The sequence below is a fragment of the Andrographis paniculata genome, unplaced genomic scaffold (assembly GCF_009805555.1).
Source record: "Andrographis paniculata isolate CXL003 unplaced genomic scaffold, ASM980555v1 Contig75END, whole genome shotgun sequence".
Lineage (NCBI taxonomy): Eukaryota > Viridiplantae > Streptophyta > Magnoliopsida > Lamiales > Acanthaceae > Andrographis > Andrographis paniculata.
The window spans coordinates 1886753-1958841 of NW_026137612.1; the positions used below are offsets into that span (position 1 = coordinate 1886753).

The window sequence follows — 72089 nt, forward strand, 5'->3', positions numbered from 1 at the left end:
TGTATAAATGTCATTATATTAATATTATAAGATACAAATTAAAATATTTTTTTGTCATTTTTCATTAATTTGTACTATAATTTGATATAATAATTAATATTAAAAGATTAACACGCAAAAAGTAATTGTAGCCTTTAAAGTTGGACGGAGATAGTATATTTTATTTACTAAACGATAATTTTACTTTTATAAACAATAATTAATATTTATATGTAACTTATTTTATTTGAAAAATATATAAACTTATTAAAATTAAATCAAAATATAAATATAAATATAAATATTCATAATTTATTTTTTATTATATTAATTTTATATTATAAATAAATAAAATAGAATAAATTTATTGAAAGTTTTAAATATAATAAATATATTATTAATTAACATCATAAATATATATACACGAAAGATTTATCATTTTATATTTTACACTATTCTCAATAAAAAAAAAAAAATTACTTATATTTTTTGATAAAAAATTATTATTTTCTTAAATCTAAAAACAAAAAAAATAATAAATATTTTATAATATTTTCACAATTTTCAATAACCAATAATAAAAATTTCACGTATAAAATAATACAATTGAATATTTTTAAAAATTAAATATAAATATCATCAATTGTCATTTTACATATAAACACTAATATCAAAGAGTTGTTTTATGAAACACTTTAATATAAATATTTAATTGAATGTTAGTCAAACCAGCTAATTAAATCAGTTTTCAACTAACAGCTAATTGAATCTGCTACCAACTAACAACAATTATCTCATTGTCAAACACACCTAAACGTAACGAGGGGAAAATGATAAATCAATTCTATGATAATATTTAGATTTTTATAGAGGTACTTATATATATATATATATATATATATATACCATCCTCCTTTTTATGGACACGGCCAAAAAAATATTATTGGCATTAAAAATTAAATGTCTAAATTATATTAAATATCATATATATTGAAAGAAAATAAAATTTCGATAAAATAAATATGTGATATTTAATTATTCACATGTTAATTTTTATACAACAAATATCAACCATTAACGCAAAATCTGCTTAAAATGGAAGATATCGTGCAAATATTGCATGCATAAATAGAGTCATAATAAATTTGACAGCAAAATAAATAAATCTTGTGAATAAAGAAAGTATTATAATTAATATCTTCCGAAAATGCAATGATATAAATATTTTGACGAGAAAGGAAGGTGCACAATCAAATCCGTTAAGAATGGAAAACAACATCTGATGGAAAATGAAATATTATAAAATCTTCATATTGGCTAATCATGACGCGCCGCGTGGCATCATTCTAAAAAGAAGCCAAGACCACCCCTCTCTTATAAATAGGAGTCATGGCCAATTCATCTGAGACACCAAAGTTACATTGAGGATTCAAGTAAAGTGGTAAGTCCTATACTCTCTTTGTATTGTTCTTCGTGTCCTTCGAAGCGTTCTTCGTCGAAAAGTCACCAATTTGGACAAACGATCCAATATTGGTTGACGAATTGATGAAGTTAATATTTTTCTTCGTATGCTCGAGCCGGAGAAATGATCAAAAAGCTCCCAAAGCCATTACGGAATTCGTCAAAGCCAAGGAAGAGCCTCCCAAGTTTATCCCAAATCTTCAAGGTGTTTGTCGCGTTCTTCGTCAAAAGCATCAATCAGGCTCTTTTCAATTCAAAAGTCAAAAGGACACACTGCCAAAAGTGTTAGAGAGCACCAAATCCACCTCCTCAAATATCAAAGCCGTAGATCGTCTAAAGAAGACATCAAATCTAAAGTTGAGGATCAGATCGCCCGCACAGAGACCAAAGCCCTCCAAAAACCAGCAAAGCCAAACCAAATATCAAAGTCTTAGATCATCTAAAGAATACATCAAATCCAAAGTTGAGGATCAAATCGCCCGTACGGAGACCAAAGCCCTCCAAAAGCCGGCAGAGTCAAACCAAAGATCAAAGTCTCGGATCGTCTAAAATGTACATCAAATCCAAAGCCGATGATCAAATCGCCCACACAGAGACCAAAGGCCTCCAAAAGCGGCAAAGCCAAAGCAAAGATCAAAGCTTTGGATCGTCTAAAGAAGACATCAAATCCAAAACTAAGGATCAAATCGCCTGCACGGAGACCAAAGCCCTTCAAAAGCAGACAAAGCCAAATCAAAGATCAAAGCCACAGATCGTCCAAAGAAGACATCAAATCCAAAGCCGATGATCAAATCGCCCATACGGAGACCAAAGCCCTCCAAAAGGCGGCAAAGCCAAAGCAAAGATCAAAGCCTCGGATCGTCTAAAGAATACATCAAATCCAAAGCAGATGATCGAATCGCCGACACGGAAACCAAAGTCCTCCAAAAGCAGCAAAGTCAAAACAAAGATTAAAGCTTCGGATCATCTAAAGAAGACATCAAATCCAAAGCCGATAATTAAATTGCCCACACGGAGACCAAAGTCCTCTAAAAACGGGAAAGCCAAAACAAAGATCAATGTCTCGGATTGTCTAAAGAAGACATTAAATCCAAAGCCAACGATCAAATCACTCACAGGGAGACCAAAGTTCTTCAAAAGGCGGTAAAACCAAATCAAAGATTAAAGCCTTGGATTGTCCAAAGAAGATATCAAATCCAAAGAGATGATCAAATCGCCCACACGGAGACCAAAACCCTCTAAAGATGATAAAGCCAAACCAAAGATCAAAGCCTCGGATCGTCTAAAGAAGATATCAAATCCAAAGCCGATGATCAAATCGCCTACACGGAGACCAAAGTCCTCTAAAAACAGCAAAGCCAAAGCAAAGACCAAAGCCTCCGATCGTCTAAAGAAGACATTAAATTCAAAGCCAACGATTAAATCGCCCACACGGAGACCAAAGCTCTCCAAAAGACCGCAAAGCCAAATCAAAGATCAAAACCTCGGATCGTCCATAGAGGACATCAAATCCAAAGACGGTGATCAAATCGCCCACACGGAGACCAAAACCCTCCAAATGCGACAAAGCTAAACCAAAGATCAAAGTCTCGAATCGTCTAAAGAAGACATCAAATCCAAAGTCGGTGATCAAATTGCCCACACGGAGACCAAAGTCCTCCAAAAGCGGCAAAGTCAAAGCAAAGATCAAAGTCTCTGATCGTCTAAAGAATACATTAAATCCAAAACTGATGATCAAATCGCCCACACGGAGACCAAAGCTCTCCAAAAGGCAGCAAAGCCAAACCAAAGATCAAAGCTTCGGATCGTCCAAATAGGACATCAAATCCAAAGTCGACCATCAAATCGCCTGCACGGAGACCAAAATCCTCCAAAGTCCGGCAAAGTCAAACCGAAGACAAAATCTCTTCGGATCAAAGAAGCCATAAAAAAAACCAAGTTGAAAAACAAATCGACCCGGAAAAAAAATCAAATGACTCGTTTAGAGAACATGATCAGCTTTAAATCCAAATTAAATATAATTTATACAAATTTTTATGTTTATTAAAAATAACATAATTTTTTGTCAACAATATTATATGATAAATATTGTATTAATAATTGATTTGCCCGAAAAATATTTTGTATTCTATAATATATAGTTTTTATTACAATAAGTTACTTAAATTATATTATTTCCGTCCTATGTATTCTACAATATTTTCTATTTTAGTCCGTCAAACTTACATTGAAATATTTTTAAAATAGAAAATAATTAATTATTTTTTATCTCATCACATCATTTCAAATAAAAAATATATACTCCTTTTGTCCTCGGAAGAAGAGATCATTTGATTTTGCACGTTGATTTTTAAATATTCTTATTATATTGATTTTGTAGTGTAAAAGATAAAAATACCTTTCTTAGTATTATGTAATATAAAAGCAATAACATTTGTATAATATATTTTAAGTTAAAAGTTATTACGTTAAGTAGGTAATATAGTTACTAAATTAGAAAACAGAATTCTTGTTTTGAAACAAGTAGAAATAGAAAATGATATACTATTTCTTATGGGACAGAAGGAGTATATATATTTTTTTCTCATCACGTCACTTAATTCTCATTTTATTCTACTTAATATTATTCATTTAGATTTTCATATCTAAAATTAAATCTTTCACCGTATATGAGACGAATGAAATATTATTTAAAAATTATTTAAATCATGCGACGCAGTAATATGTACTCGCTCCGTCCAGCTTGAATGGTCTCATTTACCTTTCTCCGTCATTATACTTAACATTAAAAATATCTTTATATTTCTATAATTTTTTACACAAATGTCATTATAATAGTATTATAAAACACTAATAGAAGTTTTTTTGTCATTTTTCTTAATTTGTACTATGTTTTCATATAATAATTAATATTCAAATATCAATACACAAAAAGTAAATGGCACCCTTAGAGCCGGACGTAGGTAGTTTTATGCGGTAATTATTTTTATTAATATATTTTTAATTATTTATCAATTATATTTTTATTTAAATTAAAGGGTGTGTTTCTTTAGTCTCAAATTCCCAAATTTTTACTATTTGATCTCTGCGTTCTTTAAAAAAAAATTTTTTTTTCACAATATCACGTCAAATATTATTTTAATATCAAACTCAAATTAATTTTTTTTTCCCAAACCAATAAAAAAAACACACTTGTATCTATAAAATTAAAAAATCCTGCCAACAAAGCCTTGACTTTAGAATCCATTTGCGTTACTGAGCTGGCACAAGGGCCAGGGAGTTCATTGAGACAAGTATCTTGTGCCTTTTGTTTTGGCTCAATTTACTTATATTTTTTTAGAACGTTTTTTTGTCCACTAGGAAGTTTTTTATTTGTATTTTTCATACATGTTAAAGTAAATTAAGTATTTTATAATTATTTAGTATGATAAAATAAAATAATATTTATTTTATCTTTAAAAAATAATATAAAAATAAAAAATAAAAATATTTTGATATTTAATTAAAAATTATTTTTATTAGAAAAAATAAAATTTTTTGTTTTGAACAGATTAAAATAAAAAAAAAATTATTCTTGACGAAAAGAGTATTATTTATAATAATAATTTTTTAAAATTGCTTAATATATTTTTATTAAATATTATTAATAACTTTTTATTTTTAATACAATAATTATTAAATAAAATAATCTCTATAAAAATATATATTTTTTCTTTGAATATTGAAGTGGAAAACCAACTTCGAATTCACCTCCAAACAAATTGATTTGACATTTCAAATGCCATTTTGTATTGTGCAAATATATTCTCACATCATCAATTTTAGGGATGTCAACTGGGTTCGGGACGGGTTCTGCAGGCCCCAAGATCCGCCCCACTAGAAAATATTAAGCTCCGAGACCCGCCCTGCCGCACTTCCACCCGGCCCCAGGATCTACCCCGCTCCGAACCCTCCGGGTTCGGGGCCAACCCGGCAAATACCTTTTTTTTTTAAATATATAATAATAAATATTTTTTTAACAATCGAATACTAAAACAAATAGAATTAAAAGCACAAAAAAAAATCTAAAAACAATCAAATATTGATCCATAAAAATAAGATAAATAAATAATATATTTTTATTATATAAATATACATATATTAGGTATAATAATTTTAAAAAAAATTATTTAGAGCAGGCGACTAATTGAATTTTATATTTAAAATTATTTAAGTAAATAAATAATATATTTTTATTATATAAATAGGCGGGTTAACTCCGGACCCGCCCCGGACCTGCTCTTAATGGGGCGGGTTCGAGTCTAAATAATATATTCGACGGATTGTGGATTTAAAATTTTAAATTCGGTCGGATTCGGGGCGGGTTACGGGTTTTACTAAAAATCCGCCACAACCTGAACCCGGACCCGAACCCGGATATTTTGTTGATACTACAAACTAAAGTCAGGATTGATTGTGTTATACTCCCTATATTGTTTTTATTTTTATTTTTTGTCTTAATAAAATGTGTATTTCTTATTTATAGACTTGTAGTAAATAATTTTTATTCATTTTTTAATTAATACTTTTTATATTATATTTATTTACAAAAATATTATAAATACTTATACTCCCATCTATAAAAAAAAATAAAATATATTCCAATTCAAATGAATATATATGGAAAAATAATTTCTATATAAGTAGAATTGAATATATTATAAAAATGGGATCAAACATATTGGATTAAGTTTGAATTTTCCCCTTATTAAAAGTATATTTTTCCTTTTAAAAATTTGATTAAATCCATCGCTCACCATGACCTTATGGTCACAAGTCCAACCCCAGCACTATCAAGTCATCTCTTACGGGAAAAATTAAGGGTGTGTTTGTTTGGGGGTTTGGATTTTGAGTTGGGATTTGAATAGTAAAAATTTTGAATTTGAATAGTTGTATGATGTGATATAAATAGGTGTTGATGTGATGTTTTGAATGTAAAATTAATTTTTAGTATAATATAAAAAATGAAAAATAAGTGTTTGATTTGATATTTTTGGGAGAAAAGAATTAGATAAACAATAGAATTTTGTTAAAATTCTACACACGAGCACACCCTAAATATATTATTATAAACTTAAACTGAGGGTTTGATACAAAGCCCAATTAATAGACATTTAAAATGGCCCAAGAGTTCGTTGTAATGGTTTGAATAAAAGAGAGATCCTACAAGTTGTCTGATTAGATTTATACCTATGGTTTTCTTTAATTCTTATTTTTCTTTCTTCTTATTTTTTTATTAACAGAATCTATTTTAAGTAGAATTGATGGTTGGTTGTATTTTTTTATTTTTTTATTTTTTTTATAACGTGGTAATCGCAGTCGCTACCTGATAATGTAAATATTTGGTTGTATTTTCACCATAAATAAATGGTTTATCGAATGAATATTTTTTTGGTTGTATTTCAATTTTACCTATGATCTTTTTAAGGTTTTGTTTATATGTTTAATTTTAAAAAGTTTATAAAACTTTTTTTTAAAAAAAAATACAGAATACTTATTTTATTTAACAAAATATTAATAATATGTTTGTTTTGTGAAATGTTTTGAAAATAAACTTTTTTACGTGAAATATGAAAAATTACGTCAAAAAAAAATATATAAAAATATACATATAATATATTACTCCTCTGTCTCAGTTACTGTGTCCTTTTTATCCTTTTTACCTTAGATAGGAAAATTTAAAATGAGTAAAATCAATAAATAATTAAGAATATATTAATAAAAATAATTATTGTGTAATAATTTTTTTTTAAATTAAGATTAATATAATTAATTAGCCTAATTAAAATTTTTTAAATAAAATTAAATAATATAATTGACAAATGAGACTGATGGAGTAATTTTTATTTTTTATTTTTAATGACCGGAGAGAGTAATATTTTTTAATATATATAATCATGGACTCGTATGGGCTATGGCAATGGGCAAGAATGTGCTTGGATTGGAGTTCTGTATTAATATAAATAAAAATTTGACATAAAAATATAATTTGAAAATTATTTTTAAAGTTAATATTGAATATAATTATTTTAAAATATAGATTTAAGTAATTTACGTTCCCTTTCGTAAATCATCCAAACGCTTCCGAAAGTATTTTTTAGTTTTTCTCTTCATTTCCTCATATTCAGATATATATACATATATACAGACATATATATATTTCATTTCTATGTTGGTTGTTCGATCGGGGATTCACAGACGATTCAATTTATCGGAGTTTCATTCGACCTCGACATTAGAAGGCATAGTCGTCAATGGCGTCGCAGATTGTAAGACGACTCGCTAGGAGCCGGGCGTGTGGAATTTTCTCCTCTCGAAGCCCTAGTTTTGCCGATCGGAGTTTCTCCTCGGATTCCAATCTGATCCGTGCCACTCTCTTCCCGGGAGATGGAATCGGGCCTGAGATCGCTGAATCAGTCAAACAGGTAAGGCAACCGCTCCCCAATTCCGATTTATGTTTATGTCTTCAGCCTGTATTATTTTTTCACGTTGTTTTGCCTTTTGGGGAGGTGCAATGATTAGTTTGACTGGTAATGCACGCGTGATTTTGTTGAATTTTGATATGTTGTGCATGTGTAGATTTATTCGTTGCTTTTTGTCCGGTGATGTGTGGCTAATTCCAAGTTCTTTATTTGCCTTATAATTCCGTTTGAAGCTTGTTGGATTCTGCTGCGGTAAATATGACGATGAGTCGTTTCATTTATTTTTATTGGTTGATATGTAAAAGAAATGTTTGATTAGAAGAAGGGAAAAGCAAAGACAGTATATGTCTGGTTGAGAAGAAAATGGCTATTGGAGGAATTTATTCAATCATGGTTTTATATTCTGAATTCAGATCTATCTCAGAGGGCTTGTCACATTTATTTTTATGGACAATCAATCATTTTCATATATTTTCAACAGGATTAGACAGTGTACTTTGATTGTTCTATCTTAGATGCGAAAAACTAGTGAAGGATATGTCTGAATCCTAAAACAAATAGGGAGAAACTTGTACCTCAAAGCTCAGGGTTTCAACATGACAGTCATTTTCTGAAAACTCAATTTCAAAGTAATTTTAAGACAGGTTGCACTTGCACCCAAAGCTAGGGTATTGCTACGTTAATGGTTTTTGGGTATGGTGGTTTATGCATAGACTAAATTTGTTCATTTTTCGTCAATCAGGTCTTATCTTCCAGGTATCAAAGCATTAAGTAAAGATTCCCCAGTGTGATGTGTTTCAATGCCTTTTCTTTATTCATACAATATCTGAGATACTGTCTCATAATTGTTATCCATTTATTTGACATGATATTTTAGTAATATTCCCTTAAAGTTGAGGCCCGTGGTTGATGTGCATTTCTTGTATGTCTCAAGGGAGACAGTTGGTGCCATACATATTGCTAGTGATTTGGGTGTTAGGTTAGGTAATTTGCAAGATGCAAATTATTTAATTTTACCACTGCTTCATGCTGTCAGCTAACAAACATGCCAAGAAGCATAAAAAATTAATTCTCTTTAGGGTAATCGTTTGTTGAGATTGTCAATTTTGGTGGATTTTTGCCTTTCTGATTCTTTAGGATGTTATTAGAATGCTCTCTTCTAGATTAGGGATCACTTCAATTCTGACTGTATAATTAGCATGAAATGTTTTCAAAGCACTATGCTGCCAAATAAAAGAGTCCTTAAGATGTAGTCAATTTCCAGGTGTTCAAAGTAGCTGATGTGCCTATTGAATGGGAAGAACACTTTGTGGGAAAGGAGATAGATCCGAGAACCCAAAGTTTTCTGACATGGGAGAGTCTAGAATCTGTGAGACAAAACAAAGTTGGTTTGAAGGGACCTATGGCAACGCCAATTGGAAAGGGTCATCGCTCTCTCAACCTTACCTTAAGGAAAGAGCTCAATTTATATGCTAATGTCAGACCTTGTTACAGCCTTCCTGGATACAAGACCAAATATGATAATGTAGATCTCATTACCATCCGTGAAAATACAGAAGGGGAATACAGTGGCCTTGAGCATCAAGTAAGTTTTCTCCGTGGCGTATAAATTAACATTAAGCAAAGAATTTGTTGCTCATTTCATAGAACCTCTCTTTTTGTAGGTGGTGAGAGGTGTCGTTGAAAGCCTCAAGATCATTACACGCCAAGCAAGTCTGAGGGTTGCAGAGTATGCTTTTCACTATGCCCAGACGCATGGACGAGAAAAAGTATCGGCAATACATAAAGCCAATATCATGCAGAAAACTGATGGTCTTTTCCTTAAGGTCTTCTTCCATACAATTAATTGATTGTTGATGCATATTTTATTAAGTTCACCTGTCTAAAGTTTTATTTGTTTTTACTTCAGTGCTGTCGAGAGGTGGCAGAAAAGTATCCTGATATAAAATACGAAGAAGTTGTGATCGATAATTGCTGTATGATGGTATGTGAAATAGTTCTTGCACCAAAAATGCTATTCCCCTGGGGAAAAAGAAAAATCTTGGGACAGCTTGTCGCAATATGGACATTCTATAAAATGCATTTACGTCATCGATTTGATATAAACTCTGACCCCTCCAAGGATGCGCTATGCAAGTAAAATAATTCTCATTCCCATGTGCAGCTTGTTGTGAACCCATCAGCTTTTGATGTTTTGGTGATGCCCAATCTGTATGGTGACATAATAAGTGACCTTTGTGCCGGTTTGATTGGAGGCTTGGGATTAACTCCCAGGTAATTTCTTCATTTTTTACTTGGTTTCTTTTAAGGGTCCTTTACGTCAACTAATTTCATTTAATCTTCTCAATTAAAGTTGCAATATTGGTGAGGGAGGCATTGCTCTTGCTGAGGCAGTACATGGTTCTGCACCTGATATTGCTGGAAAGGTGTGCACCATGACAACTCTATACTCTCTCGATAATTTTTCTGCATAGGTTGCCCAGATTGATTTCGTATATTATGTAGGCTTTTTTTGGTCTTCTTTATATAAACTTTACCATATTGCTTGTGCATTTGTATATCAAAATTTTATTACATTCATATACCATAGCATTTTCGGATCTACTTTATCATAAATCCATCAGACGCCCATGCGATAGTGGTTATGCTTTTTAAAAATAGGGACCACTGGTTCGTATTCGTTAGCAATCTCGGTTGAGTTCTTTCACCAGGCTCTTACTACAAGCTTAGAATGAACAATAAAAATTAAGCTAGCTTTAGTAGACTTTTAGCTGTGGGTTAAGTTCCTGTATGTGTTTCCCTACTCTATTCATTTTAACAGATAGACTTGCTGTCGGGCCAACTATCGAAGTTGATTATCATGTCTGAACTCATATGCTAAATGAATTGTCTGAAAGAGCTTTCAACCATGCTCAAATCGTCCTGCGAACTTGCCTGTTTTCTTAAACTTCATCCAGCTCCTTTTACTCGTGTAGGAATAATTAAATATGCGATGTTCGCTACAGTGAATTATGCTTTAATGAGCTGATTGATTCCATTTCAGACCTATCATTTTGTGAAATGCATGCACCTCTGTGAAAAGGAAAATGATTAGAGGAACAACAATATTACCTGTACTTATCAGTGAGAACTCCATTGATATAACAGCTGCAAGTTTTACCATTGATCTTTCTAGGAAATTCAGGCGCTTAGTAAATTATTTGTTACTTCTGTTGACCCTTTTTTATCTGTCGGTATATAAGATAATGATATATATATTGATGCAGAATTTGGCAAATCCCACCGCCTTACTCCTGAGCTCTGTCATGATGCTTCACCACTTGGAACTCCATGAAAAAGCCGACAAAATCCAGGATGCAGTCGTGAATACGATTGCAGAAGGGAAGTACAGGACAGGCGACCTTGGCGGAAAAGCAACCACAACTGAATTCACCAACGCTATCTGCGATCATCTTTGAGCGCGATTCTGCTTATGTACATGTGATTTTTGGAACAAAAAGATTGTTTGAGATGATTCTTACAACACAAAACCGCGACAGAGACACACTCTCTCTCACACAAGTAACTCATGAAGCATAATTCCTTCCCTCTGATATTTTGCTGGTTGAAGCAAATAAGATTATTGTAGCTGCTCGTTAAATTTCGGAGCAATGCAAACTTGGCCTTCCCTTTTTCTGCTCTTATTAGCACTATTTGTTGTCTTTTATTATTTTCAGCTCAAAAGATTATCAAAATGTTAGATGATTATCATCTAGAAAATCGAAATTTTTTCTGCATTTTTAGTTATGGTTGCTTGTGTTTTGGTTTTGTTCTTATGTTGGTTGAATTAGTTGTCAGTGTTATTCTGAATTGAAAATTATTGTTCAGTTGTTTTTTCAGATAAAAATGATAGATCGAAGAATACAAAAATAAATTTATATAAATGTTTTAAAGTTAGTTGAAGTTATAACTAAGTGTTATCTTACTTTCTTCTTCAGATTTTGTTTTTAAGAAATTGTATTGAGAAAATAAAAAAATAAAAAATTCCTTTTGGTTAGTAAAGCTGTTTTGGATTGTTTCAAATGATATTGTTTAAAAATATACGATAATATGGTGGTTTTATAATACTAATAGAAGAACATGACCCTTATAGCTGAGGGAGAAAGAGTATATTTTAATTTTTAGTAAAATATATCATTCAAAATATAATAGTAAATATATGCATTATTATATATAAGTATCATTTTATATTTTGTCTCTTCAATAAATAAATATACTTATCTATATTTAAAATGTTTTACTATTTTTTTTTAATAACATTAGTTAATGTAAATCATAAAAATTATTTATGAATTTATCTATATCATATAAAAATTTATTCACTATGAATAATATACACATATATATATTATTAAAATATTATTTTTAAAATTATAAATTTTTTTTATTCATTACAAAATTTAGTAAATATTTTAAAATTATCAATAATACTACTAATATAAAAATAGTCTGTAATATTGTAATATTAAAATGGTAGATAAAAGTAAAGTAATTCTATTATAAAAAATTTACCAAATAATTGATAAAAGATAAATGTAATAAATAGTAATAAATTAATCATTATTTATTAAATTAAGAATATTAAATTTATAAGTAAATAAATTTTTTTATTATTACTAAATTATGCAGTGACAAACAAATAATAATATAATTTTAGAAAAAAAATATATCATTATTCATAATTATTAAGTAAGTGATTACCTTAAATAGGATACCTACCACTAACAAAATATATCGATCTATCTAAAACAGAAGAAGACATTTACTTATATCATATAAAATATACTTCACTCGTCCTACTTACCGTGTCTATCTTTTCATTTTCGTTTGTTTGACACTTTGAAAAGAATTATACATTTTAATCTCGTAAAAAAGTTTAATTTATGATTTTATAAATTTTAATTAGATTAATTAGTTATCTTAAATTTAATCTAAAATTATTTTTATTATACAATAAGTATTTTTACTAATACATTCTTAATTATTTATTAATTAATTATACTCCTTCTAAATTTTTCGTATCTACAATAAAAAAAAATACACAGGTAGCTGGGATGAAAAGAGTAATAATGTTGTAATTGTTATAAGTAATAATAATATAATATAGATGTATTATTATATGTATGTATTAATATATATAAAGAAAGTGTGAGGGGGCAGGTAGGAGTAGATATAATTTTTATCTCGAATGAATCTTAACCAAAAGATCAATCCCATATTTATAGGCAATAAGGAATACCAATACTGGTGTAAAATGAGCCACGTCGCCCGTCCATTCCAATGCACATCGACGTGATGTGTATCATTTGTTTACCACACTCCCCCTTGGACGGGTATTATTATACACAGAATGTGCCTCGTTAAAACCTTACAATGAAAAAACCCTGTGGGAAAAAATTATAGTGAAGGAAAAAGAATACATCATTCTTGTATTGATTTTCTTCCCCTGATTTGAACTTTTACTTGAGATCTTTAAGCCGACGCATTTCAATTCCTTTCACCAGTTTGTTGAATGTTGTTGTCGGTAGAGACTTGGTTAATAAATCTGCAAGATTTCAAATGATCGGATCTGTTGCGCATCAATATCACCATTCTTTTGCAGATCGTGAGTAAAGAAAAACTTTGGGGAAATATATTTTGTTCTATCTCCTTTAATGTATCCGCCCTTTAACTGAGCAATGCAGGCTGCATTGTCTTCATATATAGTCGTTGGGGGATTTTCGTTTTCCGATATTAACCCACAATTCTTTTTAATAAGATAGGTCATCGATCTCAGACAAACATATTCTCGACTCGCTTCATGAATAGCCAATACTTCGGCATGATTTGATGATGTGGCAGTTATTGCCTGCTTCGTGGATCTCCAGGAAATCACAGTGTCGCCATATGTAAATATATAGCCGGTTTGCGATTTTGCTTTGTGCGGGTCAGACAAATACCCAGTATCAGCATAGCCTAATAACTCATGTTGAGAATCATTCGAGTAAAATAGGCCAAGATCACTTGTCCCTTGAAGATAACGCAAAATATGCTTAACCCCATTCTAATGTCGTTTGGTAGGAGATGAACTGAATATGACCGATAGATTTACTGCAAATGCAATATCTGACCTAGTGCTATTTGCTAGGTACATAAGTGCACCTATTGTACTGAGATATGGTACTTCTGGACCAAGTATCTCATCATCATCTTCTTTTGGTCTAAATGGATCCTTGTTAGGATCAAGTGACCTGACGATCATTGGGGTACTTAATGAATATGCTTTATCCATATAAAATCGTTTAAATACCTTCTGGGTATAGGCGGTTTGGTGGATGAATATTTCATTATCCACATATTCAATTTGCAGACCAAGACAAAACATTGTTTTTCCAAAGTCTTTGATCTCAAATTCTCTTTTCAGATATACCACGGCTGATTAGAGCTCTTTAGGAGTCCCAATAATATTGAGATCATCAACATACACTGCAATGATCACAAACTGTGACCCATTTTTCTTTATGAAAACACATGGACATATTGGGTCGTTCGTGTAACTTTCTTTAGTTAAACACTCAGTGAGGCGGTTATACCACATGCGTCCAAACTGTTAAGTCCATACAGAGACTTTTGTACTTTAATGGAGTAACATTCTCTAGGATTTAATTTGCATGCTTCAGGCATGTCATATCCTTCAGGGATTTTCATATAAATATCATTCTCCAGTGAGCTGTACAGATAAGTAACTACGTCCATAAGGCACATATCAAGTTTTTCGTGCACGGCTAGGCTTACTAGGTATCTGAATGTGATACCATCCATAACTGGAGAATATGTTTCATCATAATCAACCCCAGGTCCTTGTGAGAATCCTTGGGCTACAAGTCTCGCTTTGTATCGGACAATTTTATTGTCCTCATTTCTCTTTCTCACAAATACTCATTTGCACCCAACTGGCTTAACACCTTCCGGTGTTGGAATTATAGGTCCAAAGACATTTTTTTTGGTCAGTGAGTCTAATTCAGACTGGATCGCATCTTTCCATTTTGGTCAATCGTTTCTTTTCCGACATTTATCAATTGATGTTGGCTCGGGATCCTCTTCATTTTCCATTATATCGAGTGCCACATTATATGAAAATGCATTATCAATTATTGTTTCATTTCGGTTCCAACTCTTTGTAGTGGTAAAGTTAATTGAATTTTCAATAACTTCATTTTATTCTGAGGTAGGCTCTTCAGGAGCATTATCTTCAAGTATTTGCTCTATATCACTACAAATTGTTTGAGGGACTAAATCATTGTTCAATATCCTTTTCTTTCGGGGATTTTTATCCTTGGAACCTACATGTCGCCACGTTTCAGGTGCACAGATGATTCATTGGCACTTTTCATTTGTCCTTCTGGGACATTTAGTTTTGCCGGTGCATTTTCTGCAGGAATATACGACCTGGTCACTCTGCTGGAGTCATTAAATGCATCCGGTAATTGATTTGCAATTTGTTGCAAGTGTATAATTCTTTGTACTTCTAATTCACACTGCCGTGAACGAGGATCCAGGAAATTCATAGGTATTTTCCAAGAAATTTCATTTTTCAGTTGATTTTGTTCTCCCCCTAATGTCGGGAAATTTGTTTCGTCAAAACGACAATCTGCGAATCGCACAGTAAACAGATCACCCGTCATTGGTTCGAGGTACTTAATTATCGACGGTGATTCATACCCGACATAAATTCCCAAACGGCGTTGGAGGCCCATTTTTGTATGCTGAGGTGGTGCAATTGGCACGTAAACTGCGCATCCAAAAATCCTCAGATGAGATATATTGGGCTCTTTTCCAAACACTAATTGTGTTGGGGAGTATTTTTGATAGCTTGTCGGTCTTATTCGCACAAGTTCTGCTGCATGTAATATTGCATGTCCCCAGGCAGAAACGGGGAGTTTGGATTTCATCAGTAATGGTCTGGAAATTAATTGCAATCTCTTGATAAAGGATTCTGCTAGACTATTTTGGGTGTGAACATAAGGAACTGGATGTTCCACAGTTATCCCCAAAGTCATGCAATAATCGTCGAATGCTTGTGACGAATATTCACTAGCATTGTCGAGACGAATTTTCTTTCTTGGATAATCAGGAAATTGTGCTCGCAGTTTAATTATTTGTGCAAGCAACTTTGCAAACGCAATATTACGCGTAGATAACAAGCATACGTGTGATCATCTTGTTGATGCATCAATGAGCACCATAAAGTATTTAAATGGCCCACATGGTGGATCTACAAGTCCACATATATCAACCTGAATTCTTTCCAGAAATGATGGCGATTCAATCCCAACTTTGGTCATGCAGCACACGTGAATTCATTTGAATTCAAGATCTTTCGATCTTTCAATGAATGGCCAGTGGAGTTTTCGATTATTCGCCTCATTATAGCATTTCCAGGATGCCCGAGCCGATCGTGCCAAATTGAAAATTCATTTGATTGCGTAGATTTCAGGTCTACTGCATATGTTTCAACGGTACTTATTTTGGCATAATACAAGCCAGAGGACAACGAGGGCAATCTCGCAACTGCACATTTATTTCCATTGATGATTTTTGTAATCACCAAATATTCATTATTTGCCTCGTCCATTGTTTCAATATGATATCCGTTTCTACGAATATCAGTGAAACTCAGCAAATTTCTTCAAGCTTTACTCGAGAACAGTGCATTTTGTATTTCGAGCCTGATTCCTTCGGGGAAACAGATAAGGGCTCTTTCAGAGCCTTCAATTGTTGCACTGCCACTTATTGTGCTGACTTTTGATTTTCCCAACTTCAGGTGGGAGAAATGCCTTTTGTATTTCAATATTGTGTGCGTAGTCGCACTATCAATTAGGCAAATATTGTCTTCTTTATAATGTGTATTTTGACACGTGACTTCATATTCGTGCCGGAAAAGCTGATCGTGCTGATAACGTGTTATAAATAATAATAATATAATATAGATGTACGGCGTGTAAGTATATATATATATATGTATGTAATGATTACTTATATATTATAATAATATATGTATGTATTAATATATATATAAAGAGAGTGTGAGGGGGGTAGAAGTAGATAGAATTTTTATTTCGAATGAATTTTAACTGAAAGATCAATCCCATATTTATAGGCAATAAGGAATACCAATACTGGTGTAAAATGAGTCACGTTGCCCGTCCATTCCAATGCACATCGACGTGATGTGTATCATTTGTTTATCACAGTAATAATATTTTTTTATAAATACTTTATTTGTTCCTTTAATAATTTATTAATTTTTTTATTTTTATCCGTTCATAATAAAATATCTATAGTAATCGTACTTTTTACTAATATTAAAAATACCTCTATAACTTACCATATATTACCAATATAGGCAGAGGACGAAGAGAAGATTTAATAATTTTAAATTACAAAACTACCGCTCCAACCAAATGCAAGTATGCAACCCTCGGCATTTCATTGGTTTAAAATTTCGTGTTGGACAGGTGGGAGTACGCGATTGGATAGTTCTTGGTTTCCCACTGGACCTCAATTCCCGGACCTCTCACCAATCATATGTCCTAGTCCATCAGTTGCTTTGTCCATTGTCGGGACTAAAAGTGAATGAATATATTCATAAGTGGGTGGGTGAATTCTATATAAAAACGTTATCAATGAAATAAAAAATAACTCATTAATTATATATCTCAAATTTATTAAATTATACTATTAAAAAATCAAATTATACGCAAAATTTGTCTAACACATTCGTGAGAATTTATTAAAATTAAAATTGAAAATTTATTTATTTTAAATAAAATTATACCCCGTTCACCTAAAACGTAGAGCGTGCCAAATTACCTGATTCTCTGGGACAGTAGATCCGACGGCGATCAGCGCCTTTCTGCTACGCAATAAGTTGATCTTAGCCGTCCAAAATGTTTTCCGATTTTACCCCTAACTACCACCACCAATCGTACTTCTGCACTATATATATTCAATTTGAAGCAGCTCAACTGCTTTGCCTGACTCGCGCGCCTCCACCACTCAAGCATATCGCTCAAAGACAGTCACAGTTGGATCTCGAATTGTTCGTGGAGGCGGCAATGGACTACGAAGGAATTCTGCTTGGGATGGGCAATCCACTTCTGGATATTTCCGCCGTTGTGGATCAAGAGTTTTTAGACAAGTAAGTTTAGTGATTGCTGCTCGTTTCAAATTGCACTTGTCGACATTTTGGTGCTTCGTATTTTAGATTTAGATCTGGCGTTTCGTGAGTGAGGTTTTAGTTTTGACAGATTTGTGTGTGCGTGGTGTCGATTGTGTTGCTCTCTTACCTGTTTTATCGGATGAATAGTGCGTCTTCAGCTTGTTTGCGTAGATCTCTGATTTCGAATTTGTAGTTTGGACAATCTTCATGATGAGTTGTGCTGATTTGATGAAGTGGAGCGGATAATCTGAAGGTAATTTAATTTCTATTGGTTGACAGGTATGGCCTTCGCCTGAACGATGCAATTCTAGCCGACGAAAAGCACAAACCTATGTGAGTAGTATTTGTTCAATTTGTTCCATAGTGTACTCTGCAACCTGATTATTTGATTTATATTTTGGAGAAAAAAAAAATAGAATAGTAAAATTCTGAATCAATTTGTTTAACTGATTTGCTCTTGCTTCTATGTTCTGCTTGCCTTGATAGTTAGTTTCTTCTTCTGATCAAGCCATGGTGTGGTGTCTCTTTGGGGTGGTCGGTAGTAACTTTCAGTTGAGAATCTGGCTCAATTGGCTCAATTAAAACCAGGACCAAATTTTGTATCATTTCTAGATAGAAATGGATGCCCGGTACATGCATAAAATTTAATAAGTTGAGACTTGAGAGTATAATCTCGTACGTTTAGGGTTTTGGAGAACATTCAAAATTATGGTCACTAATTTATCTCGTTTAATTAAACTATTATTATGAATCTAAAGTGTATCTTAATTAATTTGGATGATTTAATCCAAATCTCATGTAAGCTTCTTGAACTATAAGTTAGACTTAGACTACTTTGGATTGTGTTTGGTTACTGGTTCAAATTGCAGTTGGAAAAGATTTATATAATTAATGGTATTTGCTTTATAATATAATACTACATGTTCTTGTAAAAAAATTAAAATATTTTTAATTATTTTAAAATTATATCTCAATAAAAGGTATACAATATAGATATTATTTTATAAAGAGTAAAATTTTATATAATATATATAGAGAGAAAATTGTAAAATATATAGTGTATACACCGTTATCATTTTTGTTCTTTAATTATCTTTGGCAAAATATATTTTAGATTTTTGCAAAATGCGTTATTTATGTCATTTGGCTGCGGGTGACGTTCACAGCATGCGCGATCACACGCGGTCAAATGATAAAAATAACGACTTTGCAAACATGTGATATGTATTTTATCAGTAAGATAAATATACGACAAAAGTGATAATGAAGTATATATGATAATATTTTTTGCAATTTTTCCTACATATAGATAAAAAATACGGTTCTATCATAAAGTATACACTTTGTCATTTTTGTTGTTCTCGTAACAAGATATATATATATATATTTTATTCTTTTTACTCCCTTCATCCCAAACAAATGTTCAGGTTACTGTAGACACGAGATTTAGATAAAATATAATTAATAAGTGTATTAATAAAAATAATATTTATATAATAAAAATAATTATAGATTAAGATTAAGATAATTAAATAGTTTAATTAAAATTAAATATAAATTTAAAATTTAAAATTTAAAATGTAATTAAAATGTATAATTATATTTAAAAAAAAAACAAATTATATGAGATAGACAAAAATAGAAACATCAACCCTTGTGTAGTAGATTTGACTACATTGCATATTATAAATACTCTTAAACTTACATTTATTTACTTCAATATTATTAAATCAAACTAAAACACAAATGATACAAATATTTTAAATAAAAATACTATCAACTACCATTTAAATAATATTATTCTTTAATTTATGGACAGAAGGAATATATATTTATACATAACTAACATAAATTAATTTTATAAAAAATTATAATTTTGAATATATATATATATGTATATGTACGTATTTTTATTCATTAGAATCTATTTAGGAAAATATTAAAATAAAATGAGAGCCTAATATCAAACTCAAACACACCCAAAACATAGTGTCTACTTGAAGTGAAGTGGTAATCAAATACACCAAATCTTTGTACGTTAATTAACACATCAAGATGAAATAATTGCATATACCCTAAAATAGTAAACATGGCCTTATATGATTGTTTTTAATGACACTCATATAAGAGGTGTAATAGGAAGCATGGTCCTATGCAAAATGTATTTATAGCTATATAGTTAGAGAATAATATGGGCTTATAATGTTGTAAAATTAGCGTGACAAGATGAATTATACTACTACTATTATTCAGGTATGAAGAACTGTCTTCCAAGCACAATGTAGAGTATATTGCTGGAGGTAATGGAATTTTCATCAGAAAGCAGGTGTTTCCTATTGGATATTACAATACATTGCATGCACTTTAGTATGACCCCTAGATTTTGTAACACAGTTGTTTTAATATCACAGGGGCTACTCAAAATTCAATCAGAGTTGCCCAGGTACACATGGCGTTCTTCTATATAAACAAACTCATTATTGTTACAGGCGGTGGCATTAGTTGCAAAATTCCAAACACCAGTATTGACGTTTAAATTGTTTTTTCAATAGTGGATGTTACAAATTCCTGGTGCCACTGCCTACATGGGTTCTATCGGAAAGGACAAATTTGGGGAGGAAATGAAGAAAAATGCACAGCAAGCTGGTGTCAAGGTAAGTATTTCTCTATATCCCTGTTCACTATTATAACTGTTGAGATACTCTGTATAGTTACCTACCTGTAGGCAGTAAGAGAGAGAGAGAGAGAGAAGATAGTTCTTATAGATGGCTACTAAAGTTTTCATCTTTGGTATGGTTGTGTAATATAGGTTCATTATCATGAAGATGAATCTCCAACTGGTACTTGTGGTGTTTGTGTACTTGGAGGTGAAAGGTAAGTTTCCTTCTAAGATGGCCACACACTATCTTGTTATTAACTAAAGGAATGGATTGATATATATATATATATATATATTCCAGGTCCCTTGTTGCCAATTTGTCTGCTGCCAATTGCTACAAAATTGATCATTTGAAGAAGGCAGAGAATTGGGCATTGGGTATGGTCCACACACACAGTGTATACTTACTTGTTGAGCTAAACTTGCTTAATTGGAAACATACTCTCATCCATCCATCTTTCAACAGTTGAGAAGGCCAAATACTACTACATTGCTGGATTCTTCCTCACAGTTTCACCCGACTCTATCATGCTTGTTGCCGAGCACGCAGCTGCTAAAAACAAGGTTAAAACTCTGTTGATTACGCTATGCATTGCCGACTTTAATGCTACACTTTTCCTAAACATTCATTCACATCACATGTACGTAGGTTTTCTGTACAAACCTTTCTGCTCCATTTATCTGTGAGTTCTTCAAGGATCGCCAGGACCAACTGATTCCGTAAGGCTGTTTATCTCGATTATTTAAGGTTGTGGTGGTACTGAATTATTTCCCTGCCATATATATATATATATATATATATTTTCCGGGTTTCAGATATGTGGACTACCTTTTTGGAAATGAGACAGAAGCAAGAACTTTCTCCAAGGCCCATGGTTGGGAGGTATTGTTTTCGATCTCTTCAGTTATATATGCATTTGTAAAGCTTAAAATTAAAATGCACCTGTGTTCCATTGAGCTGAACAGACAGAGAACGTGGAAGAAATAGCTCTGAAGATTTCGCAGCTGCCAAAGGCTTCGGGGACTCGCAAAAGAATTACTGTGATAACTCAAGGTGCAGATCCAGTAGTGGTTGCAGAGGATGGGAAGGTGAAATTATTTCCCTTGGCTCCCCTCCCAAAAGAAAAACTTGTGGATACCAACGGTGCAGGTGTGTGTGGATCGACGCATTCATTCATTCATTTCAATCCAGTATTGCGACGATCTAATTAAAATGCTTGCATGTGTTATATGTCATATTAGGCGATGCCTTTGTGGGAGGTTTCTTGTCCGAAATGGTGGTTGAGAAAGAGGTTGAAGTGTGCGTGAGAGCAGGTTGTTATGCAGCAAATGTGATCATCCAGAGGTCTGGCTGCACATACCCTCCCAAGCCTGATTACCACTGACAGTTACGGTGAGTTTTATTTTTGGGAACCTTACGTTGCTGCTCATTTATTTTTGTTGTTGCTTATGTTATGTTATGTATGTGCCTAAAGAACCCTCCTGATTTTGTTGTGTGTGTATGCTATATATAATAATATGTATTGCCCTTTTGTTCACCTATAATTGAAATTCGATTAATTGAATTTGAATTAAAAATTAGGGATGGCAATGGGCCGAGGCCTGACTCGGACCCCACCTATTTATTTAGGATCCGATTTAATTATTTGAATATCGGCTCCGGGTCGGGTATTTATCCTTACCGGGTCCAGATTGAATCTTTTGTCCAATTGGTGGACTCTATTCGGACCTGGACCCAATTAATATATTACTAATGTATATATATGAAAAAATTAATTTTTAATATTATAAATTATATTAAAAAGATGTTTTAAGTTTAATTTATTTATCTTTTATTATTTTATTATAGTAATATTTTTAATAAAATATATAAATTTTAATATATGTCGAGTTCGGATCCGGATTCGGATCTAATTTTAAATTAAAATTTAAGAATTGTAAAAAAAAATTCTGATTTGTCGGATCTTTTCGGGTATTGTTCGGATCGGATCCGAATATAGTCAAATTCGGATATAATCGAATCCGATTCAAATCTCATGTTCAACTGTATATTCGGGTCGAGTTTGGGATCCGACTGGACCCGATCCATACCCATACCCATACTCTACCCATTGCCATCTCTATTTAAAATATTCATAGCTTTGATTTGGTTATAAACAGAAACTTATAACTAAAATATGTTGTGAAGAAGTTAGGCTAAGCTTATTGGCATCCCAAAAAAGAACTCTGTACATATTTTGGAAGGTAGGTTTTAGGGTTTACCGCCCGACTATAAATACTCTCAAATTTGATATCAATGCATATTAGAAAGAATGTAGTACTATATATTTGACTTTACAAGCCCTAAATGTATTCATTTCAATTTTATTTACTTTCATTTAAGAAAAGCAAACAACCACGTTAAGGTAAAAATAATATTTTCTCCGTCCACTTAATAAATTTATATTTATTTTTTGCGTCATTGTATTTAACATTAAAAATATATTTATATTTATATTATAAGACACTGATAAATATATTTGTCATTTTTTCGTAATTTGTACTGCGTTTTGATATAATAATTAATATTTAAAGATCAACACGCAAAAAATAAATGTCAACCTTCTAAGTGGACGGAGGGAGTAATAATGAAATTCAAATAGGCTATAGTTGAACAATATTTACATTTTCAATTATAATTTTGATAATATTTGAAGTCTATAATTTTAGGGCTTATTCGAATTTCTTCTTTTTATTATTAATTATTATATTTCAATTTATTTGCTAAGTATTTCTATTTTGAGATGTTTCTAAATATTTATAATTTTCTTATATTCATTTTTTTTATAAAAAAATAAATATAAATATAAATTATAAAATAGTAAAAAAATATGGAAATTATATCCACAATTAGCAAATAAAATGATAGAAACATAAACAAGCAAATAAATTGTAACTCAATAGGCAGTGATTGTTCATTTACTAAAAATTTTCCAATACATTTAGCCAAAAAATTACTCTCTCTGTTCCACAAAATTTGTCCACTTAGATACAAGAATTTAAAAAAATATATAATTATAAGTAATTAAAAAAATATATTTGTTGAAATAATTATGATATAATAATAATAATTATAAAGTAAGATTCAGATGACTATTAAATTTAAAATGTAATTTAATTGTATAATTATATTTTCAAAAAAGAAAAGACAAATTTGGTGAGACGAAGAGTAATGAAAAAATTTAAATATTGTGTGTGGGATAAAAAAAAAAATAATATAGTACACAGTTATTATTTTTATATATTATTTACATAATTTTCTATTTTTTCACATAAAAACTATTCTTTCAAACCAAAATATAAAACAAATACACCCGTATATTTTATTATTGACTAATTAATAATTTCATATATAATTTGAATTTTTTTCTTTGTTTTTCATTTTTAATTTCTTTATCACATAATGTTTATTCAAATATATATATTTCATTGAACTACTATTTAAAAAATACATAAATATATAAATTGCTTTGTTTGCGTGTGCGAGAACAAGACAAGACAAATGAAACTCAAACATACATACATATTTACCCTGAGGATAAGAAGAAGTAAAAGAGCAGTGGAAAGATGAACAACAACATAACTGACTGACTGACTCAAAGCAAACATAGCTAACTCAATTATCATGAATTTTAAACACTAATGTGAAATTGATTAACTATGCGATCCATTAATAATAATAATAATAATAATAATACCATAGCATTATAGTAGTACGTACGAGTCGACCGCTGTGAATTAATTTTGCCATATTCCAGTTTATAATAATTAAATTAATTAATTAACCAATTAGCAATCAAAGTTACTACACAACACCCCCTTCCTCTCCAATCCCCAAATTCTCTCTCCTCTCTCTCTCTCTCTCTCTCTCCTCCTCCTCGTGCAAACCCTCCTCCGCCATGAACCACCACCACCACGGCAATCCTCCTCCGCCGCCTCCGGCGCCGCCGATCGTCCGCCACACGACCACGGCACAAATCCTGAAGCACACGGCTTCGGTATTCTACTCTCACCTCGTCACTTTCGTGTTCCTCTCCACCCTCCTCCTCACCTTCCGTTCCAACGTCCTCAGCGCCTCTCACTACCTCTCCTCGCTCATCGACCGCGACCCTTCCCTCAAATCTCTCCTCTCTCGCCTCGATTTCTCCGCCCCCTCCCATCTCCACCCCCACCCCCACCCTCGCCATCAGCCTCCGTACAATCGTCGCCGCCGCGCTTTTCTGCATCTCTCCAGAGTCGGAACCCTCGACGACGATTTCTTCTCCGGAGATTCCGATTTCGACCGCTCTCTGTTCTACCCCTCTTCTAGAAAGCCCCCTCCCAACGCTACCTTCTTCATTCTCTCCGATTTCAACCCTGATTACGGCTTTTCCAGTTCCGTCATCGATAACGGTGTTTCTTTCCCTAAAGTTGTCAAACCTGGCGGTGTTAGTTTCAAGCCGGAGTTCAGGAAGAATGTCACGGTTCTGGAAGATGAGGAACGAAAATTTGTGGAGAGCAGATTGGATGATAGCAATGCAGTCGTAGATTTAGATTTCTTGATCAAGGGTTTTGAGTTGGGGCATCGTGATGCGACTTCCTTGGTTATTTTAGCAGGCGTTTTGTCCGCCACTTATGCTTACGTTGTCTTGGCGTTCATAGTTGCTTACACTTGGGTTAATGGAATAATTTTCCTCAAAGTGGTGGATCATTTGGTCGGGAAGTACAGGTCCTTCTGGCGCACCTTTTGGGATGGATCAAATCTGGGGCTCAAGAGGCTGTCCGGATTTATTCTGATGAAATGGGCTGTTAGGGATGCTCTTGCGCAGCTGATGGGGATATTTTTTTTCGGGGAAATTGAAGATCAGTATGTGTTTTTCAAGGTTTTTTTGAGGATGAAGTTTATGCCGTTTGCTAATGTTGCACCTTGGGTAGTAGGGCACGAGTGGGAGAGTTCTGGGTTCATTGTGGTGTGGTTCTTGAGTGATTTGATGCTTGGTTTTATCTTTGCTGTGGATTCGTGGGTTGCAATTGTGGATTCGAGGAGAGGTGGTAGGGAGATTGTTAAGGAAGGTTGTCATATGTTGGTAGCATTATTTTGCCCTGCCTTTGAGATAAGGTGGTTGGAAGCAATCATTTGTGGATCAGTTGGGAGGTGGATTTTGAGGAAGATGTTTGGAGAGGTTTCGACATTGGTTATTCAGTCGTTAATGGAGGTGTACTTCATGGTGGCGTGGCTGATCTTTTACTTTGCAGCTAGGCATAAGGATGATGCTTCCCTTGGAAGGACATTTGGACGAAGAGAATTGGAACGTCTTGTTGAGATTGCTAGGTGATGTTCGACAAAATTTGTTAAACAATGAACATCTTTTGGGGACATGATCTCTGGTGCCAAAACTTGTGATAACTCCTCAGTTATGATGCTGAAATAGTATTAATGTTTTTGGTGCTTTTGTTGTTCAATTCACAACAAATGTGAAATAGTTCTACCATTGTTTGGTGCTGCCACCATTTGTGCTTTCGATGTACTTTGCAAAGAGGTAGTGTACTGTAAATCTCCACATATTTCATCATGTGTATACAGCTTCCTAGCCGTTACCTTTTTTGGTCTTAAAAAAATTTATTGTTTTTGGTACTGTAACTTTGCATCATGTTCTTGTCGTTATTTTGCTGAGCCTTTATATGAATGACATGACAGGTCATTTAATACCTTCTACTTTTTACACGATATCCTATGCACAATGATTAGCTAGTTATTACTGAAGTTGTAGATCAGCTAGATTACGGCGTTGCACTATAATTTTTCTTTGAGGTCTTTGTTACATTTTTGAACAAAATGCTGTTTGTATACCCTAACCTCAAAAAACTGGGATGAATTAATTTTGCAAGCCTCATACCATTGCTGATTATGGGAGAGCTTTGTTGTAGGCTAGCTGCTTCAAGAACTGCTTTGAATTTTTTCTTCCATGAATAACCATTGTTTGTGTTCAGTGCCTGTGCATCAAGATTTATACTTTATAGTGCACTTTTATTAGTTGTATGATTGTCTGTATTCTTCTAGGTGGCTGATCTTAGATAACCTGAGTAGTATCCTAAATTTTTTCCCTTATTCACTACGTAGAAGAAGATTTTGGAATCTATTAAAATTTTGTAATGTCATGGACAAAGGGGGAATAATAATCATTTTCCTTGAATGAAATAATTTCATTGTTACATTCTTGAATGGTATGACATAAGAAATGTGTAAAGCATAAATTAAGTGAAGGGAAAAAAAGGATGCTCTTCTGATCTATATGCCTATGTGACGACAAAGTGGGATGAAGCTAGAAAGTATTCTATCATTTCAATTGCATCTTACTCGGATGGATATGTAGATTCACTAAAAGTGTTACCTTGTCTGTTAAATCTTTTATGTTGCTTATCCGTGTGCACCTATTAGAGTTTTCCATTTGCTTCCAGCTTGGTTTCTTATGGGTTTTCAGTTTTCTGTTCAATGTTACGAATTGGGGGAAGGTATCAACATATCATATATGTAATTATCCAGATTTCTTTAGTTTTTATTCTTTGTATGTCTAGCTCTCTTTAGTTATCATGTAGGACAACATATTTTGTATGAGGCTGGCCTAAATTTTCTTCTGTATCTCTTTTTACTCATTTAATATGAATCAGCTGTTTCATATCATATAATATATGACCAGAGATCTGAGCAGCTAGAACCAGTAAGAGGAGCCAGAGAATTCTACATCAAGAAATGTGTACTTATCCTGTGTTGTTTCCATCACTGTTCTCTTATTCCTTATAATGTTATAGCCTAGCATGTGCTCTCTTTATGGTAGGAGCCTGTGCTACGATCGCATTCTAACAAGGTGAGTTTGTTTGGATTTCTTGTTGGCTTTTAGTTTGGCGAAGAATCAGGCAAACACAAAAAGTTCGCTTGGAGAATGCAAAATTATAGATGAAGAATGAGCAGAAGGTAGTAATAATTGGTCAGCAATGGAAGTCAACATAGCTCAAAAAAGAATACAATCGAAATCAAGAGGAGAGGGACCAAGGGACCATATTGTAGCAGGCCTCTTTTAATATTTCACCTGCATTATGTTTGATCCATTATGTGTGTGATAGAATTCCGTAACTTTTATGGATTTATGATGCTCTGTGGATTCACCTTTGTTTTGTTGTGACGGTTGTTGTTTTCATAATCCCTACTCTTCAAATTTTGGTTTTGAAATAGAAGCTCATTTGAAATTAATGTTGAAATCTGGAAGTGCGAAAATATTATTGCTGTTCCTTCTAAAGCACAAAGAATGCATCTCAGTTACGCCTTTATGTGAGTTTATCACATTCATGTTCATGTAAGTAAAGAGCTTTTCTTCCCCAGTTTATCCCCCCTCCTTGAGAAAAATGTATTGTTCTACAAATTTTGACGAATTAATATGCAATAACATTTTTATTTGATGGATCTAATAGTATGGCCTCTTTGTCACTGGATAATTTATTTGTGATTACAGCTTCGTTATGATATATTATTAGTTAATACATACCACACTTGAATAGATTCTACAATAGGCTATTGATTTTATCCATATTTACTAACAAGGGTTAAAATGGCAAAGAATTAAATCTTGCCGCAGGAGTTGCAGAAGAATTCCCTCAAGCAGATGGGAAGTTGTCGACATGGTTGGGATTTGGCACATTGAACTACTCTGAGGAAGATAGTCTCATCACAGGGTATACAAAGTCTCGAGCTAGCTGTGAAACCATACACTTCCCTAGCATGATCCAGCAATGCCTGGAAGAGCGGGTGCTTCAGTAAGGTAAGACTGATCACAAACCTCTTGCGATATTCTCCCACGTACACTACCAAATGGCCCTTTGGGACATCACTTGGAACAACGTCGCCTTCTCCAAGTGAAGTCCAAAAAGACCATTTACTACACACTTTGTACGCTGCATGAGCCATGTTTCTGCATCCCATTCTTCTCCATTGTTTTATGCATGCTTTTACAAACCTATCTCTCGTAATATTCATCCTCTGTGTGTGTGTGTGTGAGATAGAAGAGCAAGAGTGAGCTTTGGTATGGTAGAGCATGTAGTTGGTGGGAAACTAGAAATTGCTCGGGGTTGATATAAAAGGGGAGGCAAGGGAACATTAGATGGTTGGCATAATTGTGTAGCAGGTATTTTTCACACACCTGTCTGTATGTGCATAAATAACACTGCTGGATATGTCTCTTACCTGGCAATGGCATGCATCTTCATTTCATACGAATTTGTACGAACCGTGAGTTAATATTCTATATAATAATATGTGTGCATCATCACTCATTCACCACTCCCTCACTACTCACTACACATATATATATATATATGTAGCTTTTTCCAAGTCCACGTGGTTATCCATCCTACTCATTTATTTTATTGACTTGATATATATATATATATATTCCTGCTGCTGCATTGATGTTCTCAACCAGAATTTGGAATTTACCAATAGATAGTGTGGTTATTGCAATGTTCTTCTCGAACACCTTCAATAATTATGGGGATCAGATGAGATGAGATAGATACTTATGTACTACCTTATTTGGCATAGTGTGCTATTAGAAATTTTAACACACATTTGAGGGAGAGAGAGAGAGAAGGCTGCAAAAGGGTTTGGTGGTTGTCCCATGATGTGGGGTTTTGAACATTAGGTTGAGTGTGCACGTGGCTGTGCTCTCTCTCACAAAATCAACTGTTAAGAGGCAGGTTTGAATGTGTGTAACATGACATCCCTCCTCCTCCCCTCCCGTTATTTTATGTATGTTAGTTAATTAGCAGTTGATAATATGATTGAAATATTTGTGGAGTGAGTGAGTGATATATGATACTGTGTGTGTGTTTGCAGTAGCAGCATAAGCTTTCATGGACACAAATAAGAAGCCCCGATCATGATCATGATCATGGCCATCATGGGTGCTCAACCGCTCAGTAAGTTTGTAAATATTTGAATTCATTCATCTTGGGTTTTTGTGTCGATAAATGATAGATATTGATTGAAAGAGGGAGGGGAGTGGATGAAGATGGGTAGCAAGTATTATGATGGTGATGATTTGATGTGATAGATCATAAACCTTTGTAGTAGTATTGGCTATATGAATGAATGAATGAATGATCACTGAGAGAGAGAGAGAGAGGGAGAGCCAGCCAGCCAGCCAGCCAGCCAGCCGTGATCCCAAGTGATTCATCCCCCATCTACTGAGGACATGCCTGCCTTCCTCTCTGCTTCTTTCACCTCCTTGTGGGGTGGGGTGGGGTGGGGTGGGGTGAGGTGAGGTTGGGTGCACAGACACATCTATCCACATAGATAGCTATTTTATTATTATAATAATAATTATTATCCATTCGTTATAATGTTTCCAACAATCTTGTAACTGTGAAAGTGGGGATGGGATATTTAGCAGAGGACCGACGTGGAAGAAGAAATTCTAGTGGTTGGAGAGAGAGGAGAGTGGGGATCCCCCCCTAATAAAGCACATGAGGGTAGGGTAGGGAAGGGTAGGGCCATGTTGTACTTAGGAGACATGTTGCATGTTGCTGACACCTCAAGCCAGCATATCATCTATCATCGTCTTCTTTTCATCCTAGCATAGCATACTTTCTGGGCTGGTCAATGAAGCCCATACTATACTGGATGATACTCAAATGTCTTAAAGAAAACAACTCTCCAAACCTGACGTGTTCAAGTCAATCGACCACAAGTCAAGGCTGGCTGTGTTGTGTGTGGTCTTTCCATTTACCATTTACCATTCAAATTGCAGCGGCGTATCGTATCGTATCCTAGAGACTCAATACTTGCAACTTTAAATGCATGTATGTATGTATGTACTCAGGAACAAGGGATATTAGATTCAAGTAAGAAGAAACACTAAAATCCAGAATGATGATCATCTGTCAACAAACGCCAAATCAGTCATTACTACATTCGATTATCAATAGATAGAACAAGATATAAATCAGTCCCAAATGTTTAAATAACAAGCCCCCCTCATTTCCCTCAGCAGCACAATGTTCAGACTCAACAGCAGTAGGCTGCGACAATTCACGGGGTGGTGGAGGTGCAGTTGAAAATTGTATACAGTTACCTAGTCATTCGTTCCCATTTATACTCCGCAGGATCCTTCTATAGTCGCTCAGCGTAATATCAGCACTTCTGTCTGGAGAAGAAGAATCCCGAACCATAGTATCACCACTTCTGTCCGGAGAAGAATCTCGAACAATAATATTACTACTATGCCCCCCGATCTTGGGCCTCTGCCCTTTTGGGTAAGGGTAGAGGGTTGCCAGTTCACACACACGGCGTAGGATGGACTTGGGAAGAGGGCGCCAGGCCACACTTCGTTTCTTCTCCCCCTGCCCCACATTAAACAGATGAGGCGCCTTAATAAAATATATTCGTGTTATAATGCATGAATGGGACATCGACAAACCTGCTGGCTGCCTTGTTCCTGAATGCCGCTTGCCTTCAAAAGGTTTCGCCATTTGTCCTGCACAGATCCCATAAAGCTACATGTTACATAGATACTTCTTCATCTGTGGTCCGGAGAGGGCTCGAGAAATCATCCTACCTTGAGATCAACAGAAGTCCGATGAGCAGATGAAGAAAAGAAAAGCTTCTTTATCCGACTCCATCTTCCAACTCCATATTGGGCGACACCATCAATCAGTTTTTTAACCTCTGAGATAGTCCATAATCTATGATGCTTCCTCCGACCATTGGCTTCTTCAAGACTCTCAGCATCAAGACAGTCTCTTTTCTTTTGTGGCTTTGCTGAGAAATGCTCTTCCCTTTTCTTCGGACTCACTACTGCAGCATTGTCATTTCTGTTCTTTGGACCATCATCGATGATACAATTAACCCATTTCTTTTGACTTCCTGCTGTAATCCGGCCATTCCTTTTCTTTTTATAAACTGTAGTTACACAGGCCTCCCTCTTTTTCTGGGCTGGAGCACAATAATCCTTTACCTTGGGACGCGCTGCAGGGACAATTTCATTCTGATTCTCTGGAGTAACACGTTTACATTTTGATATGGGCATCAATTTTCTGCTATCCACAGGCTGTACCTGTTCAAATTCATTTTTAACATTCAACAATTACAATTCCCAACAACTTTCAACGGCTCCTAGAACAGATGCACAAAAAACAAGAAAGCAACTTAGAAAGAAATCAAGAGCCATTTTCTTTTTGCTGCTTTTACAGAAAAATGGGATACTTTAGTATTCTATAATCTCTTCAGTACTTCAAGCAGGAGTAGGAAGGAGCAATCAATACTTCAAGCATATTAACATGGAACTCAAACCTTGTAAGACTAGGATGACACCAAATGCCACAAGTAGAAAATTATATAGGAAAGTGCTGAAACCACTTTCCAGACTTAAACCACACTTGCAAAATTTGAGAAATGCCTAGCAAGTGTGCAACTAGGTCATAGTATAGACAACTCACAAGATCAGTTACAGGTTCAAAAAAAAAAAGAGAAGTAGAAGGACACCAGGGGTAAAAATTGTGTTTGTAATGCAGTAACAATATCTTGTTATAAATCTCACCGAATCATTCACCTGCTCCTTTGGACATTCTTTATGTACTAAAGAAGCAAACGGCACTTGAATGGCTTTGACTGAAGACTCTTCATCAAGAAACCTTAGCTCTTTAGATCCAATAGGACACTTCTTCTTGTCTTTGACTACAGTGGGTTTCTCCTTAACAGCCAAAGATCGTCTTTTCTTAGAAAATGTTGAAAAAGGGTCTGGTAACTCATCGATGTACCTCTGTGTTGGTTTCCGTGATCTCTTTTGTGTAGTGAGGTCATCAATACCACTTGCTTTAACAGACAACTTTGCTTCTTCCTTGTGTCCATCACATGTGTTAGTCTTAACTTCTTGGTCAGTCAGTTCAAATTCATGATTGTTCCGCACATTTTGACTGCAGAGCATCTGACGTAATGGGGTCAGTCTACCACCATTCTCATCAGATAAGGTTTCCCGGAAAGAACAACTTGAACTTTTATTATAGTTGCCAATAGTTCTTGAAGTAAATCGATGTGAGACTGAAGGTTTCTCCTCAACCCGCATTTGACAGTCATGGCAATTAGGAATATCACTTAATTCAGAGCTCCGAACAGTAAATTGATCATTGGAGCAGTCTGGCTCTTCTGTTATTCTAAATAAATCTGATTTCCAAGCAGAATCAGAACCAGCACTGGACACTGGCATCTGATTGTCTGAAACTGCAGCAGGAAAACCTCCACTTGAGCCATATCCCAAATTTGTAATACCTTCATCAAAATCAACACCTGAACCTGATGAAACATTCCTTTGTTATTATTCCAAGTGATCAACTGAGGGAAATTATACCTGATACAACATGCCAGTCAAAATAAATAGATAACTGAAAACCAGGACTGGATACCCACCTAAAAGGTAATCTTCTCCCATGCTACAGAAATCACTATGCAATCGGTAATATCCAGCTTCAACTTCACTGGGCATTACTTCAAGCACCTACAGAAGGTGCCCCATCATATTGGATAAAAATGGCATTATAAAAGGAGAAAAATGAAGTGTTTCATACTTTACTCGTCTTATCCCATATAAAATAAATACAAAAAAGTACTACATGAGTGTTTTAACTCCTATTGCGGCAGTAACATAAAGTTCAAGAAAATTCACTCAAATATCATTTGTTCAACTCAAAAGAGTTTGGTTTCAACTCCTGTAAATTTGGAATATCTTCAAGGTTTATAAAACCTTTAATTATAAACTATAATAGCACGAAGAAATATTGCATCCATGTGTATATCCTAGATATTCAAATCAAGAAAAGTACTTGGGCCCATATTTGTTCCATAAATTTGTAGTATATGCCTATCACCTCAAAAAAATCAAAGCATCCTGAAGTGCACAAATGCATGCGCTTAGAGATACATCTTAACCCATGGAAGTTCTTGTGCTGTTGAGAATTTGCTTACACAAACAGGAGAAACATAAGAGGAAGGTGCACATAACAATATTTCATGCATAAGCTAGAATCAGAATCAATGAAGAGCTTAGATTGTCCAAAAAGATATTAGTTTAATTTATGCAATGAAAATATACTTGAAATAGAAAAGACAAAAAGAGAATGCAGAACTATTTTATTCAACATATATATGTAAAAAATGATATTACTGAAGTACCAATCAACATAATCATATAATATTTGCTTAAGATCTTAAACTAACAATGGCACACACATGAAGCGTGCACAAGAATTAAGGAGCTGAATGATGTAGCATTGTCACAAGATACATTTAAGAATGATACTTGAAATAGAAAAATAATACGCAAGCAGAACTATTTTATTCCAAATGCTATATGCACAAAGTTCAAGTACCAATTACCATAGAAAATCAAATAAGTAAGATCCGCTTAAGTCCTTATATTGAGGATGGCACAAAGGCAAACTATGCCCAATAATGAATGTGCTTATGACTATGCAACTTCATATACTAAATAAGGAGAAACAAATGACAAATGTGTAACTAAATTAGCTACAGCATGCAAGAGCTTGCTTCACATTTTATAGGAATCTCTGCCAGCAGCATTAGATCGTATACGGCAAGAGATAAGAAAGGGTGATATGCAAACTATCTGCAGTTTAGAAACATCTGCATTAATCATTGGTAAAGAATGAACAGCCAATCATTACATACTTCTCCACGGAGAATGTCTTTCCTTTCCCGAGCAATTGCAGCATCTGTGCAACCTGCATAATGTGACAGATTGATGAGAAATCACAGGATACATTCCAGCAAGTATTTGAAGAAACACCAGACACACGATAATCAGAGAAGAAATAAAGCAGAATATCGAAATAAATGAAAAGGCTAGAATATAAACATATTAAAAACCTAAACAAATGATCAAAATCATTTCAACTACATACATATTGGGGATATCAACTGAATGCAAGACTTTTGACCTACCAGAAAGCTTGAATCTAAGTCAAAGTATCATGGTATCAGTTGTCATTGCGACAAGAGATCTTTTTTAGCTCTTCTTCCATCAAGTTTTCTTAGGACTAAAATGTTTAACAAGATTGTTTTTAATTCCCTGCTACCACTCACACTCTTTTAGGTGGCAATTTATTAAATTTGTCACCTAGAGTAGCAAGGTAGAGTTCACACTGCTAAATTTTAAGCTATACCAAAACTGCAGGAAACATCTTCCATGTCCATGCCATTTGCTTGAATCTTCTCATTAAAACAGATCATACTATCCATTGATTCATGCCCATCTTGGGGTTCCCCAAGCAGACGCTCGACATCAATTGTCCCATCATCCAATCCAGGAGTAGGAGGTCCATTCTCCATGACCTGGTAAATATTGTTGATATTATGAAAAGCATTCTATTTAACTTTCTGGTTGTGCAAGAACGTAATAATCGATAGATAATTTATTTCGTAGGAGCCAACATTTGCTGCCGACGAGAATTCAGAAAAGAATTCAAAATCCAATCATAAGGTATAGGCTCACAACTGCACTCTACTCCAGTATATATTCCCAATTTGGCAATTTCTCTTCACAAAATCAAATTAAACCAAAAAATAAACTAAAAAATTTGATATTTGCATATAATCAATTGTTAATTGTGCCCAAGTTCAAAGGAAGCAAAACCCCTGGGGAAAAAAAACTCTGGTTACTCCAAACTTTTCATTCAAAAGGATACATGAATGGATTTCTTCCAACGAAATATAATTAATATACCGTTTGATCTCAAATCAGTATCAATCAGACCAAAATAGATAAGAAAAATGAAAAAGGACTAAATACATGCTAAATGACAACACGCACTTCTCATTACATTTGCTCATCCATAGCCGATTCTTAGATAAACAAATCAAGGCGATCAGTTATTTGGCAATACGCCTGACTCTTCCGCACAATCTCCCACCATCTACCCGTCCGCACAAACATCTCATCTCAGACGCTATATCACCGTCACACCACAAAATAAAAATCGACAAAGAGAAACCCTACGAATCAAACAGAACAGAACCCCAACACAATTTTCCAATCCGCTAAACCAGATATCAGCGCAATGTCCACAAAACCACGCAAACCAAAATGGAGAAATTAAACACGCAACGTCGCACGCAATACACCGAAACAAAACAGTAATCGCATTGAGAAGGAGACGAAAGCAACCTGAGCGGTCCAATCCGCCGGTCGTGGCCGGCTCCAACTCAGAGTGTCAGTTGGTTCGGGGGGCGATGCGACTAAGAGAGAGAGGGAGAGAGAGAGAAGCAGAAAGATCGCGGCAGAATAGCAAAAGTAGGTATGGTATAGTGACGCCACATATTCGACGGACTCGAAAGAGGTGATCCAAAGCTGTATTTGAAAGTGGGTCTGGCGTCCGCCGTGGCGATACGCAGTTATTGTAATCTTGGAGGTTTGTGCGTCTGACGGTGACACGTAACAGCACCTCCCCTTCGACTCCTTCGCCTTTTTATTTTCTTACTTAATTTAATTTATACTCCTACTTCCAAAATAATTTAATGTATTCTTTTTATTCTTTTGACTAATTTTATTTAAGGATGTGTTTGTGTGGGGGTATTAGATTTTATATCTACTATTCACCCCTTTTTCTTTTTTTTTTTTTCAAAAAATATTAAATCAAACATCTATTTTTTATTTTTTATATTATACTAAAAATAAATTTTACATTCAAAACATCACATCAACACCTATTTATATCACATCATACAACTATTCAAATTCAAAATTTTTACTATTCAAATTTCAACTTAAAATTCAAACCCCCAAACAAACACACTGTAAATATTCTTTTTATTAGATTAATTCATGTTCAAATATTAAAATATTTTTAACTTTTATAAAAACATTTATTTATTTTATCAAAATTATCTAACAAATTTATACTAATCAATAAAATTTTGTTATAAAAAAAAATGCTTATTCTCCTTTTCTTTAATATCATAAAAATATGTTTGTTTTTTTTTTTAGCAAAAATTTATTCTACTTTTTATCTTGGATAAACTGTTTTTTTAGTACAGTAATTGGACCCCCTTATCATTTTAGTTCCGTAAGTGGAGTCTGTCGCAAACTAGTCCCATAAGTGAAAAATTTTCGATGCTTTAGTCCTCCGGCGCCGGAGACGCCCGCGTAGCTCGCCGGAGGTGATCCGTCAGGTCAGCGACACCTGGCGGACACGTGGATTTTTTTATTTATTTTTTATTTTTTTAAATTCTTTTTAAAACTTATTTTTAATTTTATTTATATATTTTTAATTGTCGCTGACCTGGCGGACACATCACCTCCGGCGAGCCACGCGGGCGTCTCCGGCGCCGGAGGACTAAAACAGCAAAAAATTTTCACTTATGGGACTAGTTTGCGACAGGCTCCACTTACGGAACTAAAATGATAAAGGGTCCGGGACTTAAAAAAACAGTTTATCCTTTTATCCTTTTTTGAACTATTTTTAAAATTTTTTATTATAAATGGAAAGAAATACACAATACATTATAATTTGTGTTCAAATCAATTGTGCATATTTACACGAGAGAGTATTACATCTGTTTAATTTGAAAATATACATCTATTTTTCAAATAATTTAAAAAATAATAATATTTTAATTCAATCGTTGAAATAAGAAGTAATACTTTATATTGAATGTTATTTGTTTTTTTTTTTTTCTTTAGGAAATATAATATATATATTAAAAATATTTGAATCGTATCAATAAAAAAAATTTGTTTGTATGAATTTATTATTACTAAATAATTTATATTTTTGGAACTAATGTATATTTTTTTAATATATTTTTTTTACAGCGTTCGCCCTACGCTGTGAAATTAAATAAAATAAATATATTTTCACAATAAAATAAAACATAGTATAGCTGAAGTAGAATTATTTTTTCATAAAATTTAAAAAAACTTTACTCTTAGTTGTTAATATATAGATATAATAAAAGGAGATTTTTTAGAGGAATTTAAAATAAAATTAAAAATAAATATAAAAAAATTGAAAATCGACTAGAAACGACAAGAAAAATTACAGTTGGCAAACCTATAACCTCACGGTCATGAATCTATCCCTACATCCCTTTCGAGACTATACAAGTGTACTTTATATATATTTATAGCACCAAAGTCTATAAAAACCATAAAGTCAATAAATATATTTATTTGACAAATCTATAAATTCTATGAAATCCATAAAAACTCCAATCAAGTACTACATCCGTCTCATATCTATTTATCCATTTACTTTTTATACGGAATTTTAGAAAATATTAATATTATATTGAAACGTAGTAGAAATAAAGGTAAAACGACTAAACTATCCTTATTAGTATTGTATGATATAAAGATAATGTCATTTGTGTAATATATTGTAAATTTGAAATGCATTTTTAATATTAGGTAGATAATACAATTACTAAAAAAAATAGATATTTTATTATAAAACGGACCAAAATAAAAAAATAGATAGATTATTAAAGGACCGAAGGAGTATATCAAAATTCATATAAATCAATACACAAAATCAATCAAATTCTCTATAAATTTTTTAGATTTTCTAAATCCACAAAAAATTACAAACTTTTGAAAGTACCAAAAAAATAATAATAATAATAATAAAAAATTCTAATTGAATTCACCTCTACATTTATTTATTATAAGAGTTGAAGTATAATTTTGGTAAAAGTATCGTGGTTAAATAATCAGAGCATTGATCAAAGAATAAAAAGCACTACATGATTTAGTGAAAAAGCACTAGTATTAAATAATGAAATCATATATTGCCTACGTCCCATGTAATATGGGTGTATTACTGTAGACACGATAATTTAGGTAAAGTATAATTAGTAAATAATTAAAAAGTGTATTAGTAAAAATAATTATTATTTAATAAAAATAATTATATATTAAAATTAAAATAAGTAAATAGTTTAATTAAAATTAAGAAAATTATAAAATTTAAAATTTGAAATGCGATTAAAGTGCATAATTATATTTTCAAAAATATAAATGACAAGTTACGTGAGACAGACGAAAATATAAAATAGAGACAAATTATGTGGGACGGAGGGAGTAATACGGTAATAAAAAATATTTCATTATTTTGTTTATAAGTTGATCTCGTATTATTTTGTATCAATTTCTTTGCTATCGGTATCTTCTTAATTTTTTCCAGACGTGTGTTTGTTTGGGAGTTTGGATTTTGAGTTGAGATTTGAATATTAAAAATTTTGAATTTGAATAGTTATATGATGTGATATAAATAGGTGTTGATGTGATGTTTTGAATGTAAAATTGATTTTTAGTATAATATAAAAAATGAAAAATAGGTGTTTGATATTTTTAGAAGAAAAAAATTAAATGAACAGTGTAAATCCAATCCAATCCCCCAAACAAACACACCCACTGAAATTATAAATTTAGCATTGCTTACTATTGACGGCACTGTAATTGAAGCAAATATATATTGAAATTGATGTGTTATTCATTATCTGATGGCATTGCTTGTTTGGTTTTTTGCAAGTAAAAATCTTAATATTCTTTCCATTCCATTGAAAAGTTGTAATTTTTCATTTTCGTTCGTCCCAAAATAAAGTTATCATTTTCTAATTTAGTAATTGTACTACCTACCTAATATAATACATACTTTTCCAACTTACATTATATTATACAAATGTCATTACTTTTATATTACACAATACTAATAAGGACATTTTCGTCTTTTTACTACAACTCATTATAATACTAATATTCAAAAATTTATGTGCAAAAGTAAACGACAACTTTGTACCGGGACGGAGGGAATATTAGTATAATATTTGTATATAATGTAAATTAAAAGAAAATAAAAAATACTTATATTAGTATTAGGTAATATAAAAGTAATAATATTTCAATAATGTATTTTAAATTGTAAGAATATTGTTAATATTAGATGAAGAATATAATTACTAAAAATACGAATACTATATTTGACAAAAATTTTTTTTTTTTAAAAAGTACTTTTTTTAAGGAATTGAGTTTGGATTTGCTTTGACTTCATGATGAGTTTGAGTTTGTGTTTATTTTGTATGTAGGGTTGGTTTGACTTTTGAGAATTTTAATATTTATTGATTTAATGGATAATAAATATAAAATTATATTAAATTTAAACTAGATAACATATAAAATAGGGTAAATTATTTTTTAGTTTTGTAACTGTACTCCCTTATCATTTTAGTTTCGTAAGTGGAGTATGTCGCAACCTAGTCTCATAAGTGAAAAATTTTCGCTGTTTTGGTCATTCGGCGCCGGAGACGCCTGCGTGGCTCGCCGGAGGCGACGTGTCCGCCAGGTCAGCGACACCTGGCGGACACGTGAATTTATTTATTTATTTTATTTATTTTTAATTTTTCTAATTTTTTTAATTGGACCAAATAAAAAAATGCAAATAAAATTAAAAATAAATGAAAAATAAGTTATAAAAAAATTTTAAAAATGAAAAAAAAAAAAAAATCTACGTGTCCGCCAGGTGTCGCTGACCTGGCGGACACGTCACCTCCGGCGAGCCACGCGGGCGTCTCCGGCGCCGAAGGACTAAAACAACGAATATTTTTCACTTATGGGACTAGTTTGCGACAGACTCCACTTACAGGACTAAAATGATAAGGGGTCCAGTTACGGGACTTAGAAAACAGTTTACCCTATAAAATAATAACCATGTAGACTTACTAAAAACCTCTTTATTTCTATCTTTTTTTAAAAAAAAAATAAAAAATAAAATATTAATCTATATTTAAAATTTTATCTCTTTTATAAAATTAATTTATACTTAAATATAAATAAATAAAAGTATTTTTTATTTACTTGTACAATGAAAAATTTTATTCTCTACAAAGTTTTGTAATATTCATATTGCATATATTTTTTTTATTACGATATAATTTTTAAAATATTAAAATACATAATTATTCTTTTTAATTACATACATTAAATTTATTTTAAAACTATCAATATTATTAATTAATAGAAATAATAAAATAATATCATAATTCATTATTATTAATTAATTAAATATCATTACATCATAAATCATAATCTCTCCGTCCCAGATACCATGTCCACGTTGCCGTTTCTGTCCGTCCCACATACCATGTCACTTTCATTTTTTGAAAAATGATTATACACTTTAATCTCATTTTAAACTTTTTAATTATTTTTTTTTTAATTTTAATTAAACTAATTAGTTATCTTAATCTTAATTTATAATTATTTATATTATAGGATAATTATTTTCACTAATATATTTTTAATTATCTACTAATTACACCCCTCCTAAAATACCGGGTCTACAGTGTAGCAGACACGGTAACTGGGACGGAGGAGTATAATATTTGCTCAAAATTCTTTTATTTTCATTTCTCTTTAAAAAAATATATGTTTACTCACATTTGAAATCTCACATTTTTTGTAAAATCAGTTTAGGTTAGTTATGTATTATAAAAAAAAATTATGTTTTACAAAATAATAGTCATATTGTATATTTTTTTTGTTGCGATATACTCCCTCCGTCCCACCGGAATTGAACCATTTGATTAGGGACATGGTATTTAAGGTGAGGATGTTTAATTAGTTATGATATTATTATATTATTTGTTTGGTATAATTAATAATATTTATATTTTTAAAGTAAATTTAATATATATGATTAAAAAAATTAAAATATATGTTTAAATATTTAAAAATTATATAGCAATTAAAAATATATGCAATATGGATATAATTTTGTAGAGAATAAAATTTTCTATTGTACAAGTAAATAAAAAAATATTTTTTTATTTATAATTAACATAAATCAATTTTATAAAAGAAGTGTAGTTTTAAATATAGATAAAAAAAATTTATTTTTTTGAAGAGAGATGTATAAATAAAAGGATTTTAAGTGAATCATACGTCATTTATGATGTTGTATGTTATGTTACGTCATTTATATTTGTTAAATATGTTTTGATTTAATAATTTTTATCAAAAATAGAAATATGTCCATTGTTATAGAACAAATAAAAATGGAAATAGTGTCAATTGTAGTGGAACTAAGGGAATACTAATTTTTATAATATTTAAATATACATTTTAATTTTCTAGTTATATACTATATTAAATTTATTTTAACTTATTAATATTATTAATTACTCCCTCTCCCTTTGTCCGTGATATTAATTAAGTTTCTTTTGGACACGCAGTTTAAGAAATAATGTGTTATGTAATTAATTAATTTAATTAATGGATATAATAAAGTGTTATATTAATATCTTTTATTTGATAAAATGTTAAATTAAAATTTAAAATATTTTTTATTTTAATTTTTAAATATTAATTTTTTTTATTTTGATGTTATTTAAAAATAATAATAATAATTGTATTTATTGAAATCATTACATGCATTTAGATAAAATAAAAAATTAATAACTTAAATATAATTTATACAATAAAAAATGTAATAAAAAACTTATATAAACAATGTTGAGGACTCCCGTTTACGGGATATGTAACTAATGGCTTAGTTTCCCTAACAAGTTTGAGCTTTTAGGTGAGACGGTCATTAGTTTCCGACATGGTATCAGAGCCTAGGGCTAGGTCTCGAGTTCGAGTCCCGCTCGTCCCCATTTGTGGCATATGTATGTGCAAGTTTCGCAGACCCACTTGCACCTGAGGGGGCGTGTTGAGGAACTCCCGTTTGCGGGATATGTAACTAATGGCTTAGTTTCCCTAATAACTTCGAGCTTTTAGGTGAGACGGTCATTAGTTTCCGACAATATATAATTTTTTTTTTAATTTGGTTGTTGTTAAAGATAGTTGGTTATGACATACCAAATTTAATACAACATTGCATACGTACGGTACAAAATTTTTGGTATGATATTTTACCCTACCGAATAAATATTTTGGTATACCGAATTTGCGAAATAAAAATACTGAATTATGAAAATAACATGCATATTCGTAAAAAAAAAAATAGCGAAAAAAATTTCAAAATTTCGATACAATATGACTTTTTTGTATGATAACGATATACAATAAGATATTTTCAGTATATATAGATAATTTAAAAAATTGGAATTTTTGTATATATTGATTATTTGATACAATATCGATATTTTTTTTTTAATAAATTAAAAAAATTGGTACGGTATACTACAATATATTTCGATATTTTCGGTATACTATCTCAAACCATCTCTAACTGAATTGTATACACCGTATTAGAATATAATATTTTACGTCAAATAGCGAAATTAAAGTCATTTTATAATTTTGCATTATAAATAAGTTCTATTTTTTTTTTTAACAAAGAAAAAAAATAATATCAATTAATTTTTCAGCCATAAATTTCCAAATCAAACATCAAATTTTTATTATATACTCCCTCCGTCCCAGATACCATGTCCACGTTGCCGTTTCTATCCGTCCCATATACCATGTCACTTTCATTTTTCGGAAAATGATTACACACTTTAATCTCATTTTAAATTTTATTTTTTTTAATTTTAGTTAAACTAATTAGTTATCTTATTCTTAATTTATAATTATTTATATTATAGATAATTATTTTCACTAATACATTTTTAATTATCTACTAATTAGCATTAAAATTAAATTAAAATTTATTTATATAATATTAAATATTTATTTTATTTTTATTATTTAAAAATTCAACTTCTAAATTTACAATTAACAAATAATAAAACTAAAGATATTAGGAAGTTAATAAAATATAGATAGTTAAGTTTTTTTAATTAGAAGTATTAGTTATTAATTATTACTAGTGGACTAATTTAGTGGGACGGTTAAAAAAAAAAAAGTGGACAAACTTAGTGGGACAGAATAAATATATAAAAAAATAATTAAATAATATTAATTGATTAACCATTATTTAGTTATTTAGTGCAGTATCACTAATCAAATGTATCAATTACTACAACGGAGCGGAGGAAGGAAATGCAAACATAAAAAATTCAATTCGATTATGATATAAAAATTTTGCGAAAAATACAACAATCAAATAAAAGAAAATACAATTAAATAATTATTGCTTCGAATTTTCAGAAGACAATATTGATGTTGATCGTCCTGCGAAATGGCAAGGAGATGAGCCAACGGAGCGTGCTTTGTTTGTTCAGCCATGAACAAGAACAAGGCTTGAATGCGTGACTGCAGTTAGTTGCCGACTCAATCTCCATCGGAGCTCGGGATTCGGCCGTCCGGCCACCGGAATGACCAAACCTGATGGCCGAGCGATCGAGCTTCTCTAATTACCGTTTTCAAGCAGTTCAACTAGTGTGATAAAAAGTCATACGGGAGTGTAGGTTTTGCAGGAACTTCGAGAGCGGAGGACGCCTGGAATTTCCGGTCAATTTCGTGTTTCCTTTGCTCTTTGCTGCTTTCGTGTTTACTTTGGGGATTTACCATTTACTGTTAGAAAAGCGTTTAACTTCTATGGCGTGTGCAGATTAGCTTCATGTGGACTATAATAATTAGAAGAAAAGGTTTAGTCATGGCAGGAAAGTATTCGATTAAATGCAGACCGTAACAGAGACGGATCTTGTGCTTAATCAACGATCGATTTTCCTCGAGGAATCTGACTTTGACTGCAAAAACTAGGTCTGATAAATTTTTGTGTTCTGAATTCATATTTTCTTCCTCAATAATTAAATGCCTCATGCATCAGCATACTACTGTATGGATGGATTCTTCCAAGAATCACACCTGCATAATTGTTGCCTGTACTATTTTCTTGTGCAGATAAAATATGAGTTGATGTCTTGCAGTATCCGTTGGATAAACAATCAGTTTCACCTATTGTTTTTCCACAAGACCTAAATGGCTTTCTTGACTGATCGTTTGGGAGGCTTCCTATTTAAGTCGTGATGGAGTCTCCTTGTTTCTCCAGTCTTTCTTCAACAGTTGCAAGAGATCAAATTCTGGGGGGATTTCAAAATCAAGTGCTGGAGGGTTCATGATTATGTAGAAGAAAAGGTAATTTCCTTTTGAAATGATGTATGGTTGGGGCTTTTAGATCAAGAATTTTACAGTTTGGATTCTGAATCGACTTTTCCCTTTCAATTTTGTAAAAGCATGAATTTGAAAGGAGCTTGAAGTGTGTTCTTGAGATGTTGATCAGAGAAGAGTGAAATTTTTACCTTAAATCGATTGATAGGTGGAAGTCAATATATAAATTAATAGTGTTGCTGTTGTTAACTTGTTAATTGTTATGAAATGAAATAACAGATTCTGTAAATGCTGCTGTTAGAGCTATTCCGGATCGACTTCTTTTCCATTTACACTTACTTAAATTGGTTGGTTGATCATCACTTAAATTGTTTATTTCTCCATAGCTGTAGAACTTCAGCAGTTCAGACTTCAGAGGCATATATACAAACAAAACTATGAAGTGTTTCCAATTCCACAGTGGCGAGCAAAAGAACAACTCCAAGAGTGGATCAAAGACAAGTTCATCTCCTTTCTCATTTACAGCCTACATCCGAAGGAGGCACTCCACGCCGGAGCTTAATACCCGATCAAAATCCACAAAGCTTAGACAATTCCAGAACCTGTCGGCGAAACCAAGTGATAATCTAAATGTGTTTACACTTTCAGAGCTGAGACAAGCAACCAAAAATTTCAGCAACACTGCCAAGATTGGGGAGGGTGGATTTGGATGTGTGTTTAAGGGCATGATCCGATGCGCTGACGATCCATCCAAGAAAATCAATGTGGCAATCAAACAGCTCGGTCAGAAGGGACGACAGGTACATTAAGTAGTTTTCGACTCTGTTTTTCCTTAATTTGCAAACATTGCTATGCTTTGGGACATGGCAGGGCCACAAAGAATGGGTGACAGAAGTTAACCTTCTCAGCATTGTTGATCACCCGAATCTTGTAAAACTCATCGGCTACTGCGCTGAGGACGACGAAAGAGGAATCCAACGCCTCTTGATATACGAGTACATGCCTAATGGAAGCGTGGAAGACCATTTATCCGCCAAGGCTGCATCATCCCTACCATGGGACTCGAGGCTGAAGATAGCCTCAGATGCTGCTCGGGGTCTCGAATACCTACACAAGGGAATGGATTTTCAGGTTGTCTTGCATCAGCATCAATTAATTTACACTGTAAAACACTTCTTTTTCTCTTTTTTATTTTAGGACTTCTCGTTAACTCATAACTAGTTCTTCATTCCAATAGATCATCTTCAGAGATTTCAAATCATCGAATATTCTCTTAGACGAGGAATGGAACGCAAAGCTCTCCGACTTTGGATTGGCGCGGTTGGGCCCTTCCGATGGACGAACACATGTATCCACTGCGGTACGCATGCCAACTAATCGCCCCACTCGAAAACTTATAATTAATCACTGCCATTTCACCTAAAAATTTTATGTTGTTGGAGAAATACATTATCTGTTATATATTATAGTCTTTCAACTCACTCTTATATTTACTTAAATTATCATTTTATTTAAAGGTTTAAGCCTATTAAAAAATATATAATTTGTTATATATTATAGTCTTCCAATTTGCTTTAATATCATGTAAAATGATCATTTCACCTAAAATATTAAGATTATATGAAAATGCATTAGTTATTACATATTACAGCCTTCCAACAATCACTAAAAAGATACATGGTCTCACTCTCATCTACATTTTATTACTTTTGTCCAGGTTGCCGGGACTATGGGATATGCAGCTCCCGAGTATGTTCGAACGGGCCATCTGAAAGCAAAGAGCGACATTTGGAGCTACGGAGTCTTCCTCTACGAACTGATCACCGGCAGGCGCCCAATGGAGCGAAATCTCCCGAAGAATGAGCAGAAACTGTTGGAATGGGTAAAGCCTTATGTATCAGACAGTAAGAAGTTTCAGCACATATTGGATCCGAGGTTGGAAGGGGGGAACCATGTCCTGAAATCAGCCTGCAAACTCTCCCTCGTTGCCAACCGGTGCTTGGCTAAAAACCCAAAATCCCGGCCGGAGATTAGCCAAGTTCGGGAGATGGTTAACCAAGTGTTGGAGGAGTCATCCACATATTCGTCTACCATGCCATCACCATTGCTGGCTGTAGAGGAACCTCAAACTAAAGGTAGAGGTAGATCATCCTATAGCTAATTCCAAAAATACAATAATTACGCCTCTGTGTGTGTGTTTTTTTTCTAACTTTTGATTGTTTTATTTTTAAAAAATGTTATATTTTATTATAGTTGGCACTCTCCTGACTAATTTTACATAAGATAGCATGGGTATTTAAAATATAACAGACAGTATAGACTAAGGGGGTGTATTGCATCAATAATTTTTTAGGATTTTGTTTACTTTTAAAATTTGAGTTTATTCGATTCAGACTTTTAGGTATTCAATTAAATTTAAAATTTTGAGATATTCAACTACCCACTTACTTTTAAAGTCTATGAATTTGATTGGATTTTAATGAACACAAAAATTTGTACATGAAAAAATCTCTAATGATAATGAGAGATTTGATGAATTTTTAAAATTATTATTATTATTATCATTGTTGTTAATAATATATAAGTGATCAAGAATTTGATAATATTTATTTTTATTATTTTAAATATTTAATAAAAAGTAATAATTTAAAAATAAAATATATTAATAAATTATTATCAACTTCTTTTGAAAATACACCAATAAATAATAATATTGGTATTGGTTTTTTGTCAACTCCAGTCCCAAAATTTAAAAATAAAATATATTAATAAATTATTATCAACTTCTTTTGAAAATACGTCTTTTATTATAATATTTGAAAATTATTATTATCATAATACATATGTATTATTTTTTTTTAATTATCGAATACACTGTATTATTGTCCGTAAACTTGACTAAATATATATATTTTTTCGGTTGAACCATTAGTTATATTTATTTACTTTTTACTTTTAATTTTATTTCTTATGCAAAATTGTAAATACAAATTTTAATTTTTGGTGTCATTGTTTTTTGAAATATTTTAAAGGAATACTTTTTAAAATATAAGAAATTATGCATATAATCTATATAATATATATTTCAATAAAACATCATTATAGTATTCCAATAAAAACATAAGCAACAATTCTAAATATCATGACATTTTTGTTCATATATTTGTTGATTATGAAAAAAAAAAGAAGTTAATTTTTATTAAAATATATGAGAAATAATTATATAATTAAGGAAACTTATAAACAATATACTTCGTTCTGTCCCAATTCAAAATACATTTTTTTACTATTTTTGTTAGTCTTATTCAAAAGTATCTATTACCTATTTTAGTAAAAGTAATCGTACACTAATATCAAAATACCATTAATTTTACTTAAAGTACAAATATAATTTACACACTATATTACTTTATACATAACATCAAATGGCAAAATTGTCAAAACTTTTTACACACTTTTACTAACTAATAAAATAATATTATTTATTAATTTATTACAAAATCCCCAAATGGTACATTCATCCGGGACGGAGGAAGTATAGAAACAAATAAGACGACACAAGGTGGTTGATGTTTTCCAAAAATTATTTTTTTAATTAAAATTAGATTTGATTCGTGACTACATCTTGAATTTTTTGAATTAAAAAAGTCAAACTTATTTATTATAATGAATATTTCACGTCTTTAAAACTTTGAATCATATGCCAATACATGAACATCATTTCAAAATAAAATACATTTTGTGTAGTTTACCTTAGACATCATAAGAGTGTTACAATGATAGTTGTTGAGTAAGAAAAAAATCAATGCATAGGGTTTCTTGAGAATAAGCTTATAAATTGGATTGATGTATAGTCCAATGAGCCTGATAATGGTAGTAGGGTTTTAAATGAAGTCGGGCGAAGAAGGATGAGACGACCAATACGGAGGTCGGACAAGATGAAGTCGGACAAAGGAGGATGAGACGGACGATACGGAGGTCGGACAAAATGAAGTCGGGCGAAGAAAGATGAGACGGCCGATAAGGAGGTCGGACAAGACAAGGTCGGACGAAGAAAGATGAGACGGTCGATACGGGGGTCACACAAGAGGAAAGTGGGCTTCTAGGGGCTCATTTGGAAAATGTCTGTTAATTGGTCGCTTAATTAAGCGACCAGTTAATCGACTGATCGATTGGCCGGTTATTTGGTCAAACAGTAGTTTAGTCGCTTGAAAGGGCGATCAGTTGGTCGTTTGATTGGGCGACCAATGAATTGTCTAGACGAACTGTTGCTCAGCCGTTTGAAGGGACTGGATGGTGGTCGCTTAATTGGGCGACCAATAAATCGCCTGGACGAACGGTTGTTCAGCCGTTTGAAGGGACTGGATAGTGGTCGCTTGATTGGGCGACCGATGAATCGTCTGGACGAATGGTTGTTCAGCCGATTGAAGGGATTGGATGGTGGTCGCTTAATTGGGCGATCGATGAATCGTCTGGACGAATGGTTGTTCAGCTGTTTGAAGGGACAGAATGGTGGTCGCTCGAGTGGGCAACTGATTAGTCGTTTGGTCTAGCGACCAGTTAGTATCTGGATTGGTCGGTTGGTTAATCGTTGGGTTATTCGGTAGGTTCAGTCGGTGGATGGTCCAGACGGTTTCTCAGTCGGATGGTGAATCAGTTTGAAAAGACGGTTAAGGGAAGTTACAATCGGCGAGCGGATCGAACGGTTGAGTAGTCGTTCGGGACCAGCCGTCCATTTCAGGAGGTAAGGTGCCCAGAGGCAGTCGGTCGAGCCAGTTGGGTTATGTAACTGGTGGGAGCGGTTGGTGAAACAGTTAAAACACGTGTCAATGGAGGAGGAATTAGTAGCGGTTGACGGCGGTTGCTGTAATCGAACAGATGACGGTTCCCAAACCTTTTTTTAAGGAGTATTTAAAGATTTGGGTCTGTTTTGAAAAAACATCTTCAATCGACATAAAATTTAGTGAATTGTTGTTGGGGATCACCATTTACTTTTTCAGTCTATAGTATTTATTTTCCTAGTTTACTTATGTATCGTATGGTGTTTAGAGATTTTTAATCTCAAGTATTTATTTTATCAAATTCGAAGATAATTTCTATTTTCGAATTTTATTTTTTATCGATGAAAATTCGCATCAACAATAGTATAAGTAACAAAATAAATTTTGTGTAATTTAAGTTAGACATCGTAACAGTGTTACAATGATAGCATAAGTGACAGATCTATATATCATTAATTTTTTGAATAATTTTATTTAGAAAGTACCTAATTACATACATTTCTAATTTATATAGATTAATTTTTTCAAATATAATATATCTAGTTAACGTATTTAACTTTCTCTTAGTTAATTACCATCCATTTATTTTTTTAAAAATACCTAAAATACTTTCGATTAATTTTAGTCGTTGGATTACCATTACAATTGATCCAATGACTCAAATAAAATGAAGATTCCCAAATATTGTATAGCATCAGGAGATACCAGCAACCCAAAAAAAGATATGTATAAACCGATTAAAGATAATTGGAGGTTGGTATTTTACTAACTATATTTCTTGTTGAAATAAAAGATTGATTGTGTAATATATGTATACTTCCTTATCATGCAAATAAAAAAATGTAATTAACTAAAAATAAAAATAAAAATAAATCAATCTAAAAAAAATAAAATTAATTAACCAATTATATCATTTTGCATAAAATATTTTCTTATACAATATAAAAACTTATTTGTATTATTAATAGAATATAATTTCATTAAACTAAAAGCAAATCATATAAATATATAATTTAGTAAATATTCCCTCTATTCCAACTTTTTTTTTTGGTCTATGTTATTGTATATATATAAGAGAATTTAGGTAAAATATAATTAGTAATTAATTAAGACATATATCAGTAAAAATAATTATTGTATAATAAAAATAATTATAATTCAAATTAAAATAATTAAATAATTTAATTAAAATAATAAAATTATAAATTTGACTTCCACGTAAGCTTCTTTTTCGCCCTTAACTTTGAAATGAGCTTGGCTACTTCTTCTCCACACTTCTTTTTTTTTGTGCGCGTTCTAAGATAGTCCCCTATCACTAGGCTCACCAACCACCTTGAACCTCTATTTTTTTTTTTCTATCATTCACGTCGGATATCAGACAATTATAGAAGACAGTTCCATGCCATTGAGAGTTTTATCTGAGGTTCAGTGAACACCATGCCGAATCTCTCTACCATTTTCTTCTCTTTCAAATTATGAAATTTAATATATAATTAAAATAAATAATTATATTTTCATAAAAATAAAAAATTATGTGAAAATAAAAAATAAAAAAAATATTTTAAATGGAATGGAAAGAATATATTAATAATGATTGTGAGTCCAATCAATAAGTGGGCCCACACCTATTATTACTTAGTTTCATGCCAAATAAATTGAATGTCTTTGAATGAACATGTTTGTGTTGTATATATGCATTTATATATTGATTAATTGAATCAACACGAGCACATTATAATTAACACGACTGTATTTGTTACAGATTATGTGCCATGTTAGAAAATGGATTAAACTATATATTGATTTGAACTAATTTTGATGAAATTTTTCTTTTATAGAACTAAAATTGATCGAACGAGACTATAAATAATTTTTTATTCAGCATCTTCATTAATAGCCTTTGAATTACAAAATCAATCTAAGAATCTGTATTAATTTAGGGATATAAGAGTAATTTTACTACTGAGTTATCTAACAGTCTCTTGCATTATTCCTCGTTTCTCTTCTTATAACGTCAACATCGCACATACAAACAAAGTAGAATCCTCCAACAAAATTTATGGACGGCATCGATGGAGACGAGCAAAATTTATTTGTCATTACCCCAACTTCAATCAATTCTTCAAGAAGCAACGGAGACATCAAAGAACTTGGAGTTTAAAATATTTCATCTCCTTTGGCAATACCCGGATGACGCACTCGAAATTGCCCGTAAGTAAAATATGGATAATGAAAATGAAATCGCCAAAAAACCTCATTCGATTTATTAAATTATTGTTTCTTTAGTCAAATTTGGATAATAATATATGAAACTATGTTAATCTAATTGTTTTTCATAGTTTTCCAAGATTTGAAGCGTGTTCATATGTTAAGAATATTTATGTGTGCATGGAAAAACATTTGATATATGTTGTACAATATGACATTTGATGAGGTTAAATACAAAATTTAGCATTTTCTTTGTTGTGTGAAACTATTTTAAAATTCAATAGACAACATATAATTTGATATTTTTCAACATCTAATACATAGAAGATCCATAGATTGACATGCAATGAAATTTACAAAATTAGAATTTGCATACAATTTCTGTTCTGAGTATGCATACAATAGAGACTTTTTTAGTTATTATTAAAATGCAATAATAATAATAATAAATAAATAAAAAATGACTTATGTCAAATACAATATATGAAATATTTTTGCAACAAAGCGATGTAAAAAGATGACAACAATCTGAAACCATATCAAATTGAGATTCATCTAGAAAAATGCTGCAAATTAGGAAGGATTAAGACAATGTGTCGTAATTCTAAGACGAGAACAAACATGATGAAAAATTCGGTGAATACATATAATTTATTCCTGTGAAGTCAGCATGTATATATATTGCACAAAACATTTTATTGATTACTTAAAAGTATATTATTATATTGTAGATAACATTTTTATTTTTTACAATCAACATTACCTATTGTTATCCCTAACAGGATATTATTGTGTTATCATTAGAATATTAGTATACTGAGGATAACATATTAACCTCTTACAATCAATATGTATATATATTGAAAAAAAACATATTTAATTGATTACTTACAAACATATTGCTATACCAATTATAGCATATTCATCTAGTATAATCAACATTTAAACAAAGTCTTTAAATATAATTTTATATGATTCAATTCATCGTTTTTTTGTTCTAATAACATTCGTAACATATTCTTTTAAAAAAATAAAAATTAAATCCATCAATTCAATTCATTACAAACAATTTCATTTACCGTCAATCTATCAATTTAATAAATCACATGTAACAAGTCATTCAATTCATCGTATACATCACAATCAATTTCTTCTTTGTCCGTCAATATATCTTTTTGCACATATTTTAATGTGTGGTTTTTTTGGTTTAACAACCGTATTTTCACTTTCTTCCAATAAACTTTTTCCACTTTTAGCAAGTTTCGATTTCTCTCTCACGTACTCAACCCTTTGATTCTCACCCTGCAACAAGATTTGGAAATAATTATTTCATCATTGTATCAAAAATCTCACATTTGACGCTCGCATTCATTAACAAACTCCTTATCACTTTTTCGAGCAAAATTATTATCAATCTTAACCCGAATCATATACTACATGCAACAATCAACATACCATTACTTAATTTCTACCATAAGCATATTGGATCCCATGTGTTAGCATAAAGAAAATAAACAATAAATTTTTTCAAGTAAAATATTAAGCAGACGCGATTATATACTCACAACTATTTTGAACAATCAAGTAACTTAAAATATTCACTATTTGAATGTAAAAAACTTAATAATTGCATAATAGGAGCCACGAGACAACCATCGATTTACATAAAAAAATGGCACTTAAACCAACTAGATTTAATCAACTTAGAGAAATTCTCACCGGAAGGATGGAAGAAAATCTCATTCAATTGTACGATTGTCTTAAGAATGCACGGAAACTATAAATTAGGGTCATTCGAACCCGAAAGCTTCTCCATTTTTATTTATGTTAACAATAGATATTAAACACGAAGGAGTTGCGAGATTTTTTTGAATAAAACCCAAATTAAATTGAATCAAATAAAAAAAAAAAGAAATTAAACTAAATCAAAAACTAAAACTTAAAGCTGAAAATTAATAAAAATTCAAACAGATACTAAAATGGGCAATTGAAATTGAAATCAATTATAAACAACTTTTTGTTCGTTTTCTTTGTCTGGCCACCGATTTTCCTAAATTGGATGATGATTTCAATCCCGACCAGTGACAGATCGACGCCTACTCCGGTGGACAACATCAACATCCGGACGGATAGCAGCTCTGATCGATGGTAGTTCGACTTCTAGTGATGACTTTTCCCAACGAACAACAACACTGGCAGCAGGTTCAATCTACATTGAGCAAAAAACGACGGAAACAACAGCGCAATCCTCCGATCGAGTCCTGCAAGTTGAATACGAAGAATTTTTTATTTCCAGTCATGAGCGATTGAATTCTGTTCACGAGAGCTTCGACAAGACAAACTCCCTATTTGCAGGTCTTGAAGACAAGGAAATAAAATTAGCACAGTGCTTATTGGTCCGACACATGTTTTATCAAGATGCGGCTGGGGATCCGGTGCAACAATCTGAAACTCAAACAGGTGCCCACAACCTCAAACTCAAATTTGAACTAATAATAACAAGAGTAAAAATCATGGCCCCATTCAATATCATAATTATCAATTTTGGTCTTATTCAAAAAAAGATTATCAATTTTGGTCCAACTCAAATAAAAATTTATCAATTTTAGTCCCAAGATGGTTGACTGGGACTGAATACGGCCGTGTTGGCTTGAACACGGTCATGTTGGATGACTCAAAAGGTGACTGGGCATCCCAGGCAGCCAACACGGCCGTGTTGATTATCTTGCACTTCTGAAGACGGCTGTGTTCCTGTCCGTGTTCTAAACACAGCCATGTTCCTACTCATGTTTCTACCCATGTTCTCAACACAACCACGTTTTAAGTCATGTTCTTGTCATGTTCTCAATACAACCATGTTCTAGGCCATGTTCACGACCATATTTTCAATATAATCATATTGTAGGTCATATTTATTATTATTTTTTTTTTTGTTAAAATGATTTGATATATATATATTTATAATTCAACAAAAATATTTTTTACAATTATTTCATAATATAAAAAATAATCAATTTTTAATATTTTAAAAATATATCAAAATAATAATATATTAATATATATTTTTAATAATCATCATTATATATATTTTTAAAAATTTATAGTAAAAATTTTAAACTATTATTTTAAAATAATTATTTCTATAAATTATAAATTAAATTTATTATTCAAAATAATATTTTAAAATAATAATCCCTCCGTCCCAAGTTGGATGTCTGGGTCACTGTAGATACGAGAATTTAAGATAAGTATAATTAGTACATAATTAAGAATGTATCAGTGAAAAATAATTATTATATAATATAAATAATTATAAATTAAGATAAAATAACTCATTAGTTTAATTAAAATAAAAAAAATTAAATTAAAAATAGTGTGTAATTATTTTTAATATATATTACTAAAAATATATATTAATATATTATTATTTTATATATTTTTAAAATATTAAAAATTGATTATTTTTATATTATAAAATAATTGTAAAAAATATTTTTGTAGAATTATAAAAAAATATATATCAAATAATTTTAACCAAAAAATGAAAATAATAATAAATATGACCTACAATATGATTATATTGAAAACATGGTCTAAAACATGGTTGTGTTGAGAACATGGACAGAAACATGACCTAGAACATGACTGTGTTGAAAACATAGGCAGAAACATGGGCAAAAAAATGGCTATGTTCAGAACACAGGCAGGAACACGACCATGTTCAAAAGTGCAGTGTAATCAACATGACCGTGCTGAGACCAACATGGGCCGTGTTGACTGCCTGGGATGCCCAAACACCTTCTGAGTCATCCAACACGGTCGTGTTCAAGCCAACACGACCGTGTTCAGTTTTAGTCAACCATCTTGGGACTAAAATTAATAAATTTTTATTTGAGTGAGACCAAAATTGATAATTTTTTTGAATAAGACCAAAATTGATAATTATGATATCGAATAAGATCAAAAATAATTTTTACTCTAATAACAATATTAATAATAATATCCAGAACCGAAATTTAAAAGAATTTTTACTTTTTTATTAAATTTTTTTTTCAAAAACATGAATCAAATATTTATTTTTAATTTTTATATAATTTTAAAAATTAATTTTAAAATCAACACAAAACAATGCAACTATTCCAATTCAAAATTAAAATTTTTTACATTGTTTCAATCCTAACCGTGCACACACCAACTGTAGGTAGGTCGCGACAAAGATGATAATATTAATATATATTTATATGATGATTAAACCCTGCAAATGCAATTAATTATTATTATTGGCAGCAATCTTCCCCTTCAAATCCCTGAGAAAGCACTGGAAATTCCTGGCCGAAGATCCATCCATGGCCGCCTCTTCCAGAACCTTCCTCACCTGTATCACCTCCTTCTGCAACTCCGACGACATCAGCCTCTTAATTTTCTCACAGACCCCTTCTCTCCACACCACGCAATCGCCGTCGCCGTTGCTCTCGCTGTACCTCCGGCCGTCGCAGAGATTGATCCCAATTTTCAGATCATCCACCACCAATTTCCGATTCGTGAACTGATCCGTCAACAGCGGGTAGCAAATCATCGGAATTCCACACCAGATGCTCTCCAGAATCGAATTCCAGCCGCAGTGCGTCAGAAACCCTCCCACCGCCGGATTCGCCAGCACCGCCATCTGCCTGCACCACGGCACCACCAATCCCCGCCCGGAGGCCGCCATTTCCTCCTCGAATCCGGCGGGAAGGATGTCGGTCTCGCCGGAGCTGACGATGTCCGGTCGGAGCACCCAAATGAAATCGACGCCGCTCAGCGCTAAGCCGCCGGCGATCTCGGCGATTTCGCGGCGGCTCGCGTGGGCATAGCTGCCGAAGGAGACGTAGAGGACGGAGCGGCTCGGCTTGGCGGCGAGCCAGTCGGCGCAGTCGGACTCCGACCAGAAGCTTGTGGCGATTCCGGTGGCGGTGAAGGTTGGGGGGAAGATGGGGCCGACGGCGTAGAAAGGCTGGCGGCGGCGTAGGGCGGCGATAGTGTCGGGCTCGAGTTCGTCCACGGTGTTGCAGAGGATGAAGTCGGCTTTCTTGACGTCGTTGAAGGCCTTTTGGATGATCCGATGCGGCGTCGTATTGATGTCGATTTTGGCTTGAAGATACGACATCAAATCGGTCGGCATTATCGACTTCACTCCAGGTATGTAGTCTATGGCGTCCTCTCGATTTTCTGCTCGTTCGCCAAAATACTAGTAATAATAATCATACTGTTGTTTTCTATGTATGTGTTTGTTTAGGTTAATATTTTGTATTAAAAGATTACTTTTCTTTTATAAATAGATAAAAAATATATATCGTTTTAATGTTTGTATATTTTTTGTTTGTTTTTTTTAAATAATGTTTGTATATAAGTATACTGTAATGTTTGTATATACCATTAAAAGTCCTTTTAACGGTCTATCTATTTTTTTTTTTATTTTGGTCTGTCTTAAAATAAAATATATATATATTTTTAGTAATTATACCATCTACTGAATATTACAAATACCCTTTTAATTTACAATTAGACAAATTTGTATCATACAATATTAATAAAGTTAATTTAATATTTCTACTTTTATTTTTACTATATTCCAATATAATACTAATAATTCTAAAACTCGCTGTAAAAAAGAAACTAATAGATAAATATGAGACGGATGAAGTATAAGCATCTCAACACGATAAAATTATACTATTTTTTTAAATAAAATATCATATCAAAATATTATTTAAATTAAAATTCAAATTTAAAATCAATATTTTCAAGTTGAGATTGCGGTTGCGGTTTTCCACGTCATGAAAACAAATAATAATAATAAAAAAAATCAATATTCAATACAAAATATTTATTTTTTATATTACAAGTTCAATATTTTATACTTTACATAAAAAATAAGGAAAAACATATTTCAACAATTCAATACAAATAGTATTTCGGCAGTCGAATTTTTTTGTTATCCATTAAATTTATACACAATTATTTATTAATAAATAATTCTATTTACTCAAACTATTATTACTCCTTTTTTACCAAATAATCAATAAATCAATTTGTCACTTTTCTCTACTTACCCCATTGCTTTTTTAGCCCCAACAAAAAGAGTATTTCCAAAATCACAAAATACACACACCAAGTGTTAAAAAAATTTTTCTTTTTAAAAAAATGTCAAAATATTGATACAATTTGTTTGATAATTGATTTGAAATAAGATATTGATTTGAATTTTTATTTAAATACTCAATTTTGATGTAATATTTTATAAACGAAAATAATATTAGTTCTGTCTCTTAACAATTTATCTATTTTTTTATTTTGGTTCATCCAATAATAAAGTGTCCATTTTTTTTTTTAGACCTAACATTACAAATACTCTTCTAATTTACAATATATTAAACACATGTTATTATCTTTATATCATAAAATACTAATAAAACTAGTTTAGTTTTTTTACTTTTATTTCTACTACATTCTACTATAATACTAATATTTTTAAAATTTTATGTAAAAAAAATAGATAGATAAATACGAGACTATTTTTATTGAAAATGATGTGAAATGAATATTGTTAATTTTAGTTCAAAATGCTTAAAGAACATTCCATTGACATATATGTTTATTTTTTTTAATTATATGTAAAAGCTGATGGTGTTGGATTTGTTTTGTTTATGATTAAGTTAGAATTTTGATTTAAATAAAATTTTCATAACATATTTTATATATAATATGTATATTTTTATAAAATTTATTCGATTGGGTAATATTCTTTCCCTCCCACATAATTTGTTCATATTTTCTATTTTCGTCTGTCCCATATAACTTGTCCATTCTATTTTTGGAAATATATTAGGCACTTTAATCACATTTTAAATTTTAAATTTTATAATTTTTTTAATTTTAATTAAACTATTTAGTTATCTTAATCTTAATTTATAATTATTTTTACTAAATAATAATTATTTTTACTAATATATTTTTTTATTACTTATTAATTATATTTTACCTAAATTCTCGTGTCCACAGTAATACACCCATGTTAGGAGGCAGTAGAAAAAATTGGATTGAAGTTAAAATCAAGCATAAAGTTGCTCAAGTAACCAACCAGTTTAGCTCAGGTTTTAAACTAGGAAAAAAAATGGTCCCGGGCCAGGCCAATTCCAAATTGATTTTTAATGTATTAGTTGTAATGGAAATTGAAAAGAATTGTTGATTTAAATTTTTATTTAAATATTTTTAAATATATATATATTTTTACTAAAAATTTTATAAAATAAATAATACTTTCTTTTTAATGTATTACATATTACTCTCTCCATCCCACATACCGTGTATGCTACACAGTAGATACGGTATTTTAGGAGAGATGTAATTAGTAGATAATTAATAATGTATTAGTGAAAATAATTATCCGATAATATAAATAATTATAAATTAAGATTAAGATAACTAATTAGTTTAATTAAAATTTTTAAAAAATAAAATTAAAAAATTTAAAATAAGATTAAAGTGTGTAATCATTTTCCAAAAAAAGAAAGTGACATGGTATGTGGGACGGACTGAAACAGCAACGTGGACATGGTATTTGGGACGGAGGGAGTATATCATAGTATTAGTTTAGGAGTATGTTTGTTTTACGAAATAATTTGAATTACTATTTTTTTTATAAGAAGTATGATAAATTATGTAGATAATATAAAAATAATAAATATATATGATGTATTAATATTTTTTAAAATGTGTGTATTTTTTTTGTTGAAAAAACACAATATAGATTCCTCTGCATCACATATTATTTATTAATTTTTTATTTTTTTTTAAATGATTATACTTTAATTATATTTTATAATTTATTATATTAATTAATTATTTTAATTATAATATATAATTATTTATATTTCATAATATAATTAATTTTACTATACCTTTTTAATTAGTTCTTAGTAATGTCATTCTTTATTTTTTTCGTCTGTAGTGTTAGTAAATAGAATATTAATTTTAATTTAAAATCATAACTATATATAACATTAATTGTCTGTTTCCTTAGATTTCATTTGAAAGAAATTATTTAAAATTTTATATTTAAATAATATTTAACGAAAAATACGCTCAAATTAAAATTTATAAAAATTTTTACAAACAAAATAAAAATAACACACACATGTGTCAGAGAATTTACCGGTTCGAACCTACGCTGGTCAGATCCACTGAACACGTTCAAATATGGACTTTGTTGGAGAAAATTTGCTCCAATCCACTCCATATTTGGAGATGTAGCTGGTTTGCTCTTTATTTTTTTTTTTTAAATAATAATAAAAAATCTTATATTTATTTTTAAGTTTTAAATTTTTTTTAAAAGATAATATTAATTTTAGATACAAAAAATGCTTTAAAATAAAATATAAAATTAAATATTTGAATAATATTCTTTTTGGAGTTAAAATTAGAATTGTAAGTTGGAGTAAAAATATTGTAACAGTAACTTTTTTAGAGTGAAAACTATATAAATAGAGTTCATGGGTTGAAAATGGCTTAAGCGGTTCTGTTTTCGCTGGGAGCGTTTGATACAAATAATGAAATTGTAGAGAAATGACCATAGAGAATGAAAAGTAATTCTCTTATTTTGGTAAAATAGAAAATTTAGATGAGAAATGTAAAAGAAAATTGCAGCTATTTGAATAGATTGAACAAGAATAACTGATTAATTGGATAAAAGAGAGTTTTAATGTGAGAATTCAAAAAAAAAAATAAAATTGATGAATTCTTTTAAAAATTTATAAATTATATACTTTGTTTGTACAATTATATTTTATTATATTTTTAAAAATCGTAAAAATTAAATTTTTGAATAATAAATTTAATGTAATTTTGTAAAATTGAAATAATATACTTTCCAAAAATTAAATAGTACTAAAAAAGATTAAAAAAAAATACTGCACTATTCATTTCTCTTTATTTTTCTGACACTTGAGATAAATAAAAATATTTCTATTTTAAGCTGTCAAATTCTCTATACTAAACACATTTTTGAAGTTATTTTTAATACAAATTATCACATATATTTTAATAAAATATATATATATTTAAGAAAATCAAAATTATTATTATTATTATTATTGTTGTTGTTGATGATGTTATTATTATTAGAATACAAATTCAAAATTTTTGTACGAAAAAAAGTATTTTTATTAGAAAGTATAATAAAAAATTTTCAAATAGAATAGGATAGGTTGCTTTTTGGTTTTTTTTTTTTTTTTTTTATATTGTCTTTAAAAAAATATTTTATATAAACATTAATACGGTTATTATGCTCTTTCAACATTATTTTTTAATTACAATTTTTTTTTATAAAAAATAATAAAAAATATAAAATATTTTATAAAAAAGTTAAAATACCCCTTATAAAAAAAGTAAAACATTTATTAAAAAAATCAAATATAAAATATTAAATACTCCTTCCGTCCCACATACTATGTCCACGTTGCCGTTTCTGTCCGTCCCACGTACCATGTCGTTTTTCTTTTTTGGAAAATGATTACACACTTTAATTTAATTTTAAACTTTTTAATTTTTTTTTTAAATTTTAATTAAACTAATTAGTTATCTTAATCTTAATTTATAATTATTTATATTATAAAATAATTATTTTTACTAATACATTCTTAATTATCTACTAATTATATCTCTCTTAAAATACCGTGTCTAAGGTATAGCAGACATGATATATATAGGATGAAGATAGTAATATACTATTTTATATATTTTTTTATATCATATACGAAAAATCGATAATCCTATTTTTATAGAAAAATGCGAGTTATCTAAACAAATAATAATTATAATAATATAAAACATCTGAAGAATAAAACAGTAGAGTTGAGTACGACGTTTTTAAGTGGAATTTATAAACAATACTACTAGATATTTTATTACTCTTTTCCTTACAACCAATAATTAACCTATTTTATTAGTGTGATAAGTTAAGAATATTTAATTAATTAATAATTATAAATTATGATATTATTTTATAATACAAAATAAATAAAAGAATATGTTTATTTATTTATAGTAACATAAATTAATCTTTATAAAAAATATAGAATTTTCAATATAAATAAATATATTTATTTTTTAGAAAAATAGATAAATAAAATAATTTTGAGTTGATTTTAATATAAAATGTTATATATAAAATGTAAAGTAGGAATTATATTTTACCTAAAAAAATGTGTCGATTATTATATAAAAAAGACATAAGTAAAAATATTAAATAGCTTTTATTTTCGATTAAATAATTTTTATTTTATTTTATTTTAAAGATAATCTTAAGGAAAATAAAATCTGAGAAGAGAGATAAACACAGGATGAGAGTGAGGGCGTACCGGAGGCGGCGAAGTGGCGGTGGCGGCGGAGGAGGTCGATATGGTAGTAGAGAGTGAAGACGAGGGCGGGTTCCGTGAAGAAAGATATGTTCGCGAGGTTATGCTTCTCGGCGATGGCGGACGGCCAGACGTAGAACGTGTCGAAGATCATGCCGCCGATCGACGGGTCTCGCCGGCGGAGGTTTCCGACGAGTTCGTCGACGTGGGCGGAGAAGACGTGGACGATCCCCTCGAAGAACTGGTCGTGGTGGAGGGACCGGTCGAACTCCACCGGGAAGCCGTCGCTCACGGTGGTGTACCGGATATCCAGCCCGGACTTGCGAGCTTCGGCGAATAAGTCGCCGCCGCCGCCGGCGGAGGAGGAGATCTGGCGGTGGATGTAGTCGGTGTTGATGAAGGTGACGGTGAAGCCGGCGGCGGCGAGCTTGACGGCGAGGTTGACGAAGGGGATGACGTGGCCCTGGAGAGGGTACGGAAGCATTAATACGTGCGGCGGCGGTGGCTTTCCGGCGGCATCCGCCATTGTTATGTCTTTAGTCATATGTATAATATGCTTAGTTAAATTTCTTCCTTTTTATGTATGTCCGTGTGTATGTATATATATATACTTATTTAGATACGGCCATCCAATGAATAAAAACAAAATATTAATATCTAATGTGATACTCTCTCCGTCTCGGATATTTTGTTTGTTGTACCATAGACACAAGAATTTAAAAATGTATTATTGAAAATAATTATCGTATAATAAAAATAATTATAGATTAAGATTAATATAATTGATTATTATAATTAAAATTAAAAAAATTATAAATTAAACTTTTTAAAATAAGATTAAAGTGTATAATTTTTTTTTCAAAAAAAAAAGTGACAAAATAAGTGGGAAGGGCGGAAATGAAAAAGTGGACGTGAGATGTGGGATGAAGGAAGTATTTTTTAAGAAAAAAATATTTAATATGATATTTTTTAAAAAATAAATATATTCAAATGAATGAAACTTACTGATGCAAAAAGAGATATGTTGGAAGTCGCGGAGAGGGGCGCGTAAAAGGTCAACGCCTTCGAGTATTTTGCACAGCGGAACTGTGAAACGTTCGACGTAATCACAGCTTTACAATGTAGTTGTCTTGCGGTTATAACAGAGGTGTGTTCATGCACAAATCGATGGCTGAATAAGTGCAGAAAGAAAAACAACACACCAAGTTTGTTTACCCAGTTCGGTTTTCCAACCTACGTCTGGGGGGATTCCAATCCAAGAGTCTTAACTAAACCAAACACTTGGTATACACCATATAAGACACCAAACCGAATTACCCAACCTATCTTCTACCCAAGCTCCATTTAGTTTTACAAACTCTCATGAACTGGTTGTTACGACACCGCAAAAACTCCAGCAGGCCAGCGACCAAGCTAAGAATAAGGTTGTTTACCGGATGATATCTTCTTCGGCTTCGACTTCAAGAATCCTTCTTCTCGTCTTCAATCCTCCTGGATGAGCTCTCTCAACACTCTAACGGGTGAAGAGAATACTTACTCTCTAAGTATTAGTTGCTCACCCACGAAAACAAACAAACATCCATACAAAATATGTACACACTACACAAAGGATAAAAGTTGATTATGACAACTTTTGGAGCAGTGTATTCAAAGTCATTTAATGTCATCCAGTATGAGAGGACAATACATACAATCTCTCATGCACTTCCTCTATCCAATGCATATTCATTTGTCATGTTCCATCGAGTGTAGGACATGCAAGATGCATCCAAAACCTATAATTCGGTCAACTCTGTAGTTGGCAGGTTTCTCGAAATGGTGTTAAACAAAAGCTGCATAAGCATCCTGCATATTTGCTCATATGCCAAAAGTAGAAACAAAAGGGTCTGACAATTTTGAATATGCCAACAATCTCCCCCTTTTTGGCATATATAGCAAGGCATAATAAATAGCAAACACACACACCATTCACACATCCACACCACAATCACAATCTGGTTCAGAGTTATTACAGACTATCAATTCGAACAAGCCACAAACGGCTTTAACATCCAAATGTTGTAACAACAAAAAAACATCGGCAGTTTATCAAAAGCAAGCAGAAAACATAATAAGCAAATAGTAGATGGTAATACCAATTCCTCCTCAACAACACACACTTCCCTTGGCTTGCTGCATTCTCCCCCTTGCATTGCAGCAGAGGCCAAAAAGAGATGGTCAAGGGTCGGCTTCCTCCGTACCATCACCATCTTTATCATCATCTCCATCAGTATCCTCATCATCTACGTTTCCAGGTTTGTGAGGCATCAACCTCATGGCCTGTGCCACTTTTTGATTATGAGCAATGAGGGCAGCATACAGAGTAGATTGATCCCTCATGACTTCACTCAGTAGCGCCCTACACTTCTTTATGCGAGCATCGACATCCAATGGGGCACCGAGAAGAAAGTTATTGTGAAGCTTTTTGAGGTTGGACTGGGCAATAAATGATCGATGAGAAACACCTCATCATCCGGTTCTGGATGAATTCCCTTGGAACTTATGAACAAACAAATTAAAATGGGATAGGGCAATCGTGTCCATTCTACTTTTGTATCCGAACAAAAGTCAATCATCTTCTTGATTACCAAATAGCCAAAATTAATTAGCTCAAAATATTTATCAATAGAGAAGATGAGAGTACCCATATCAGTGCTGATACTTGTATTGTTGACGGTTGGTAAGATATTGCATCCACAAAGTCGAAAGAGACACTGATACTTCATCGTCAGCAGTGTTCCAGTCACTCCAGAACGTCCAAATGATGAAGCATTTCCAGCAGATATGGTTCTGCAAACCTACTTTGTTGATTCACCAATCAGCTCAAATGACAGCTTATTTTCATCATTCGCCGGCAGTTGTAACAACTTATTGATTACTGCAGGGCTAAGTTCCAAATTTTTGCCACAAATATATATCTTATGATACCAGAGAGAGTTCGGATCGAGTACCTACCCACTCAAATTGGCATAAAAATCCTTGACAAGGTGAGGACAGTAACGCTCCAATCCGGTCACCCAAAACAACAAATGCCTTTCCTCAAGGAACGCACGAAATCCGACATCGGTATACGCTCTCCGAATGAACTGAGCTTCTGAAATCACAGTCCTTCCAGCAAAAACATCCTGAGCATAGCGACGCCGAGAAACATAATAATATGCCTCATTCAACGTTATCTTCACGAACAACAGGAGGATCAGAAACTCCTTTAGACTTTCAAGTCTTTGCCTTAGTCCTTTTGAAAGTCTTTTTAGCGGGGGCAGGGGCATTGCGAGACGAACTGCCATGCTTTCTTTTCCGGAGTCTGTCCAAAGCAGAGGACAGATGAAGAGAGTCCAACTAATCTTCTTCTTCTTCATCGATTTTGGGGGGTTCCACAGGAAGAGCTTCTCCTTCCTCAACCACATTTTTCAGGAATGACTTGTTCCGCCTCTGTAGCTTCAAAATTCATATCCACGGGTTGGGGCACTTCTGTTCCAACTCCTTCAATGTCTTCAGCAGACACCTCTTCATGCACAACCTTACTTTCAGGTTCATCAACAACAGGAATCTCTTCTGTGGTTGTAGCAACCTCTGCATCACCACCAGTAACAGTTTCAACTTCTTGAACATCAACAGGGTTTTCCTTAGTATTTTTTTCTTGTGCGTCAGCCATTTCAACAGCGACTTCATCTTTATTTGTAGTTTCCATGGGTGCAACTTCGTTTAGATCGATTTCGTGCACAACAACATATTTCGCTACATGACCTTCAAGTCCTTCAGAAAAAGAACGATCTTCAGCAGTTGAGACAGCGGTTCCTTCATCATGGGCTATATCAGTTGCTGGAATCTCAACATCACGATCAGGTTTTCCATCAAATATTCATGAACAGTTTCAAGAACAGGGGAAAAGAGTTCAAGCAGCTTCTTTCCTTTCTTTGTAGTTCCAACTTTCCTCTTTGAAACAGATTTTGGCTTAAAATCCTTGGCAACTCCACCGGAACGAGTTTTCACCACGGTTGAAGATTTTGAGAGAAAACTCCTTCACAAGTTGAAATTGGGGTTTAGAGTGAAAAAAATGGCTGATGTATGTGCACTCTGATATGAAGATATAGATACAGGGGAATAAAAAACCCTTCACACGCCACCTTCATTAATTCCCATCAATCTAGGCGCGTGGGATGTCAGAGCGACGTTTCGACATCGGGACATTGCCCAAGGCAGTAGACTATGTAACCCTAAAATGGCTATAAATTTCCCTTCCAATAATATTACGCCACATATTTCTCCTTTCCTTATATTTATCCAATATTCCAAAATATATCTAAATAAAATCCCATGAATATTGGACTTAATTCCTTCAATAATCCAAATTAGTTAAGGTATGAATACATACCTAATTCTCTTCTCAATTTCTCAAACCTTTCTGAATCCAATGTTTTGGTGAAGATGTCTGTCTTTTGAAAATCAGTTCCAATGTGCTGCAGTTTGCACACTTCAGCTTCCACAAGCGTTCGGATAAAATGATATCGAATTTCTATGTGCTTCGTTCGACCATGTTGAACTGGATTCTTCGATATGTTGATTGCACTGGTGTTGTCACACCACAGTACAAACGACTCATTCTCAATTCCATAATCCTTCAACATTTGCTTGATCCATAACAATTGCGCACATCAACTTCCAGCGGCTACATACTCCGCCTCAGCAGTAAACAAAGTAATCGAACTTTGTTTTTTGGAACTTCAACTGATCAAATTTTCACCAATGTAAAAACATCCTCCCGTTGTACTCTTCCAGTCATCACAACATCCGGCCCAATCGGAATCAGTAAATCCAATTAGATCAAGTGATGATCTCTTAGAATATCATAATCCAAGTTCGGACATTCCATTAATATACCTCAAAATTCTTTTTGCGGCTTTCAAGTGAGATTCTTTCAGGGCTGATTGGAATCGAGCACAAACACCAACACTAAATGTGATATCGGGTCTGCTAGCTGTAAGATACAACAGACTTCCGATAATGCTCCTATACAACTTCTGATCGACATCCTTTCCTTCAGCATCTTTAGACAGCTTGTCCTGTTGTCCCAACCGTGTTCTAACAGTCTTAGAACTCTTCATACCAAACTTCTCAACCATATTCTTTGCATACTTCGTTTGGTTCAGAAATATCCCATCAGGACATTGCTTAATTTGTAATCCAAGGAAATATGTCAGCTCTCCAATCATACTCATCTCAAATTCTGAATGCATGAACTCTACAAATTCATCCTTCAACTTCTTTGCCGTTGATCCAAAGACAATATCATCGACATAAACTTAAGCAATCATAACATCAGTACCTTTATGTTTGATGAATAATGTCTTATTTGTGGATCCTCTGGTATATTTCTTTCCAATAAAAAAGGTAGACAATCGATCATACCAAGCACGGGGTGCTTGCTTCAATCCATACAAAGCTTTTCTCAATCAGTAGACATGATTCGGATAGAATGGATCTTCAAATCCTTTAGGCTGCTCCACATATATTTCATCTTTGATCCAGCCATTCAAAAATGAAGTTTTGACATCCATTTGAAATATAGAAAATCCAAGCGAGCATGAAATTGAGAGTAATAACCTCACGGCTTCAATTTTTGCAACGGGGGCAAACGTTTCATCATAATCAACTCCTTCAATCTAAGTGTATCCCTGTGCAACTATCCGAGCTTTTTTCCTTGTGGTATTCCCTTTCTCATCATATTTGTTCTTGAATATCCACTTTGTTCCAATCATATTGATGTCATCTGGTCATTCAACCAACGACCAGACTTCAGAAAAATATATAATAATATTGAAAATAACTTATAGACACCGAAAGAGAGAGACCCCAAATATCAAAGTGCACTAAAAAGAGATTCCGTAGTTGTAGATGAATATCTTGAAAAATTAAGTACGTATTTACCAAGTTTTCAATACACACAATTAAAAGTCTTGGAACAAATTTGACCAAAAAGAACTTTATTATTCAGATACTAGACTTTACTAGAAGATGTATTACTGAAACAAATATGTCAATGAAAGCTAGATTGGTCATAGGTGAGAACTGCAGGTGGGGATAGAAGTGAGAGGCATAGAGAGACTTAAGCTCAATAATCGCCCCATCTTACCACCCATCCCAAGAATTTAACCCATTTGTGAATCTTTAACTTGCACACCACATGAAGAGAAGGTTACATTAAGACCTTGTTCAAATAATTGACTAATAGTGATAAGGTTTTATGCTGAGTCAGTGATGTAGTATGTATTGAGAAAATATAGGAAAGGAGAAGACATGAGACGTGTGAAATAATATGCATGAAAGTAACGAAAGTATATATAAGTGGTAATTGAGAGACATATGACATAGAAGACAAATAATAAGGATTTGAGATCATGTGTTTACAATAACTAGAATCGAAATACCAATTGATGTACTTAAATTGAAACAAAGCAAAGTTGGAATTGATAACCTATTTTAGATGACTTTTAAGTCTTGAAGTGTGTAAAATGAGTGTTAAGGCTCATTAATAGCATCAAATATGACTAAATAAACAATAGTTGAAAAAGAACAATAAGTCTCCCGAGGTCTGAAAGTAGAGCCATCTGAATGTTTGGGAGCAAAGTACCTAAAGGTCTGGAAGTAGGACCATCTGATCACTGAGATCTGATGGGATAGTCCGTAGAAATAGACCACATAAGTGACAAATGTGGTACTCAGTCTTCGGACATATGGAAAAGTATGATTAGAACTCCTACAAATTTGACTACTTCTAGTATTTGGTAATCGTGACTGGGGAGAGGAAACAGATTCACGAGTAGAAGAAGACACAACTAACGCAAAATCAAAAGTCGAGCCTTCTGAAATATAATCTCTTGAATAGTAGCATCAAGAGTAGAAAATGAATGTCGATGTAGCAGTGATGTAAGAACAATCTCATATTCAAGTCGAAGAACCATCAAGATCTGAATAGGTTCAATATGGTCCTCACTAGTCTCTGTCCGTCGTAGACAATATTGAATGGGCTGAACTTATGCAAAAATTCATTTACAGATTGGTCAGGTTGCTGTCGAAAGTGCTCCAAAACTGATAGTAGTGAGCAAGACTTGTAGTCTGAAATCGAGCGGCTAAAATATCTCAAGACTCATTTGCAACATAAAAAAGAGCGAGTTGCACCTAAATCATAGACACATAGGTGTTGCGCAATCAAGTAGAAATCTGGTAATTCTTACTGTCCCAATTTTCAAACTTAGTAATTTAATTATCAACCCCCTGAGAAATATGATTGACATTCACAATGCGAGATGGATGAAAAAGTGACACAATATTCCAAGTCACACTATACTATAGTTTTCAACCAATTATAAATTTTTTGATAGGTTGTATCCAAATATTATAATTATCCCCGGACAATATAAAGGTAATGGGAAAATGCACATCCATACTATCAAAATTCAAGAATAAACAAATCGAATAACCCATGGTCTCAGAATCAACTCATTACAAAGTGATATGTGAGCTTATCTATGTATAACTTGTTTGTATCGCTGAAAAAAACCTTCACATTGAGCATGTTGACATCTTCCAAATTCAACTTCAATAAACGGTGCTTCAACCCGTTCAATGATTGGAGCACTGAAATCGCGTTCCTCTTCTATTATCATATTATGCATAATTATACAAATAGTCATTATATCATGCAAAACATCTTTTTTCCAAAAACGACCAGGTCCAACAATTATTCCCTAACACGACTGTAGAACACCAAATGCACGTTCAACGTCTTTTCTACACGACTCCTGCTTTTGGGAAAAAAGTTTCTTCTTCGGACCTCGTGGATCATGAATAGCTTGCACAATTGTAGACCACTTCGGATAAATGCCATAAGCTAAATAATAACCAAAATTATATTGTTTCCCCCGGATAACATAGCTTACCGGAGGAGAAATTCCACTAGTGAAATTTGAAAATAAATGTGAATTCTCCAAGTCGTTGATGTCATTGTTGGTTACTGGTAAACCAAAATATGCATGTCAGATCCAAATATCGTAATCCGCCATTGCTTCTAGAATAATAGTTGGTGAACCGCTTCGACCTGCATATGCACCTTTCCAGGCCGTTGGACAATTTTTCCATTCCAAATGCATACAATCTAAACTACCCAACATACCTGGAAAACCACGAGATTCGCCAATTTGAAGTAGTCTTACAAGATCATTAGCATTCGGTGATCTAAGATATTGTTCAGAAAAAACTTCCACCACAGCACGACAAAGCTTCCAACTTTGAGCAACCACATTTGAAGACCCTCCCATGTTGAAATTTATTTTTACACTAGATAAATATTTTGATATTTGGTTGAAGTATGTAATATATGCCACAAATGTGCCAATTTATATAAGGTGTATAAGGATAGTGTTAGGTGGATCCAATGGCTCTCAATTGATCCATCGTGGTAGGTGAATCGGACTGCTCTCATTTAATCCATCGTGGTAAGTGAATCCAATGACTCTCGTTTGATCGTGATTCACCTATAAAAATCGAATATTGCATATTTAATATTTTTTCAGTTCGGTTCGATTTATATATTTATATTATTATATTTTAAAATCTATATTAATAATTATATTCTGTCCGATTTCGGATCGGATATTTGAAATATTTGCAAATTTGTTTATTTAATTAGAATTTTAATTTTTTATAATATGTACATTTTTTAATTTCGGTGCGGTTTGAATTATTTGTAAATATTGTACAATATTTTCGGTTACAATGCACAGAAGGAAGCATAATAGGTTGAGCGTAGTTTTCAATAAGTGCAGACTTGAATGGGCAAATTACAGAAAGATGTCAGACAATTTCTTGCATGTATAAAGAAAGTCGAGAATTTGCATCGCAGTGGAGCATCAGAATTGGATATAGTAGGTATCTCTTTAATATTTATTGTTATAAAATTTTAATAAATTTGCAATACTAACTATATTTTTTTTTTTTCTAGTTGCGAGACGCTAGACAAATGTTTGCAGAAAAAAATAAGACAAGTTTCAAATGTGATCATGTTTATGATCAATTAAAAAATTATGAAAAATTTAAAGATCACAACGAGTGTGTGCCTTCTAGAAAAATTCCTCGAAAACACAATGCAACACATGTTTCGTCATCGTCGGATTATCCAACTAGTGATTCTCCTGCACTATCTTCATTTTCTATTCATCTAGAGGATGAGAGTGACGCTGGAGGATCATCGTTCAATTTTACAGATTATGATATCGAAACTCCATAACAACACACACGTCCTACAGGAATAAAAAATCTAAAATGAAAAAATAAATAGATTAATGATACTTTGCATTGTGATGTTCAGACCATAATGAGCGACAATTCAGAAGTTGTCAAAACTTTAAAAAAATCATATGAAGAAATTAATAAGTATAATGATATTGAAAAACAAAAATTAGAATATAAAATATTTTGACGTGAGGATAAAATTTTGGCAATAGATTTTAATGTTGTTCCAAATACAAATCTTCGTATGTTATATTATAATCAACAACAATAGATCATAAGGAAAAGAACAACACAATATCAATCAAATTCGACTGGTACATTCTCGCAATTCTTTGATGGCATTGGTGGAAGTGGGGGTGATGTAAGTCCATACTAAAATTAGTAGTGTTTGTAATATATTTTCTTTTAATTTAATAAATGTTTTCGTATTTCTTTGTAATATATTGTTGTTGTATTTCTATGTACTATGTTGTTTTTAATTAAATAAAAACATTAAATTTTC

General features: G+C 32.2%; 8 protein-coding genes across 12 annotated transcripts; 4 read left to right on the forward strand and 4 right to left on the reverse strand.

Moving 5' to 3' along the window:
• The first annotated feature begins 7558 nt into the window (after positions 1–7558).
• LOC127266378 (isocitrate dehydrogenase [NAD] catalytic subunit 5, mitochondrial-like) lies at positions 7559–11677 on the forward strand. Its single transcript, XM_051296603.1, has 7 exons — positions 7559–7904; positions 9166–9486; positions 9566–9727; positions 9811–9885; positions 10066–10175; positions 10255–10327; positions 11168–11677. Exons 1-7 carry the CDS (start codon positions 7734–7736, stop codon positions 11357–11359), a joined length of 1104 nt encoding a protein of 367 aa, XP_051152560.1. The 5' UTR covers positions 7559–7733; the 3' UTR covers positions 11360–11677.
• A 6278-nt stretch (positions 11678–17955) lies between these two features.
• On the forward strand, positions 17956–22345 carry LOC127266218 (adenosine kinase 2-like). Its single transcript, XM_051296377.1, has 12 exons — positions 17956–18120; positions 18421–18474; positions 20395–20441; positions 20553–20584; positions 20694–20795; positions 20951–21015; positions 21102–21178; positions 21267–21364; positions 21450–21520; positions 21617–21683; positions 21767–21950; positions 22043–22345. The coding sequence occupies exons 1-12, from the start codon at positions 18038–18040 to the stop codon at positions 22183–22185; spliced, it is 1023 nt and encodes a 340-aa protein (XP_051152334.1). The 5' UTR covers positions 17956–18037; the 3' UTR covers positions 22186–22345.
• Positions 22346–24637: 2292 nt separating this feature from the next.
• LOC127266235 (uncharacterized) lies at positions 24638–30606 on the forward strand. Of its 4 annotated transcripts, XR_007842106.1 has the most exons (4): positions 24638–26150; positions 27718–28632; positions 29706–29788; positions 30262–30606. XR_007842106.1 is itself a non-coding variant. In XM_051296414.1 (2 exons), the coding sequence occupies exons 1-2, from the start codon at positions 24739–24741 to the stop codon at positions 27530–27532; spliced, it is 1428 nt and encodes a 475-aa protein (XP_051152371.1). In that variant the 5' UTR covers positions 24638–24738; the 3' UTR covers positions 27533–27678. The 4 variants fall into 4 exon arrangements, 2 of the variants coding, with proteins under 2 accessions (XP_051152371.1, XP_051152372.1); XM_051296414.1 differs by lacking the exons at positions 27718–28632; positions 29706–29788; positions 30262–30606 and adding an exon at positions 27517–27678; XR_007842107.1 differs by lacking the exons at positions 29706–29788; positions 30262–30606 and having other exon boundaries at positions 24639–26358; positions 27718–28537.
• On the reverse strand, positions 28434–28793 carry LOC127266268 (auxin-responsive protein SAUR50-like). Its single transcript, XM_051296454.1, has one exon. It carries the CDS (start codon positions 28791–28793, stop codon positions 28434–28436), a length of 360 nt encoding a protein of 119 aa, XP_051152411.1.
• A 96-nt stretch (positions 30607–30702) lies between the features above and the next one.
• LOC127266234 (uncharacterized) lies at positions 30703–36336 on the reverse strand. The gene is made up of 8 exons (XM_051296413.1): positions 36046–36336; positions 35045–35213; positions 34551–34603; positions 33273–33360; positions 32407–33158; positions 31426–31923; positions 31288–31344; positions 30703–31210 (listed from the first exon to the last, which is right to left on the reverse strand). The coding sequence occupies exons 2-8, from the start codon at positions 35208–35210 to the stop codon at positions 30947–30949; spliced, it is 1878 nt and encodes a 625-aa protein (XP_051152370.1). The 5' UTR covers positions 35211–35213; positions 36046–36336; the 3' UTR covers positions 30703–30946.
• Positions 36337–43908: 7572 nt separating this feature from the next.
• Positions 43909–47133, forward strand: LOC127266365 (serine/threonine-protein kinase PCRK1-like). Of its 2 annotated transcripts, none has more exons than XM_051296585.1 (7): positions 43909–44274; positions 44375–44526; positions 44668–44901; positions 45267–45674; positions 45745–46005; positions 46112–46234; positions 46592–47133. In XM_051296585.1, exons 4-7 carry the CDS (start codon positions 45312–45314, stop codon positions 47033–47035), a joined length of 1191 nt encoding a protein of 396 aa, XP_051152542.1. In that variant the 5' UTR covers positions 43909–44274; positions 44375–44526; positions 44668–44901; positions 45267–45311; the 3' UTR covers positions 47036–47133. The 2 variants fall into 2 exon arrangements, with proteins under 2 accessions (XP_051152542.1, XP_051152540.1); XM_051296583.1 differs by having other exon boundaries at positions 43911–44274; positions 45261–45674.
• Positions 47134–55970: 8837 nt separating this feature from the next.
• Positions 55971–62904, reverse strand: LOC127266345 (UDP-glycosyltransferase 86A1-like). Its single transcript, XM_051296559.1, has 2 exons — positions 62261–62904; positions 55971–57071 (listed from the first exon to the last, which is right to left on the reverse strand). The coding sequence occupies exons 1-2, from the start codon at positions 62799–62801 to the stop codon at positions 56131–56133; spliced, it is 1482 nt and encodes a 493-aa protein (XP_051152516.1). The 5' UTR covers positions 62802–62904; the 3' UTR covers positions 55971–56130.
• Positions 62905–67143: 4239 nt separating this feature from the next.
• Positions 67144–70614, reverse strand: LOC127266269 (uncharacterized mitochondrial protein AtMg00810-like). The gene is made up of 2 exons (XM_051296455.1): positions 70470–70614; positions 67144–67598 (listed from the first exon to the last, which is right to left on the reverse strand). The coding sequence occupies exons 1-2, from the start codon at positions 70612–70614 to the stop codon at positions 67144–67146; spliced, it is 600 nt and encodes a 199-aa protein (XP_051152412.1).
• Positions 70615–72089: the final 1475 nt, after the last annotated feature.

Bases quoted from the DNA above. Each gene is read 5' to 3' on its own strand.
- LOC127266378 (XM_051296603.1), top strand. From the start codon at position 7,734: ATGGCGTCGCAGATTGTAAGACGACTCGCTAGGAGCCGGGCGTGTGGA. The intron at 9,728-9,810 runs GTCTTCTTCCAT...TTTTTACTTCAG, and splicing joins CTGATGGTCTTTTCCTTAAG to TGCTGTCGAGAGGTGGCAGA. The intron at 10,328-11,167 runs GTGTGCACCATG...ATATTGATGCAG, and splicing joins CACCTGATATTGCTGGAAAG to AATTTGGCAAATCCCACCGC.
- LOC127266218 (XM_051296377.1), top strand. From the start codon at position 18,038: ATGGACTACGAAGGAATTCTGCTTGGGATGGGCAATCCACTTCTGGAT. The intron at 18,121-18,420 runs GTAAGTTTAGTG...ATTGGTTGACAG, and splicing joins GATCAAGAGTTTTTAGACAA to GTATGGCCTTCGCCTGAACG. The intron at 21,016-21,101 runs GTAAGTTTCCTT...TATATATTCCAG, and splicing joins TGTGTACTTGGAGGTGAAAG to GTCCCTTGTTGCCAATTTGT.
- LOC127266235 (XM_051296414.1), top strand. From the start codon at position 24,739: ATGAACCACCACCACCACGGCAATCCTCCTCCGCCGCCTCCGGCGCCG.
- LOC127266268 (XM_051296454.1), bottom strand. From the start codon at position 28,793: ATGGGATGCAGAAACATGGCTCATGCAGCGTACAAAGTGTGTAGTAAA.
- LOC127266234 (XM_051296413.1), bottom strand. From the start codon at position 35,210: ATGGAGAATGGACCTCCTACTCCTGGATTGGATGATGGGACAATTGAT. The intron at 34,604-35,044 runs GTATAGCTTAAA...CACATTATGCAG, and splicing joins AGATGTTTCCTGCAGTTTTG to GTTGCACAGATGCTGCAATT. The intron at 33,361-34,550 runs GTATGTAATGAT...CACCTTCTGTAG, and splicing joins AAGACATTCTCCGTGGAGAA to GTGCTTGAAGTAATGCCCAG.
- LOC127266365 (XM_051296585.1), top strand. From the start codon at position 45,312: ATGAAGTGTTTCCAATTCCACAGTGGCGAGCAAAAGAACAACTCCAAG. The intron at 45,675-45,744 runs GTACATTAAGTA...GGGACATGGCAG, and splicing joins TCGGTCAGAAGGGACGACAG to GGCCACAAAGAATGGGTGAC. The intron at 46,235-46,591 runs GTACGCATGCCA...ACTTTTGTCCAG, and splicing joins GAACACATGTATCCACTGCG to GTTGCCGGGACTATGGGATA.
- LOC127266345 (XM_051296559.1), bottom strand. From the start codon at position 62,801: ATGACTAAAGACATAACAATGGCGGATGCCGCCGGAAAGCCACCGCCG. The intron at 57,072-62,260 runs GTACGCCCTCAC...GCGAACGAGCAG, and splicing joins CCGCCACTTCGCCGCCTCCG to AAAATCGAGAGGACGCCATA.
- LOC127266269 (XM_051296455.1), bottom strand. From the start codon at position 70,614: ATGGGAGGGTCTTCAAATGTGGTTGCTCAAAGTTGGAAGCTTTGTCGT. The intron at 67,599-70,469 runs GTATGTTGGGTA...TGATTGCTTAAG, and splicing joins CGAATCTCGTGGTTTTCCAG to TTTATGTCGATGATATTGTC.